The sequence below is a fragment of the Mytilus edulis genome, chromosome 10 (genome assembly GCF_963676685.1).
Source record: "Mytilus edulis chromosome 10, xbMytEdul2.2, whole genome shotgun sequence".
Lineage (NCBI taxonomy): Eukaryota > Metazoa > Mollusca > Bivalvia > Mytilida > Mytilidae > Mytilus > Mytilus edulis.
Window position 1 is genome coordinate 42,167,185 of NC_092353.1, and position 50,524 is coordinate 42,217,708.

The 50,524-nt window shown below is 31.5% G+C and overlaps 2 protein-coding genes across 5 annotated transcripts; both read right to left on the reverse strand.

Annotated features, from left to right (window-relative positions):
• Positions 1-12,769: 12,769 nt before the first annotated feature.
• On the reverse strand, positions 12,770-25,321 carry LOC139491204 (uncharacterized). Of its 3 annotated transcripts, XM_071278673.1 has the most exons (9): positions 25,238-25,321; positions 22,087-22,169; positions 20,640-20,739; positions 19,744-19,842; positions 19,309-19,374; positions 17,654-17,752; positions 15,616-15,651; positions 14,155-14,985; positions 12,770-13,568 (listed from the first exon to the last, which is right to left on the reverse strand). In XM_071278673.1, exons 3-8 carry the CDS (start codon positions 20,722-20,724, stop codon positions 14,537-14,539), a joined length of 834 nt encoding a protein of 277 aa, XP_071134774.1. In that variant the 5' UTR covers positions 20,725-20,739; positions 22,087-22,169; positions 25,238-25,321; the 3' UTR covers positions 12,770-13,568; positions 14,155-14,536. The 3 variants fall into 3 exon arrangements, with proteins under 3 accessions (XP_071134774.1, XP_071134775.1, XP_071134776.1); XM_071278674.1 differs by lacking the exons at positions 12,770-13,568; positions 19,309-19,374 and having other exon boundaries at positions 14,536-14,985; XM_071278675.1 differs by lacking the exons at positions 12,770-13,568; positions 17,654-17,752; positions 19,309-19,374 and having other exon boundaries at positions 14,536-14,985.
• A 4,127-nt stretch (positions 25,322-29,448) lies between these two features.
• LOC139491206 (centrosomal protein of 128 kDa-like) lies at positions 29,449-41,637 on the reverse strand. 2 transcript variants are annotated; one of them, XM_071278677.1, is made up of 8 exons: positions 41,536-41,637; positions 37,978-38,160; positions 35,808-36,214; positions 34,274-34,352; positions 33,318-33,386; positions 32,089-32,121; positions 31,250-31,282; positions 29,449-29,978 (listed from the first exon to the last, which is right to left on the reverse strand). In XM_071278677.1, the coding sequence occupies exons 2-8, from the start codon at positions 38,060-38,062 to the stop codon at positions 29,527-29,529; spliced, it is 1,158 nt and encodes a 385-aa protein (XP_071134778.1). In that variant the 5' UTR covers positions 38,063-38,160; positions 41,536-41,637; the 3' UTR covers positions 29,449-29,526. The 2 variants fall into 2 exon arrangements, with proteins under 2 accessions (XP_071134778.1, XP_071134777.1); XM_071278676.1 differs by lacking the exon at positions 41,536-41,637 and adding an exon at positions 41,326-41,451.
• Positions 41,638-50,524: the final 8,887 nt, after the last annotated feature.

The window sequence follows — 50,524 nt, forward strand, 5'->3', positions numbered from 1 at the left end:
TTAAATGGAGTACGTGATGAAAGAATGTAAATAAACCTCCATTCGAAGGTCAATAATAAGAGCTGATGTTTTAAAGAACAAATCAAATATATCAAAACAGTGCAAGAAAATTTTGAATTTGGAAATGCATGTGAAAATATAAAAAATAACTGTTTAGTGTCTTTAAATATCAGCTGTATTTGTACGAGGCTAAAAAAACAGGTAAATGCGAGCTTTAGCGAACTATTACTCCTGTTTCGAGCCGAGCACAAATACAGCTGATATTTAAAGACACTAAACAGTTATTGTCTTTATCCTGCAATTAATTCTGCATATTGCTTGTGCTTTGAAAGACACAAAAACTCACATTTTTTGCTTTTATTTTCGATTTAAAATCCCTTGAGGCCTGCGTAGTAATATTTACTATATAACTATATTAACATACAAAATGTAACAACTAATTTCAACAGTAAAAACAAATAAAAAAATATTGTCCAATTTGAAACAGAAGTGTACAAGTGTCTTACGCTTCAGAATTTTGAACTGAACTTGACATTGAATTTCACTTAACATGCATGCTGAAATTGACAAAATTGATTTTGTTACACATGTAAACATTCAAGTTTTGAAATCGATTATTGTCGTCGTAGAAAGGACTGATGTTCATGTTTGTCTGCTATCAGAAAATTGGTTTAATTATTATTACTCTAAAGAAATGTTTGAAAACAAACAGAACGTACAAAAGAAATCGTGAATTCGCATAAATATAAGGTCAAACAAAACTTTATTGGAATTCTGAGGTTATGCAGGTTCGTACAACACTCGTCAACATCAACACACGAACGCAGTCCGATATTGTGCGGAGCTTTAGAGCGATATCTGTACAGTATACAGATACAGCATAGCGATATATGTAGGGCTGTATCTGTATAATTAGACACCCAGTTGCAGGATAAATATAAAAAAAAAACATGCTCCACGTGCTTGATGTTCATTTTTGATCAATGGTTTGTTCTGGTAAACATCGGCAACAAACTCGAAAAGTAATTGGCTGGTGATCAACTATCATTTAAGGAAATATCACTTGTCAACAATACTTTGTTGAATCGTAATAAAGATAACACAACATGCATACTGGACCTATTTAAGTTTATATGCATGCATATATTCAATCATGTCGATTTTAAACAGGCTAAAGATACAAAAGGGACATTCAAATTCATATGTCGAAAATAAACTAACAACGCCATTACAAAAAGAAAAGGATCGGATCAACTGAAAAATACATGAAATAATAGTATGCAAAATATGACATTGAAAACTTGAGACTGAGCAACACCAACTCCACCATTGACATAACTTTTAATTACATAATATGTATGCCGTTAACATGTACAATAGTTATCAAAAGTACCAGGTTTATATTTTTATACGCCAGACGCGCGTTTCATCTACATAAGACTCATCAGTGATCAGTGATCAGATCAAAAAAGTTAAAAAGCCAAACAAATACAAAGTTGAAGAGGATTGAGGACCCAAAATTCTAAAAAGTTGTGCCAAATACGGCTAAGTTAATCTACTCCTGGGGTAAGAAAATCCAAAGTTTTGTAAACAGAAAATTTATAAAAATGACCATATAATTGATATTCATGTCAACACTGAAGTGCTGACTACTGGGCTGGTGATACCCTCGGGGACGACACGTCCACCAGCAGTGGCATCGACCCAGTGGTGTAAATAGTTATCAAAAATACCAGGATTATAATTCTATACTACAACTTTGATATTATTATTGTTATCATTATAATAATATTTTTAGATATGGCACAAGTGTTGACAGTACCAGGAGCCGTTAGACATGGACTTTCTTACTATCATTCATTAAACCGTGATTTTTAACGCATTACTGGCATATCAGCTACTAAAAAGGGGAATATTCTGTTATGTGACTATGATAATAAGAATCTAATTGTAGTTGATTCTGCTGGAAATTTGTTAGAGAAGCTTAATGTAGACAGTGAGCCATATGATTACAAGTAAAAAAATCGGATAAATTACACTCCCCAATACTAGATCTCTTTTACAAATTGATCCTGACAGAATGGTGATACTCTTAAAAGCAACATGTGACGATCTACACACTAATGTTTTGTGTGTATCAGCCATCCCAAACACAGGAGTAGATGCATTTTCAAATTATTTTGGCGTAAAAAGACGTGGTTCATTTAACGTCATCCCTTTTGTTAGTTGTTTTGACAAGAAATGTAAATATTTGTTTGCAAAACTAACTTAATAATGCATTGAATGTGATAAATTTGAGGGTGTATTTCGTGTTTATATTCATTTAACATACCGTTTTTACAGAATAATAAGTAACCCATTCTGATATTTTATTCAACAATGACATATATAGATATAAGAAAATGTATTATAAGTGCTAATGAGACATCTCTCAATGCAAGTTATAGTTTGTTAAAGTTGACCATTATAGGTCACAGTATGGCCTTCAACACTGTGCCTTGGTTCACACTGAACAGCAAGCTATAAATTAAACATAGAACTAATAGTGCAAAACCACTGTCTGCCATCTTGAATAAAATATTATTGCTTCTACCATGAGCTACGTTATCCATTTTTTCTCGAAATGTCCTAAGGCAGATTCCCAGTGCTTCTTTATATTATGCTGGAACTTCGTTCCGTTTTTGTTATCTTTGTTGTTGTCTTTCTTTCATGTTATCAATTCTTTTTGCGGGGAACTGCTCACATTGATATTACTTAGACTCGGCATGAAAACGGGACATTAAAATCAATCCAGTGTGCATATTACATTTTTATTCTGGTTCACAGTGTAATCTATATTTCCAACAGTTACAATACGAATAATAGTACTTTTCCTATATATCAATACATTAAATATTCATCGATGTAAATCGAACATAATACAAAACTCGATAATAGTATACGCGCCATAAATGACCAGTCATGTCATGTGTTATCTCCCATTAATTCGTTTACTTTTAATACTAAATCAAGTATCAAAGTCAGAATTGTGTTTCCAAACTTATCTACACGAATGAGTTAAATACCTATTTCTTAAGCTAAGAACCTTTTATTAAAATCATTTACCTTAATGTTATAACAATCTTTGCCAATTATGTAATTAATCTATATCACGGTTTTACCTGTGAATATGAATAAAATTTACTTTACTACAAAACATCTTTTAATCTTTAAACTCATTTCTTTTAAGTTTGTAAAAGAAGTATAACTTTATCTTAATTGTTCAAGTCTATTTATTTCAAAAATGCGTATAATTATGTTATGCCTTCTAAGCTGACACATTTATCAATTTTTGAGATACATTTCTGAGAAACGTTACTAATCAATGTTAAATATTCTGAAAAAGATAAATAAACTTACTTCGATATTTTTAAGAAATTGTTCAATAAACAATTCAAACTTTCTTAAATTTGTTTTATTAACGTTTATTCCTTTGTCATATTTTTTTTTATTTTTTTTTTGGAATTCATTGATAAATATTCGCTTTAGCTTCAGAATCTGAGCATTTTCCATTATTAAAAAAGGCTTAACTTGTAATTTCTTAATAAATATTGTCTTTATATATCCCGCATTTTTGCATCATTATTTAAATTCCGTTTATTTTAATGTTCTTGTTACTTAAACGCGTCCTTTAGTTTAGAACAACATTACGAGTCTCAGCAAAGTGAAGTAAATGACAATGTAATTACAAATAGCATAATAACTTATTTTTTACAATAATTGGCAACACATTTCATTGAATTTTGCTAGTATGTAAAATTAAAAGAAAATGTATCATGTTGCAGATAGCCTTTTTACAATACAGAGGATTTCAGTGCATAGAGCTTTTAGAAACGCATTTTTAAAAGACCAGGCTGCATATGAATTAAACAGCAAACGTTATGTCACGCCTAAGGCTAAGGGAGACATTAGATTTTAGTAGTTTTTGTTAGTAATTTCTTCAATAATTTCGTCCCTGTTCCTCAATTAATTTTTAAGTGATTTTTTTTTTATTTTAAGTACCGTAGCAATTCCTTGTACATGCAAGTCAAGGTGTATGCCTAGCAGTCATGATGATCTTTCCCTACATACATTTAGTTCATAAATGTAACAAAACTATTAAGATTCCTCTTTATCAAATATTTGTAGTTTTGTTTTTAAGGGTGATTTGATTGAACCATTCAAGTAAGTAGTAAATGTAAATCTTTGTTTTGTCTAGTAATATGAAGACATTTTTTTCTTGCTGTCTATCATTCTTCGTCAATTAATATTTCAAGAATATATGGATTGTAAACTTTATAAAATTGCGTGTGTTTCTTAATCTGGCGAAATATGTGCATCCAAACAACTTACATGTATTTATAAAGATATCATTTTGATCATAGTTTTTACAAGTTTGAGCTTTGTAAAAAGCTGAGGACTGTTTCGCTCTATCCCAATTTCAGGCAATGTGTGTGCATGTGGTTGTTGATTAAGTGCTAGTATTTTCAGATCTTGTTTGATATAAATTGGAGTTAATTTCGATTAAACAAGTTATAGCGCCAAAAACATATTGACCAATATAAATAAAGAAAGTGCGCGATCTAATGAACCATAAAAAAAATCCTTTGAAGTAAAATACAGTGAAACCAACATTACCCAAACCAGTAGAAAATGTCGTCTGTCAATAAGTCCGACTGTCAAATAAGTAAATAAAATGAACCAGAATAAAATTATACTAATCAATTACTAATTACAATATACGCAAACCTTAAATTCAGCAATATAATTCATATAATATACAAAATACAATATCATAAACTAAATAAAACAATATACACAATTACTGTAAAACCTTAAATCAGTTTTCAAATTGTTCGCATCAACTAATTGAATTGACTGAAGTAGACACTTACGATTACATTTCTGTAGATATCGACAATGGAATTTACCTTTTACGGCTAAAACTGTTCCACTTCTTCTATGGGGTTTTAAAAAAATATATATCCTAGAATAGAAAGTTCATATACCCTTCTATTTTTTGAAATGTCAAAATAAAGTGCTGAGCGGCATATTTTTCTAAGTTTATATGCCCCAAATATCTAAGAGTTTAAACTAACACTTAATTTTTTAACTACCTCTACCTTGACTTTAGAACTACCACTGATTTTAATATGACCATTATGCATATGTATATCTGCTGGTAACATTCCGAAGTAATGTCTCTTTGAGATAAAATAATAAAATAAAGAAATCATAAATGGGAAACAGTGTGTTAACAAAATTAAGTATCTTTGAATAGTATGTATCTCCTCAACAGAGACGTGGTTTGAAAAACAGCTGTATTTCAAAGTGCAACCTATAGTGTCCAAAAGCATTTCATTAGATGTACCAGAAGTTTGTGGCCAAAATCGGCCCTCACGGAACCTACCCCTTTAATAATCAACACAAAAAACTCATTTGAATGATAAGAACTGTTATAGTTATTTTTATCAGATCGAAAATTTTAGGGAGAAAATAATTTTTGCCTTAACCAACAAATATATTCGTACGCCAGGTTAATTCTTTGTTACACATATACAATTTCATGTGATAAAGGTTACGAGCGTGTAAAACTTAGTTCCTTGTTTCCAATTGTAAAGGATTATTAGGATTAAACGCCTTTTTAACAAAACTTCTAGATCTATAAACTGGACCAAGTCACTCACAAACATACCATAAAAGTCCTGTAATGACATAATATTCTATATCATAGCTAAAATAAAAATTATTAAAGACTTTTCTTTTCATAAAATTAACTTTCTGATTATCTTACTACCATAAGTTTGTTTTGCATAATGTATATTTATAAGATATATCTTTTAAATCTAATTTCAGTAACCTAACAGATGTCCCAAATTACCGATAAATGCCAACATTGGCGGTCGATGTGTTTCTGTACTCCACATCGATTGCCAGGTATTTGATAATCTATTTAGACGTCCTTTAAATTTATCCACAAGTCCAGACTTAATATTGTCAATTGACGCTTGTTAATTAGTGAAAATAAACATGACAGAAATTGAATAAAATAATCATAAATACCAGGACTGAAATTTTGTATTTGCACCGGCCACGCGTTTTGTCTACAATAGATCCATCAGTGACCGAAGAAAAAAAGGTTAAAAAGGCGAAATAAAGTACGAAGTTTAAGACCGTTGCGGGACCACAATTTTCTTAATTGATTGCCAAGCTAAGGTAATCCATTTCTGAGGTAGAAAAACCTTAGTATGAATGTTATTGTAAAATCAGTAATGTCACATAAAGGCTACCATCAATATTGAATTTATTCAATCGATAAGCTACTCCGATAAATACACGATGCATCACAGGTACATAAACATATCTTATTAGGTAAGTGATTTATTAATGTGATATTCTAATTGTATGTGACATATCCTTTTCAATTTTATACTGATCAATGAAGATAGTAGCATAATTACTGAAAGTGATAAAGATTTTCATTAGGCTTTGTCTGAAAAGGGATAAGTGATACCAAGTAGATAATCAATAATCACTAATTGGAGAAACAACACATCATGCTAAAAATAACCTAGAAACAATCAATCAATGTCCACAAAACACTACATAGTTAGATTTGTCAATACAAGTATTGGATATATTTAAATTGAAGGGAACAGTATGGTCGCAACAGATTGATTTGCCTGGACAATTGAGATACGAAATACTCAATTCAAGGTAAATATTAGATAAGAATATTTGAATATGTTGATATATTTGAATAAACACGATTTAATTACATTCAATGCCTATATCGATGATTGCTTAAAAGCAGGTTGAATCCACATATTTTTCTAACTAAAAGAAAATGCCTGTACCAAGTCAGGGATGTGACAGTTGTTATCCATTCGTTTGATGTGTTTGGACTATTAATTTTGAGATTTGACAAAGAACTTTCTGTTTTGGATTTTTACTTGGAGTTCAGTAATTTTGCCATTTTACTTTTTAGTACATTGTTTTCGACATGCTTTAGTTAATTAGTTGATAAAGGTACAGGGCTTATAATTTAAGTTAGACATGAAAGTGATAAGTTAGACATGAATTGATTTAATTGGACATGGCTGCATTAAGTGTTTTGATGACAATCAATGCCAAAATATAAACATTCAATAATATTGTTAAAGGAAATTTTGACAATTAATTCAGCTGGTAAGTATCTTTGTTTATAGCTAATATGTTATTACATGAAAATTTGTATCATATAGTAATAATCTGACACAGAACGATGCTTGCGTATGTAATAATTCAAAAGTTGTAATTTGTTTCTAATGTCTAAAGAAAAGCGGTTTGCTTACTGTCTGTTTTATAACATATTTCGTTATTATGTAAATTTGCCTTCAATCATTCTGACAAATAGCTACTCTTGTACACAATTTAAGATTATATCAAATTCGGTGACATAGTTTGGTTCAGGCGTGTCATGGTTTATTTCATGTTCGACATGTTTCAGTTATGTGATTCTTCTGTATATAAAGGAATAGTAACGATAAAGATAAACAGACATTATACAGTTATTTTATTTTTTTAATTCCATTTATTAGGAACACGAAAGGACATATGAACGAACATACGATGTATAATCATAGAATAAGTACATGCGGTTTGATTGCCAATGAGATAAATATCAACCCAAGAGCAAACCAACGTAGATGTTTGTAACTATATGTCGCCTTATGGGGTTCACTGATGAGCAAAATTCATGCATGTACCTCTTAGCAAATCATAGAAGGCTCCGTCAAAATTTAATGTACAAACATCTGAATGAGGAAACCAAAGTATACAATATTACAAAAACATAATCACTGTTGTCCGTGTCACGTGTTAACATTCTTTTCGTGGATGGATGAAGACTTATGGTGTCTTCTTGATGGTGTTTGTTTAGTTTTATAGTTGGGATAATAATATCCATATAACTCCCACATTTCTTTTTTTAGCTGATACGTATACGTTTTGCATTTTTATGTAGATGTCTCTAACTATTTCACATTGATGTTGCGTGCGATATCTCGAGCATAGCTCATATTAGACACACGGAGAAAAAATTTAGTGTAAAACAGAAGCAGAGCATTCTGTTATTGTAATCATTACATCAAAACCCAGATTAAAAAAGCAGTGACTATCAAAATTTCCTCACAGGAATGCAGCGATCAAACCATATTTGTTTAGTTTATTTTATATGTTGTATATGTCGACAACAAAAATACTAACATAAAAGAAAAAAACAATGGCCTTATTTTCCTTATAAGCTCCACTAGTTGTTTGATGTTTTTTTAAGATATAATTTTCATAATTTGACTTCATGTTAGCGTCTTTGTGTTTGATTTTTTTCTTACCCTTATTTAATCTGGAGTAACAATCATATAACAGAATTGCTATCAACCCTTTGATTTGTTGACGCATCAATTCCATCGAACTAGAGATAAAGGATACAACAGTTACAGTTGTCTTGACTTACATCTAGAAATTGACAATGAGGGTCGGTTGGAAATAAAACTTTACGGCAAGAGAGATTATTTCAGCTTTCCAATTGCGAACTTTTCATTTCTAAGTAGCAACATTCCAGCAGTACCTGCATACGGGGTATATATTTCCCTATTGTTCCCGTGCTTGTATTTCCTATCATGACTTTCTTGATTTAGGGTTGCTGTTCATAAGAAAGCTATCAAACCAAGAGTTCCAAATGGTGAAGTTGAAATTATTCCTTCGTACATTTTACGGACGCCATTACGAGTTGGCTGACCGTTATGGAATAACCGTTTCACAAATGATATCGGATAAGTTCCTTACGTCGTAACTATAATCCTCTTCCCTTGCATGAATGTGACCTACCGATTAAAAGTATTTACCGGATGTGTTATAACACGAGCAACACGACGGCTGCCATATTATGGAGCAGGATCTGCTTACCCTTCCGGAGCACCTGAGATCACCACTAGGTTTTGATAGGGTTCGTGTTGCTTGTTCTTTAATTTTTTATGTTGTGTTGTGTGTACTATTGTTTGTCTGTTTGCCTTTTTATTTTTAGCCATGGAGTTGTCAGTTTATTTTCGAATTATGAGTTTGTCCCTCTGGTATCTTTCGTCCCTCTTTTTGAATAAATTTGGGTTGGGGTTTTTTTCTTCAATTAGGAACAAATATAATTTATATATGTTATTAAAGTGTATTTTGTTTTTGAGACAAAGATGTTAAGGTTGACGATAACTAACTTTTAGTACTGGCACACAAATGCATACAAAAAGCACATTTTCCGTAATCATGCGATTTTTTATATTCCAAAATCGTCTGTTTAAATTGTTATTTGTAAAACCAACTACTTGTAGATATAGAATCACTGCGTAATTTCCGTTGTTTTATTTCAGAGACTAATTCATATGGACACATGGCCAACTCTTGTAGTTGTTAAACAACAAAAAAAAGAGCAATATGAAGTAAAGTACATACTTTTTAATAGCCATTGTTAGCCAAACTATGACATGATATATAATTGTCAGAGTTATAACACAATAATTTTTCCTTATATTGTAGGGATGGCACAGGTATTAACAGTACCAGGAGACGTTAGACATGGGTTTTCTTACAACTGCTCTTTCCACCATGACTTTGGCAGAATTACTGGGATAGCAGCTACAGTAAAGGGAAATATTTTGTTATTTGACTATGATCAAAAGAATCTAATTTTAGTTGATTCTCTTGGGAAATATTTAAACAAGCTTGAGGTTGACAGTGAGCCATATGATGTGGCTATTACTAATAAAAATATTGGCTACATCACCCAGCCTACCACCAGATCTGCATTACAAATTGACCCGGATAGAATGGTTGTAGCCTTGCAAGCAGCATGTAATGAGCTAAGCACTACGTACCGTGGTGTGTGCATCAGCAATTCCAAATGTGGATACATGTTTTCTGAGCTTTAACATGTTTAACAGTTATGGAAAATCGCATATGTGCACTGTTTATGCAGATGTTATGTAAGTCATCGATTAACTGATTAGAATTTTTAATCTTATTTTCTACAAATGGAAAAAAACACACAGCTTGTAAAACCAACTACTTGTAGATATAGAATCACTGCGTAATTTCCGTTGTTTTATTTCAGAGACTTATTCATATGGACACATGGCCAACTCTTGTAGTTGTTAAACAGCAGAAAAAAGAGCAATATGAAGTAAAGTACATACTTTTTAATAGCCATTGTTAGCTAACCTATGACATGATATATAATTGTCAGAGTTATAACACATAATAATTCTTTCCTTATATTGTAGGGATGGCACAGGTATTAACAGTACCAGGAGACGTTAGACATGGGTTTTCTTACAACTGCTCTTTCCACCATGACTTTGGCTGAATTACTGGGATAGCAGCTACAGTAAAGGGAAATATTTTATTATGTGACTATGATCAAAAGAATCTAATTTTAGTTGATTCTCTTGGGAAATATTTAAACAAGCTTGAGGTTGACAGTGAGCCATATGATGTGGCTATTACTAATAAAAATATTGGCTACATCACCCAGCCTACCACCAGATCTGCATTACAAATTGACCCGGATAGAATGGTTGTAGCCTTGCAAGCAGCATGTAATGAGCTAAGCACTACGTACCGTGGTGTGTGCATCAGCCATTCCAAATGTGGATACATGTTTCCTGAGCTTTAACATGTTCAACACTTATGGAAAATCGCATATATACACTGTTTATGCAGATGTTATGTAAGTCATCGATTAACTGATTAGAATTTTTAATCTTATTTTCTACAAATGGAAAAAAACACACAGTTTGCTATGTATGTTAATTTGTCATTGTGTTGGAATGCAAAAATAAATGACTGAATATTTTTTTCCCGTATATATGCTTATCGTTATGCTTTTATTCTACAGATTTATACTTTTATTTTAGATACCTTAATGACATATCCAGAGCTGCACGTCCTCCCATTGGCTCCCATGTTATAAAGTTCCTTGAAATTCATGAATTGCTGTGTTTTCCTATCAAGTCGGTCAAAACTGTATTACAATCAGCAGAAAGGAACCTTCTGGTGAAAATATTTAATACATAAACCTAGTATTGCTACCATGGATACACCAACTGACATATGTTCAGATGATTATGGGCACATCTACGTCAGCGGACAAGGATCGAACAACATACACAGACTGACGAAAGAAAGAAAGGTTATAGATATACCACTGCATTCTCAACATGGAATCACACAACCAGTCACCATATGCTTTAACCAAACCTATACTAAGTTGTATATTGTCAACGAATGGGGAAAATCAGTTTTGGACTCGACGTTATTTGACATATTTGAAGTATGTACTGTATATAAAGAAACATTAGCTGTTTAATACTATACTTTGTTATCATGATGATTTTGTACTATGTATACCATGGAACATTAAATAAAAACAGCATCGCATATGTGTACCTTCTGTATTGTTGTTTAGTCTCATTTAAACCATGAAAACAATTTCCGATTCTTATTTCATCCAATTCATTGCAATTGTAGCATCATAATTGAAATTAAGAACTCAAAAGTCTAGATTCGCCCATTATTAGGACAGGGTGATGTTTGTTGAGAACCAACATTTGTTTACCTTCACCAGAATCATAACTAAAGTTTTTGTTTTGTGTTTCAATTTATTTTTTTTAGCCAGGTTGCATACGTATATGACATATTTAAGGACTTTTGTACGACAGATAATTCCATTAGATTATTACAAGATTATAATTTAAAGGCCTTTTTCGTCTTGTTTTAACTCTTTATCTCAAAAACATTATTTTTGACAACACATGGAAGCAAATTGACGTTTATATGTACACATCAAACACTTAATAAAGGATTAACTTTATTGATTTGTATTCTCGAAAATTAGAATTAATTTAAAACATACTTTCATGAAATGATTTGATTTGATTTGAGGTGTTTTAACGCCACTTCTAAGCACCGCATTTAGGCTATTTCGTGGCGAGCATTTTTTATTGGTAGAGGAAGACGGATTGCCCGGAGAAAATACCGACTTTCGATGGGGAAACTGACAATCCTAGTTAATAAAGATTGGAATCGAGTACACCCGCACAAGTGGGATTCGAACTCACAACCTCAGTGTGACTGGCTAGTGTTTACAGTAGTAAGTACTCAGACCACCTGGTCAACGAGGTCCCTAAATGAAATGAAGATTTATGTTAACCCCATAGTACATTGTTGTACATTTGATATGAGACGTTGATAACGATCCATTTTGCTTTTCCAATGATTTATCGACGTTCATCAGCAAACCTGACATCCCCAATATATTTGAATTACTGTCGAGCACATAAGCATAACCTTCAACCTCAGTATTTATTCTCTAGTTGTTATTTTCGGTTAACTTCTTCAAACACTCGGGTCACTCTACGTTAAGCAACCAACAATCAATCAAACACTCGGGCGTCGATACTTACATATTACAAAAATAAATTTTAAAGCTTTACACCAATGTTCCAGGTGAAGGGTTCCAAAGCAGTTGTAGTTTTTCTGTTTATCAAATTCGTTTATGAATTATTCAAACTTGTAATAATTGGCTCTTTATAGATTTATATGCGGTTTTGCATAATTTTTGTGTTAAAGGACTTTTTAGAAAATTAGTAGGACACATTGAATATGCAAATTTTTCGCCATATTTAGCCGCTTTAGCTATGCATCAATACATTGAACCATACATAGTATAGAAACATGTTCCGTTTATTAACGAAATAGTAAAATGACAAAGTAGCAAAATATAAAATTATTATTTTCATTACAATGATAATATAGGACAAGAAGTCTGAATTAACTATAAAAAAGTAAATAACAACAATACTGAACTCCGAGGAATATTAAAAACGGAAAGTCCCTAATACCATTGCAAAACCAAGTGGTAAAACACATCAAATAAAACTTATAAAATGTTTTTTTTACATTTTGATAATAACAAAACTATACTACCTTTGGAATTTATGTTTCAGTTATTAGGCATAATTGGGTCAACATATTTTCCTGCTCAAGTATTGACTTGAAAAATTTCAGAAATAACTTTGTTTCCTCTTTGTCTAAAGGGATTACGTAAGTTTATCAAACTTTGACGATCTAGTTAGAAAATCAGTCACATAGTGCAAATACCTTTCTTTGATTGGTTTTAAAGTGTTCCAGTTGAACCCTAACCAATCATAGTATATGTATTTCTAATAAAAATAACACTTCATAAATTGATGGTGTCTGTTCTGACCTAACCTTGTCAGTTACTCTAAAAACTGAAATTTTCAAAACACAGGATATATAAGTACCTTAGTACAAGAAGAACTACAAGATCAATTCAGCAAAGGAAGAATATAATTTCTAAATTTATGAACTGGCAATTCAGGATAACATTGACAATTATGTAATGCATATGCATATCTCTGTACCAAAGCACCGACTTCAAAACTGATAATACTAAGATTTAGATTATAACAAAATGTTTATTGTTGTATTTTTGATATTTTTACCTATTATGACTGTATGTTTTTGTTCACACATCGTTGTCAATATAACGGAATTTGGTGCGTCTTTCATACAACTGAGAGGTTTAGCTAGCTTTAATACCAGGTTTAATTCACCATTTGCTACATTAGAAAATGCATGCATCAAGCCAGGTATATGCCAGTTGTTATCTTTTCGTTTGAGTTTTGAATTTTACCATTGATAAGGGACTTTCTGTTTTGAATTTTCCTTGGAGTTCAGAATTTTTATGATTTTACTTTTTATAATGAACACGAAAAACCTATGGGAGTTGCATGTTTTATACTAAGCATATTCTACTTTGTTAGTTTTTCATGACTTATAAACTGATTTAAATTTGTATTTTCAAAGTATGTGAAAATGTTTCTTCTATGCTATTTTATCCCTCCACATTAAAAATAGTCGTTCCATTTTGTTCTTAAAATTGGGAAAGTTTGCACTTCTTATGTCATTTGTGTAATTTACCGGCTGAATGGTGCACATATCAACTGAAAGTTCCTCGCAGTCAACACTGATAATACTAAGATTTAGATTATAACAAAATGTTTATTGTTGTATTTTTGATATTTTTACCTATTATGACTGTATGTTTTTGTTCACACATCGTTGTCAATATAACGGAATTTGGTGCGTCTTTCATACAACTGAGAGGTTTAGCTAGCTTTAATACCAGGTTTAATTCACCATTTGCTACATTAGAAAATGCATGCATCAAGCCAGGTATATGCCAGTTGTTATCTTTTCGTTTGAGTTTTGAATTTTACCATTGATAAGGGACTTTCTGTTTTGAATTTTCCTTGGAGTTCAGAATTTTTATGATTTTACTTTTTATAATGAACACGAAAAACCTATGGGAGTTGCATGTTTTATACTAAGCATATTCTACTTTGTTAGTTTTTCATGACTTATAAACTGATTTAAATTTGTATTTTCAAAGTATGTGAAAATGTTTCTTCTATGCTATTTTATCCCTCCACATTAAAAATAGTCGTTCCATTTTGTTCTTAAAATTGGGAAAGTTTGCACTTCTTATGTCATTTGTGTAATTTACCGGCTGAATGGTGCACATATCAACTGAAAGTTCCTCGCAGTCAACAATGAAGGGAATTATTCGGTCCCTCTTCTGTGGGTCCTCTAAAGATTGTATTATATTAGCCTGTTTTCCAAAGAGCATTAAACCATCCATAGACATATGTCGAGAATGATAGATAATAACAAGTCTACATTTTAAGAGGAGACCTGCTAATCCATCAAGGGTTGGTGTGCCTGGTGTAATTATATCATCCGGTAAACTAATTTTAAGGTTTGGTACATTGACTTGTTCCTGCAAAATTTCCTGGCAAAGTCTTGCAGCCATTTCATCTTCTGAAGCATGTAGGATTACTGCATCATACCACTGTCCTCCTTTAAAATACAAATAAACATAAATTTTCAATTAAACAAATGTATCTGCGTACAGGATTTGTTAAACTCAAACGTGTGATTCTACATGCATTGTCTTTACTTTGCTCTGTTGTGTTTTATGTACAATTTTTGTCTGTTGATATTTTTGTTTTAGCCATGATGTTGTCAATAGATATAAGAAGATGTGGTTTGAGTGCCAATAAGACAGTTCTCCATCAAAGTCACAATTTGTACTATAAAATATCAACTGAAATTGCTTAACACAATCAATCAGTTTCTGATATCCCTCGCGTCTCTAACAGTTTCGCCTATATATCAAGTTCACTGTACTTACTTTGATACGATTATGTTGTATTATGTATCTGTATATAGACATCATATTAAAACAAATATTTAATAAACGCAAGGAAAGCTAGTACTGACCTTTGGTATTGGTTTTTTTTAAACTACTGCTTGGTATTCAAAGTTTTAAATATCATTTTTACAAAATATATTGTTATATGGATAATTATTGTATTTATTTTTTTAAATCTCATTTCACAAAAATAAATTATCTCGGCGGAATGACGTGTTAACAATAATGGTCAAGGAAAGAGAACTTTAATAACATTAATCACTTTTTGTACATACCAACATGATCCCGGTCTTCTTCCAAATCATTACCGTCTGAAAACAGGGCGAACATCTTTTAAACTAGAATGTTTTATTTAGTGCTTAGTTTGCTTACATGTGTAATAAGATCTAAATAACAAACAGTATACTACTTACATTGGGTTGTCACCATTGTACAAAAGCTTTCCATCCGTATGGTATTATAAGATCAAATCATAATAAGTGTGATTGTTGCAAAAATCGAAACATCTAAATTTTAATTCAAAAAGCAACAGCTTTTAAAAGCATATTCCTACATTTGACTATAAAACTATTGAAATGTTTAAGATGATATCTTTTCAATTTATTTTGTATCAATAATAACGAAATTTTACGTTGTTGCTTGCAATGTTTACTTGATTTCTTTTTTTTTGTTTTTTTTTTCATTCAGCAAAAGCGTATCTGTGGGTTATTCCAGAAAGATGTTAAATTGTCCTCAAAGGGCTCTATCTTTAGAATAAATGTTGGTAATGAAGTCATTTTCACAGCACTAACTTTCCTGTGAACATGGTGCACGCATCACTTTATTAAGGGTACTCGTATAAATTTGCAAAAAACTGTATTCGGTAGTCTAGGCTACGCAATTAATTTCTCATTTCAATTGTTTCATCCTCAACCACAAATGTGCTCAATTCCATTTAAGACGGAAACGTCTAACAATTAATTCAATTGTTAAAATTATAAAGACTTCGGTAATTTAGCATAACTTTATAATGCTAGTATCCGATACATCTTCATAGTTATGTCAAAAACAGCCCATATTCATGTAAGAGAAATCTTCTAATTAATATCCAAAAGTTTAACAATTTGGTAAAAAAGCTATACTTTGGGGACTAAAGGGGATTTTACTGGGCCCACTCCTTTGTCATTTCGGGATTTGTTGTAGATGATTATGTGTTAGGGCTTTGCTCATTGTTAAAGACCGAACAGTGACCTACTGTTGTTAAGTAATGTCACATTTTAAAATTGTCACCGTATCACGTCTTAACATTTTATCCATATATGTATTGATGTAAAAAATATTCATTGTATTTATTAACTTTATGTAGAACATTTTTATGTCTCAACCAAAGCCAGAAATGTAGATATTATATAAAATGAGGTATAAGGCATACACGAGCAATCAGAAATTTATAACAGGACAGATTTGTTTGGAAAATTAAACAAGTTAATGATATTAAAATTCACTATTTGCTATTCCTGATTTTAAGAGAAGTCGTTCGAAAAGAAAGATTAAGAGGGTTTGCAATTCGTCCAAAGTCATTATAGGAACAGAGTGCACCACCTTATCTCGTGCAATACAATATTTATCCTCTCTCGACAGTTGCATTTTGCATATTAACAACGTTCGGCGAGCCTGACGTTTTTAAACTTTGAAAAACTAACAGTCTCGAGTGGATAAATAACGTATCACAATCTATGCAGTTACATTTAAATAATGCCTTGTACACATTAAATTATCCTTGTGTTTTACACGTAGAAAAATTGCAGAATATGAGTTCGTAATAACGACGTTTTAATTTACTTTATTCGTTTAAATGTTACACAATCCTTTACTTGTACACTAACAAGAGTTAGGAGGTGGAACCTTTATTTCTGTATTATCTTCCTTTTTTTGTATGATTCTTTCTTTATCTATAAAAATAATGCTTATTCTTTTAAATTCTCATGAAAACTGTTTTACCATTAGATTATTTTTTTATAACATTATGTCCTCTTTCTGAACATGGTGCCTTTCTGTGTTTAAATTGTTTTATTGTCTAATTCTTTAGTTTTTCATAGCTATTTTATTCCTTTCCAACCCATTATTCTATGTTCTATTCTTTTTTCTCACTTTTCATTTATTTCTCACTTTTTTATATATTATTCCAAATTCTGTAAACCCCGTGATATCGTTTTTTATTTTACGGGGATATATTTTCCGGACGTGATATTGTTTTACTTTTCACTCATATTTCTACATATATCTTTTAACTGTGGTCAAAATGTCGTATAAATAAAACGAATTGCAACTTACTCAAACGTATGTATTCTTCTGAATTCCGGGGTATGAGTTGAGCACTGGTACGACTAGGTGAGCCTGGAGGTGACAATGAAGCAGGGGTCGTTGTCAAGTCTAAATAATATATGTTTTACTTGATAAAATACTATACATACTACAGTACAATAACTTACATGGACATGTATGACGTAAAACGCATGTCATGGTAGTCTTCAAATTGAATTAAATTTTCTTAACTATAGACAAAAAATTACAAAAATGCGATCAACAGTATTAATGAGTCAAAACAGGGTTGGATAGATTTTCTGTATTGATCTTTTAATGTTTAACACGACTCCCGACACTACTGTGCAGTATCGTGGCTGCCACCTTTTTATTGGTAGATAAAGCAGGATTGCCCAGAGAGAACAACAGTGACTGATCTTTGGTAGGAAACCTCACAAGGATTTAAAAGTTATAGATATACCACTGTATTGTCAGCATGGAATCAACAAACCAGTCGCTATGGGCTTTAACAAAAATTATAACAAATTGTATTTTGTTAATGAATTGGGAAAATCAGTTTTGGTCTTTAATGTTTATTGATTATTGAACATTGTAGAATACAAATGCTAATCTTCAAATCAAAATGTATCATAAGATGATGATTTTATGTCTACAACTGCACACAGCTTTAGTTTTATTCTTCACTTATTAGTCAATGCACATATATGATATATGAATGGAGGACCTTTTGGAAAATTAGTAGGACACATCGAATATCCCAACTGTTTGCCGTATTTAACCATTTGGGCTTTTGAGTAAAGCCCACATGGCAAACAAAACTGATCCGTTTATTACGAAATAGTAAAATGACAAATTAGCACAATATAAAATTATCACATTCATTACAATTATGTTTTAGGACAAGCAGTATGATTTAACTATGACATAAAACTTATGATCTTGTTAACAAACTGTTCGACCTTTCAAATTCATGTTTCACTGATGAGGCATAATTGGGTTTACATATTTTCCAGCTAAAATATTGAACTTAAAATTGCAAAAATAACTGTACTTTCTCTTTATCTTAATGAATTACTTAAGGTTATAATACTTTGTCGATCAAATAAAAGAATAAGTTACATACTACAAACGCCTTTGTGCAGTAGGGTTTTATTTGTATCATGTTAACCCAAACAATACGTTGCCGATCTAATAAGATAATCAGTCACATATTACAATCGCCTTACTTCGATTGGCTTGATTTGTTCAGTGTTGACCCAAACAAACCATATGTATTCCTGATAGAATAAAACTTTATAAATTGAGTGGGTCCCAAACACTTTCATAGCCTGACATTTTAAATTACTCTCAAAACTGATAGTTTCAAAGCAGGGGATATTTAAGTACTTTAGAACATGAAAGAACTATAATATCAATTCATCAAGAATTAAATTTATGAATTTATGAACTTACAATAAAAGATAACATGGACAAATATGTAATACATATAAATATCTCTGAACCGAAAATTTCGCTAAAATAGGGTATCGAAAATACAGGCGAGAAGATAAATCTGGCGCCTAAATGTAAATTAGTTCTTTTCATTGTTCGCAGAAATGTCATGTGACCTTATCTTTTTATCATTATCGTTTAAATGTTACACAATCCTTTACATGTACACTTACAAGAGTCTGGAGGCGGAACCTTCATTTCGGTATCCTCTTCCTTTGTTTGTATGATTCTTTCTTTATCTATAAAAATAATGCTTACTCTTAAATTCTCATGAAAACTTTTTACCACTAGATTCATTTGTTATTACATGATTTCTTCTTTCTGAACATGGTGCCTTTCTGTGATTAGTATTTTATTGTCTAATTCTTTAGTTTTTTATACCTCATTTATGCCTTTGCAACCACTTTTCCCTATTCTTTTTTTTTTCTCATTTTTTTTCAATCTTTTTTTATCCTTTATTCCAAATTCTGTAAACCACGGGATATCGTATTTTTATTGTACGGGGATATATTTTCCGGACGTGATATTTTTATTTCTTTTCACTCATACTTCTAAATATATATAACTGTGGTCAAAATGCCGAATAAATAAAACGAATTGTAACTAACCCAAACGTGCGTCTTCTTCTGAATTCTCGGGTATGAGTTGAGCTCTGGTACGATTAGGTGAGTCTGATTGTGAGAATGAAGCAGGGGTAGTTGTCAAGCCTAAATAAAATATGTTTTACTTGAAAAAGCTATACATACTAAAATACAATAAGTTTCATGTACATGTATGACGTATAAACGCATGTCATGGAAGTCTTTAAATTGAATTAAATTTTACGTTTCTATATATTTTAAAAAATTTACAAGAATGCGGATGTTCATGTGTTTAAATCAACAGTATTAAGAGGTCAAACTGGATTGGATTGATTTATGTATTGATTTGTTAAAGTTTAACACGACTTTCGACACTATTGTGCAGTATCGTGCCTGTCACCTTTTTATTGGTAGATAAATTATGATTGCTCAAAGAGACCAACAGTTACTGATCTTTGGTAGGAAACCTGACAAGCCTAGTCCTTAATTTAAGATAGGAGTCGAGCGCACCTGATATGTATGTGCGGGATTCGAACACAAATTTACTTTGTTGACAGGCTAGTGATACGGCAGATTGTTACTTGGACAACTTCTAAACCGAGTCCACTAAACAAGGAAGAAAGTATAAAACATTTTACTATTCCAATCAATCAATAACATTAACGGTACCAATGTGTCTACAACAGATATGTTCTTCGACAATATCTTTTCAGTGATGCTAAAAGTTGAAATATTTAAAGAGCTTTAATAAAAAAAAATGTAGCCAAATGCAAAATGAATATGTCAGTGTTGTTTAGATGTGCGAAAGAGTCCTGATCTGCCTCCCCCTTTTTTACTCTTACTCACCCTAATAAAAAAACAAAGAAATATATCAAAGGCGTTTCTTATATATGTAGAACTTATAATTACATATAAAAAAATACCTGTTTGTCGTTTAATCCAGTAATACCCAAACATCCAACAAACTGCAGCTGTTCCGAAAACAAGGCATACATCTTTTCCACTCATTGTTAAGCCTGTAGTCTGTCCAAATAAAAATGTTATGTTAAAACAAATAAAACAGTCTTTTAAAAAGATAAGCAGATGTTTTATTGTTGCAAATGCATGAGACAAAACCAATAAAAAAAACCAACAGACAAAGATGTGAACATCTATAAGACCATACTGTATAGATCTGTATAGTAAGGTATAAGGACCCGTAATATAAAATTAAAACATAAGCAGCATATTCATGCATGAGTAATACAACAAACAAACAAAACGAAAAATTTACAGGAACCGACTGCAAATATATGTGTTTGGTATTGGTCATGCATATATAAAGAAAATAGCGGGGTTGAAAAAACCAGTAAGAATATTTGACATAATTGCCAATAAAACAACTATCTTTAAAGTTAAATTAACGTAGTTGTAGGTAATCAAATGTTATTGAACTTTCTTCTACGATACGAAATTAATTGCGGATCCAATACTTTTTGTGAGGAGGAAGAGAGCGCTAACTGACATAAGGGGGAAGCAATCCAGTGATTCTCTATATAATCAACCAATTTTTTTTTTCCTAAAAGGGGGACCGGGCCCCAACTCGAGGGCCCCAAGGGCCCCCTCCCCTGAATCCGCCTATGGAAAAAAAGCATACTGCATATAGTCGTTGGTTTTACAGCATAACAAATAGAACGAACTGTACAAATAATTTGTAAATAAACTCAATAAAACGATGTGAAGCACAAACATCAAATAACATGACAACAACAGGCCTAAAGCACTGATGTCAGAGTTCTCACAGTCACTGAAAGCTAGTTCAAAACCAATTATAGTACTGTCTATCCGATAGTTTCTGTACATTTTGCACGTAAAATGTTTTAAACTATTAAATGACATATATAACTTTGTTTAAAGTGCAATCAAATTAACAGATTCCTTTTTTTTTAAGATTTTTAATTGAATGGAATAAAACTTGAGTCGATTTTAAAAATATATCATATCGAAAAGTATCTATATTTAAATCTCTTAAAATAACTTGACCTTTAACGTTTTATTAATAACTTTATTAAAAGTCCAATATTTATTTTCAAAATGAAACAATTATATCATATTTCTGTCTTCATCAGCTTATTTGACATTAAATATGAACATAAAGAATTTAAAAGACACTGTTTATTTTTTAAGAAATATTTAAACATGTTAAAGTTTAATACAACTGTACGAACTCAAAAGTAACCGACATCATATTTTAAAAGCATGTAAAAAAGCACTAAATACATGATTGTTCTGTTCCATATCTAAAGTGTAAATAGAATCCATAATTTTAACACAATAGAAACAAATTATAAATAAATGTAAACATACATAACAAAGTCTAATTACACATACCTCTGTTATTACAGTCTCAATAATGTTCTACTGTTCAAACTGTTTCCATTGAATTACGTCAGAGATTTAGTCATAAGATATATCTAATAACCACAAAGTAATACTATACAATTATTATATATAATACATTTTATAAGCATATGATTTTTTTCAACACGACATTGTCGAATAAAGGGATTTTTTTATACACTGATCTACATCACAGAAACCTGGAGACAAAAGAGTTGAAAAAGAAATAATTTCTATTTTTTATTTCTTCTTTTTATGGGTATTGGGTTTAAGATTAGTCACCAAGTAATCTTTATTAGTCTTAATTTAGATGTTTTGTAAAGGAGGTGCGAAAGATACATGAAGACATTCAACCTATTAACATGATAACGTCCAAAAAACTACGCCAAAGCCAAATACGAAGGACATCAAAGATACTCACAAACAAAAACAGAACAACTCAACCAACATGACCAAGGGTGCTTCAAATATCGCTTAGTAAGATTTCTTACTCTCAGTCCAAACTTTATTGACCTTGATGTTTTATGAATTTATTGGTTACTGAACGGATAAGCTAGTGTGGTCATACAACTGAACACGTATATAGTCAGTCATGTCTTTCATATTTATACTCTCGCTTTAAAATTTGTTTTCAGGGTTAATATAAGTCAGCTATACCGTGTGATACGTTTTCAGATTAATCACTCAACAACTTCCGGTTTACTGAACAGTCTTGTATCTTTTACACATGATAGCCAAGTTGACAATTGTCGTCACATTTTTTTCACAGAATTTACAATTCAAGGATTTGTAAAATTTTGTGACAGTGTTAATATAAGTCATCTATACCGTGTGTTGCGTTAACAGATTCATCACTGAACAACTTCCTATTACCAAAATATTTTGGCGCGGTGTCTCGTCCTGAATATGCATGAACATTTACCACTGGACGTTAAGCAACCAACAATCAATCAATCAATCATAAGTGAGCAGTAGCACGCAGTTTCATTTATTTTTTCTTCGATTTTAGCGTTCTTGATTCCAAAAAAAAAGTGTATAGAAACGAATTAAAGAGTGTTTCATATTTTATCTTGGAGAAAATACCACTGTTTTGTAAATGTTAGTATCCAGTATATCGCGAGCCAAGTATTTTAAGTGCTTCGGAACTTACATGATTTATAACATAGATTTTTTAAATAAAAATCCTATTCAGTAAAAAATCTCCCATTGACTTTGATGGTAATCTATGTATGGAATTAAATTTATACCTGATTTACCTTTTGAAATTGGAAACTTTCATATAACATTCAAGAAAGCACAAATGTAGCCCTATTGTTTGCACTATAAATAAAAACATAGGGTCATGCGGCATTTTCGGGCATTCACATGGCCTTGTTTACCGACAATGTAGATGTCCACTGAATTCCTATACTGACCCCATTACTTTTCAACCCTGTAGTAAACAAATTAAGTACATTCAGCATTTATTTTTTCAACTCTAGTTTTGATTCATCTGCCAAAAATTATTTATTACAAACAGTATCTACCAATCAGAAGAGCATATGACTTTAGTGTTATACAGAACGCTCTCCCCTAAATGGGCGGTACCTGATGACGTATATTTATTTACTGAATTTACCCCTATAAGAAATACAATTAGACACTCAAAACCGATTTCTTCACACGAAGCTGACCTTAATTTGTTTCGTCCCCGGCTGGTCACACGATTTATCAAGGATCTATGCATGATCCCTGTCTTTGTATTTCAGTGTTCCTAATGAAGATGTTTATTATTTCTTTTCATATGATGTACCAAATTTATTCTAATATCAAACTTGTTGACTGTTTTGATATTAAGATTAATGGTCTGAATGGTGGAATACAAAAACAAATCACTGCTATGTATGCGACAGTAGAAAAAAAAATACACCAAGGCAATGATGATATCAAAAGAATATTACAGTTGTTGTCCATTCGCTTGATGTGTTTTATCATCTGATTTTGCCATTTGATTAGGGACTTTCCGTTTTGAATTTTTCTTGGATTTTACTTTTATAGTTATAGGTTTGGTCAGTGATATTTCTAAAATATGTTTCAAACGCTTCACAACGTGTTCTCCTCTCACGAGTACCGTGATACGATACTTTTAAACTCTTTTTCTTTAAACCAACTGTTCGTTTGTTTTATATTTACATTTCAAATCCGAAAACAATCAGTAAACATTGCTAAAAGCAGTTCTTAATTTCGACAATTGCTCTGTAGACAAAAAAGTGAACACAAACCAGCATCAATAGCATCCGTTTTTACATATATCATGCATATGGGTTATTTGCTGTGACCGTCTTATTAGAGTACCCAAACAAAAGCATGTTAAAACGAAAACTATATGCATATGGTCTTTAAACATATGTCCTTAAAAATTATTTAGAGTATCAACACTCATGCCAGTAGAAAGTTATTCATGCATTTTGCAGAAGATAACGCTAATCGCACGATTGAAACTACATGTACTAGCAGTGTCAGTTCTTGTTACCTGCATGTTTCAAGCTACTAATAGACCACTTTCACAATTACAAAACCAATCACTTTCCTTATGGCAGAAATACTGATAATCAATTATAAAATATTTATTTGCAAAATTATTTTATCATGTCAGCATTATATATATTTTTAATGACATATATAACTTTGTTTAAAGTGCAATCATAACAGATTCCTTTTTTTAAGATTTTTAATTGGATGGAATAAAAACTGAGTCGATTTTAAAAATAAATCTTATCGAAAAGTATCTATATTTAAATCTTTTAAAATAACTTGACCTTTAACTTTTTATTAATAACTTTATTAAAAGTCCAATATTTATTTTCAAAACGAAACAATTATATCATATTTCTGTCTTCATCAGCTTATTTGACATTAAATATGAACATAAACATGATAAAGAATTCAAAAGACACTGTTTATTTTGTAAGAAATATTTAAAGTTACAACTGTACGAACTCAAAAGTAACCGACATCATATTTTAAAAGCATGTAAAAAAGCACTAAACACATGATTGTTCTGTTCCATATCAAAAGTGTAAATAGAATCCATCATTTTAACACAATAGAATCAAATAATAAATAAATGTAAACATACATAACAAAGTCTAATTACACATACCTCTGTTATTACAGTCTCAATAATGTTCTACTGTTCAAACTGTTGAATTGAATTAGGTCAGACATTTAGTCATAAGATATATCTATTAACCACAAAGTAATACTAAACAATTATTATATATAATACATTTTATAAGCATATGATTTTTTTCCACACGACATTGTCGAATAAAGGGATTTTTTTATACACTGATCTACATCACAGAAACCTGGAGACAAAAGAGTTGAAAAAGAAATAATTTCTATTTTTTATTTCTTCTTTTTATGGGTAAAGGGTTTTAGATTAGTCACCAAGTAATCTTTATTAGTCTTAATTTAGATGTTTTGTAAAGGAGGTGCGAACGATACATAAAGACATTCAACTTATTAACATGATAAAGTCCAAAAAACTACGCCAAAGCCAAATACGAAGGACATCAAAGATACTCACAAACAAAAACAGAACAACACAACCAAGGGTGCTTCAAATATCGCACGATTTCTTACTTTTCAGCCCAAACAGCCCAAACTTTATTGAATTTGATATTCTATGTATAACCAATACATTGGTTATTGAACGGATTAGTTATTGTGGTCATACAACTCAACAAGTATATAGACAGCAATGTCTTTCCTATATATACTCCCGCTTTAAAATTTGATTTCAGGGTTTATATGAGGCAGCTATACCGTGGGATGCGTTTTCAGATTAATCACTCAACAACTTCCTGTTTACCGAACACTTATATCATTTGACACCTGATAGACAAGTTGACAATTGTCGTCACATTTTTTTCTCAGGATTTACAATGCAAGGATTTCTGAAATTTGTTATGGTGTTAATATAAATAAAGGCGACAGTAGTATACCGTTGTTCAAAACTCATAAATCCATGGACAAAAAACAAAATCGGGGTAACAAACTAAAACCGAGGGAAACGCATTAAATATAAGAGGAGAACAACGACATAACACCGAAACGTAACACACAGAGAAACGGACCAAGCATCAGACAAAACACCACGAGAATAACAAATATAACATGAAAACCACATGAATTTGGGATAGACAAGTACCGTGCCACGTCTTATCTCAATTTCTCAAAAAAAAAAGAGAAAACACAAACGACTCAACGTTAAAATGCAACACACACAGAAACGAACAATAATATAACAATGGCCATCTTCCTGACTTGGTACAGGACACTTTTAAAGGGGAATAAAAGTGGTGGGTTGAACCTGGTTTTGTGGCATGCCAAACCTCGCACTTTAATGGCAAAGTTAAATATAACATTGAAATGACAACATAATATTACAGGACTACAATACAAATTAATAGAACATATTAGACAAAGAAAAACATGATTAATAGATAACAAAAGCATCAGGTTTAAAATTCAATACGCCAAAAACGCGCCTTGTCCACACAAGACTTACAAGTGACGCCCAGATATAAAAGATCGAAAGTGAAAAAAGTACAAAGTTGTACAACACTGAAGATCAAAAGTTGAAAAGGTTTCGCCAAATACGGCATTGTTTTTATGCCCGGGATAAGAACATCCTTATTATATAGAACAGTTCATGCTATTGCAAACAGTAAATTTTAACAAATGAATATGAAAGAGATATACATAATGAAACTGAAGTATTAACTAATTACAGAAAACTAAACCCGAATACATAATGCTATTAAAGTTTAACACAGAATAGACACACCCGAATCAGTCCAGGCGTCAACGTAATTAAAAAAATGTGACGTCACATACGATGGCGAAAAGGCACAAACGTTATGCCACATTTTAAGTCATCTATAAGTCATCTATACCGTGTGATGCGTTTTCAGATTCATCACTGAACAACTACCAAAATATTTGGGCGCGTTGTCATTAGTGAGCTGTAGCTCGCAGTTTTATTTTTTTTTTCTTCGATTTTATCGTTCTTGATTCCAAAAAGAGGGTATAGAAACGAATGTTTCATATTTTATCTTTGAGAATACCAGTTTAGTATTATCGCGAGCCAAGCAGTTAGTGCTTCGGAAATGACATGATTTATAACATAGATTTTCTAAATAAAAATCCTTTAAGAAATACAATTAGACACTCAAATTCCGATTCCCTCACACAAAGCTGACCTTTATTAGTTTCGTCCCCTTCTTGTCACACGATTTATCAAGGATCTATACATGATCCCTGGCTTTGTATTTCAGTGTTCCTGATGAAGATGGGTTTTTTTTTGTTTCTTTTCTTATGATGTACCAAAATTAATCTAATATCGAACTTATTTATTGTTTTGATATTAAGATTAATGGTCTATATGGTGGAATACAAAAACAAATCACTGTTATATATGTGACGGTAGTAAAATAACAATACCAAGGCAATGATAATATTAAGGAATATGACAGTTGTTGTCAATTTGTTTGATGTGTTTTATCATTTGATTTAGACATTTTATTGGGGCCTATCCGTTTTGAATTTTCCTCGGATTTCAGTATTTTTGTGATTTTACTTTTGATGATTATAGTTTTTTTCATTGATATTTTCTAAAATAGTTTCAAACGCTCCCCTAACGTGTTCTACTCTCATGAGTACCGCGATACGATATTTTCAAACTCTTTTATTTTGAAACGAACCGTTCGTTTGTTTTATATTTCCATTTCAAATCGCGACGAAATTCAGTAAACATTGCTAAAAGCAGTTCTTAATTTCGACAATTGTTTTGTAGACAAAAACGTGTACACAAACAATCATCAATAGCATATTTGTTTACATATATCATGCATATGGGTTATTTGCTGTGACCGTCTTATTAAAGTACCTAAACAAAAGCATGTTAAAACGAAAACTATATATAGAAAGCATGCATATATATATATATGGTCTTTAATAATATGTCCTTAAAATTAGTTAGAGTATCAACACACATGCCGGTAGAAGGTTATTCAGGTATTTAATCCCGCTGCAAATGTTTGCACCTGTCCTAAGTCAGGAATCTGATGTACAGTAGTTGTAATTTATACGTGTTTCTCGTTTGTCGTTTTTTCATTTTATATAGATTAGACCGTTTGTTTTCCCGTTTGAATGGTTTTACACTAGTAATTTTGGGGCCCTTTATAGCTTGTTGTTCGGTGTGAGCCAAGGCTCCGTGTTGAAGGCCGTACATTGACCTATAATGGTTTACTTTTTTTATATTGTTATTTGGATGGAGAGTTGTCTCATTTGCACTCACACCACATCTTCCTATATCTATTTTGAAAAAAAAGTAACACTAATCGCACTTTTGAAACTACATGTACTAGCGGTGAGAGTTCTTGTTTCCTGCATGTTTGAAGCTTCTGATAGACCACTTTCACAATTACAAAACCAATCACTTCCCTAATGGCAGAAGTGCTGATAATCAATTATAAGATACTTATTTGCCGAATTATTTTGTCATTTCAGCATTATATATTTAATCGAATGCTCAACATGGGAAGGAAGCAACGTTGCCAATAGACGCACGAATGATGTTCACTAAAACTAAAGTTTTGGACTAAAAGGCAACGAACTAAAAAATTGTCTATTTTATCCACCGTTTTTATTTTAGCGATTTGATACAACCTATCAATCTGAGATCAATTTATGTAGATCTATATTAGCAACTACACAATGAACATGGCAATGTACGTACAACAACCTTACCGCATAGCAAGCTATAAGAAGTCCTGACTTGATAAAAATGAAATACAAACGAAAACAAACAAGGACTGATTAAGCATGTTAATGTAGAGAAGAATAAACGAAAAAAAAATATGATATACAGCAACAAAAGACAACAACGCAGTTACAGGCTCCTGTTTAATTACATACACATACCGGGTTCATATATGTGTACTTGCGCACCCATTCCTGTGACATTAGGTGTAACAGCACAATATAAGAAGAAGAAAAAAATATGAAATCGCTTGAAAAGAGATAGACACACCATGCCGACAGAAAATATTACAAAAAACTTATTAAAACACTTCTAACAAGAAAGACGTACTGATATAAAATTACTCTCAGTTAATTGAAGTAATTTCAAAGCCAATTACTAACACAAAAATAAGGCTGGAAAAAAATGTTGCTGAAATTTGGTAAGTTGAATCTTACATGCCTTTTTTACATATTTTTGCGGGTGTTATTTCTCCTATCATGTTGATGCTTCTGTTGTATTTCCAATTATCTAATAGAAATAAGAACAAAGTGTATAATACATTGTTTTTTCATTTGTTTCATGTATTGCTTTATTCATACAATTTATACAGTCATATTCCTACATATACATTTTAGAACTCAAGGCAATGTTTTTCTCCAAGAATTCACTAGTTTTTCTAACTTCCGTTTGAAAATTGGAAACTGACGATCAGTTGTGTCTTTAACAAATTTTAAAGGTATAATAGGAGATAAGTCGACTGAAATTTTTTCTTCATTCACTTGTAATGGGATTATTCTGTTTGCTTTCTGAGAATCTTCCAGCGACTGAATGACATTTATATGTTTTCCATAACCTGCAACAGTATCCGAATCGAGGCTTTTAGTTACATAGATGAAAACTAATCTACATGAGTCTAAGACAGAACTTAGCCCAGATAGGAGTTGACTTCCAGGTGCCAACAAATCTTCCGGAAGTGCAACTTGTAGATTGGATATATCTTGGAAATTGTTCATTAAGAATGTTTTACACTCATTGGCTTCATTCTGGTCTTTTTTTCCATGTAATATTAGAATATCATGGCGAAAGATATCTGCAACGATAAAATAAAATTGTTCTATAGATTTTAAGTACGACAGATCTTCAAGAAATTCAGTTGACTTCTTAATAAAAGCAATAGTAGTATACCGCTGCCAGTGTTCAATACCGGTCATCAGATCCAAAGCATCTCTGTTTTCAAATTAAGTCTTTAGCACACTTGCTTGCTCCATAGCTTTAAGATAAATTAAGAAATAATTCCTTCATGTCATGCTCTATGCTCGTTTTAACATGGGTAAGCATTATACTTGTCGATATTTTACACTGAGCGTTAGCGAGGTGTGAAATGTAGTCAAATATAATGTCAGCCTTAGTATGTCGATTCTAATAAAGGACAAATACAGTATTTGTATTGGTCGAAGCGTACGAAAATGCCGTAAAAATGTTTGGCTGTTCCCGTTTCCTCCCCAAGGAGTCAGTACATTACACTTTATATTTGATATGTTTAAAAACTACGAGCAGGGTAAATATATGTTGTTTTATAAAAATATATAATAAAAGTTTATGCTAGCTGCTTAAATATATATATTATAAAGGATAACGATGGAAATAACGTTAATATAAACAGTAAGTTCGTGCGCATGTGTCAAACATATTTTGTGCTCATTAAAACACGGCTTTGTTTACAAAGCGTAATAAGGACGTCATATTGGAACATAAAATAATAAATATAAAACAATATAATTATAATTGTATATATCTCCTTTATTTTCTGTCTTGTGGGAATGTGTAACAAACTATATATTTACAAAAATAAGCTGTATTATGATTGTCAATGAGATATTTATTCCTCAAATAATAAATAGATATTTATAGGTCTGAAACATCAGCAAATCCCATAACGTACAATAATCAGTCAAATGCTCCTGGGTACATTGTAGGAATTGTTCAACAATTCAAATAAGTAAAAAATCAAATTACCGTTCTGAAGTGTAGTATACTTACATTGTAGTTTAACAAAAAGCTGCTAGTAATTCAAAACACAATGCAAACTAATTAGTATACCAACCTATTACTGACTACAATATAAATCAGTTCACTCCGAACGAATTTAGTGTACGTAGGTCAAAGGTATACTACGACCTTGTGTACTGAAAAATATAAAACTACCAAGCAAGAAAATTCCAGACTAAATAATTAACCAGTTATCTTTTCAAATTGTTTGTTCATTAAAATCCTAATTGAAACTACGGACATGGGGGCAAAGGGGGGGGGCGAATTTTTACATTATCAATGTAGTATATATAATGTAAGTTATTTTCATACCTATTGATCTGTCTTCCTTCACGTCATGGTAACCTGTAAAATAGATAACAAAACGTATATTGAATATTATATGCTCAAATGATATAAGGCAAGTATGCGATCTATTGTTTTAGGCAATACTCAAAAGAACAATAACATAAGATACAGATTTCTGTCTCGGTCTGGCATGACAATACATGCATGATAGAAGAAATTTCAGCTCTTTTTTCCGATAACGTTCGACTGTTTGTACATGCTTTGATATGAACTATTCAAAATACTATTATCATTTTTATTACAAATAAAACATGATTTATTGATATGGCACAACAGAAGTATTATAGGTTAAATTGTACCAAAAAATCATTACGTCGTAAGAGTTGACAAAAAACATTCTAGTAATCGCGGTATAAGGAAGATCATCAGCTGAATTGGCGTAAAACATAAAGCACACATTAAACAGTTTACAGAATGAATTTACATTAAGTCATTTTAAATATTTTCCGCCCAATTCCATTAGAAAATGGAGACAGAAGATACAAAAGGAATGTTAAACTAATATGCTACAGACAAACTGATATCGATAAGGGGGGAGGGAATTAAATGACGAGAGTCTTCAAAAACAGAATACATAAAAAAGTAAAATGCATGTTCGTTGGTTGATTTGTACAACACCGATTTTATTTGATTCGGTGAGGACCATTCGTTTTCATTAACCGTTGAATGTTCCTGACTATCTATTATCATTTTCATTATGATTATTATTATAATCAAGAATGTATCGCTTCAAATAAAAAAAAATAGAAATGTCCTTGAAATTACATTACGAAAGTCGAAAATTCAATGTGACCCATTTATACCTATAGGTCTGTCTTCTTCTAGATCATGTTGACCTGTAAAACAGAAAAACAATAAGTGTTACGTGTTCTAATGATTTAAAATAGTGTGGTAGTCAGTATTCCAAACTTAAGTTCCAAATAAGGTACTATATTTGTCAGTCGGTTTTACACTAGTCATTTTTTGAGCTATTTGGTGTGATCCAAGGCTCCGTGTTGAAGACCGTACTTTTTCCTATAATGGTTTACTTTTACAATTTGAATGCTGAATGGAGATGTATCTTATTGACACCCATTCTACATCTTCTTGTATCTATTTGCAAAATACGTAATAAATGCAAATTCGATACAATTTAACTGAATATGCAGTCTATATACACTTTATAAAAAAGAAGATGTGGTATGATTGCCAATGAGACAACTATCCACAAAAGACCAAAATGACACAGACATTAACAACTATAGATCACCGTACGGCCTTCAACAATGAGCAAAGCCTATACCGCATAGTCAGCTATAAAATTCCCCGATAAGACAATGTAAAACAATTCAAACGAGAAAACTAACGGCCTTATTTATGTAAAAACAATTAACAAAAAACAAATATGTAACACATAAACAAACGACAACCACAACCACTGAATTACAGACTTTGTAGAAATTCCACATGAAATACGAATTGAAATCACTCTTCCTACGGATATAAGGTATATATGTAGATCAAAAATCGGAAAAGATATCTATAGGAAGATATACTTAGATCTACTGCTCTGAGCTTAAGGTGCGTTCGATTCCATATATAATAATCCTACTGTATCTTAAGAAGAACGTTGTGAACAATATTTTATTTTTACAGAAAGAAATATTTGTATTGTAATCGATATTTGAATATATGTCTGTACATATTATGTATATTAGTAAATTACCACATATATTATGCTTCGTCATACATTAGTACTCACCACATGTACTTTATCCTTTTATAATCCATAGTATTACAGAATAATTTCACGTTTTGTTCAATCACATCACTTATTTCCAATTCAAATAATAACTATCATTTTTCTCAAACAAATATGAAGTTCAAATCAACACTTGTTAGTCAGTGACCGGATATACGATAGTGATTATGTATTATACAGTGATTAAAACAAAGTTTCACATTATAATATATTAAAAACTTATTTAATGAAAATTATGAAAAATTATCAACAATAAAACAAAGAAATAGAAACAGTTGAACTTGTACATACTCGATATACTAGATTGGGTACTGGTTCGATAGTTGTCTCGTGGACCTTTTGATATCGATTCTTCTAATACTGTAAATAAATAAAATAGGATTTCATTTTCAAATTCTATTAATGTACACACTTTGTTTCTCTGTTGTTCATCGAAGAGTGTATATGCTTAAATATCAAATTTCTTCCCCTAAACGCTACTATATATGGCAGAAACAATCTGGAATATTGTAATTTTTCAAAAGAAATATAACAATTTTTGTTCCATACGGCATTAAGGGTTTCAAAAAATATCAAGAAACAGGTAGTATAGTATTGTTTATAACACGGTTTCAAAAGGAACTTCAGTTAGAGAATCAAATATGTACTGCACGGACTAATTATAACCCGTTGTAAATCAAATATGAATTCAAACCCCCCTAAATTTTGTCTGTAAGAATTATACCTCATATAATGTAAACAAGGCCCTTATAATTCCTTTTCTTAAAGATTGTGTTCTCCTTTTTTAAATTTTCAATATTTGTGTTCAACAATATAAAGATATATGATGAGAAATGCTTTTTTCACCACCCTAATTCCGACAGTGCTCGAGTAAGATAACGAATCAAATTTTCATCGGTCAGCGCCTACCGACGACATCTTAATTTAAGCGGCTTATGAACATGAACCACCCTGTACAATATGCTTCAATTACCCAAGTTTGTTCTGGGCAATGTTGATACATATGTAGAGACGGTAAAACAAATGCAATGTATCACAACAGTGATGAACTAATGATTGAAGGTGTATGTCTGAAATATATATCTGCATTGAAAGCAAATGTTACAGAGGACTGTACTTAACATACTACATCACTTATTTCTATACATTTATACATTGATGCAATTCATTTTTACTGTAGGCCTGTCAATCTAATAGTTTGTAGGCGTTTAAAATATGTGTTATCACGCTTGGAAGTATATATATACCTTCAACTGGAATTTCTTCATGAGTACTTGATTCTATCTTTTTGCTTATCTGTGTAATTTCTTCTGTAAGTCTGTTTATCTAAAACAAATGAAACAATCAGAAAAATTAAATTCGGAATTATTCTGTTTAATTTTCAGATAAATTCAAAACATCACATATAAATGTAAAAGGTCCGTAGGGCTTTTCTGGATTTATCTCCATTTGGAACTCTCACAGCCGAATATTTGAAATCCAAGGATATGTTTAACTGAAACAGTTGTAAGGCTTTAAAAAAAGTTACCTTAAATAATAGTCAAGGATAATTTTGTCTGAGAGAGTTGAAACCTTAGTTTCAAAAACGTTTATTCAAAAGTTAAACTTATATTAAAAAAAAGAGGTTTTCTTTTTGTCAATGTCTAGTTAATTATTAACAAAGTTTAATTTTCAAAGTGCTTCAATCTTTGATTATTTTTTACTACATTTAAATTAAACTCGTGTGTAGACACGGAGAGTATATGGTCTGATATGTATTTTGTAGAAACATGTCTATTGTTTGAGACTGTATCTTCCATTTAGATATATTTTTTTGTTTGTTGTTTTGTTTAGGTTTTTTGTTTGTTTGTTTGTTTGATTTTTTTTATAGATTGTCGGCACTCTTTAATCCTATCGACTTCATTATTATAACTACATCCATTCATATTTCATGTAGAGACCATTGTATACACGTACGACATGTGGTTTTTTGCTTCGTCAGATATATGTTCTATGTTATAGAAACAGTCGAGTCAAACATCATGTGACATTTAAACGTCGTTTTTCAGGAAATTGATTTCTTCCCTTGTCCATGGAAATTGCAAGACCATGTGTGCATCCATACAACTATTGAAGTTACAATGATATCAAAGATAGCACAAATAAGTAAAACCATTGAGCAAAGGAAATTTTACACACAAAAAAAATAATTTTTTGTCCAATATCTTATTTCAAAATTGAAGTTTGATATTACTCACTAGTGAACAATGTTTGATCTGAACAGCTCTCTTAGGACTTAACCAAAAATTACTTAGTAATTCTAAGTCTCTTTAAATTTTCAGTCTTATATACTGTGACATATAGTGTTTATTTTCTGTGTCATTTAGTCTCTTGTTTAGAGTTGTCTCATTGGAAATCATACCACATCTTCTTTGTATAGGTAAATTGTTGTTCAGACTTTCTTAGATGATTTCAATATCAAAATGTCAGTTTAAGACTAAAATTGGTTTACTTGTGGTAAATATAGGTCCTTTAAATTAAGGAAATATCTTACTAATCCAAAGTTCTGATTCCTTGCCCTACTTTGAGTATATTTTTTTTTTTTTTTATTTCTGGTTTTTCAGCTCCTTGCATTTTGTGTACTGTCAAAAGGTGCATCTGGTGCAATAACATTGGTATCGTTAATGTTTTCAATTGAAACCTAGTTTAAGGATAAAGTGCGACATTATGTATTGAACACTATAACTGGGGAGAAACATTTAAAAAACAAAAGTTATCAGTTCTTTAAACTATGTGCCATACCTTCAATGATATCGTATAAACTTCGTCTTTCATTTGTTCTAAACTGTCGCATTTCCCTTTAAGTAACTCCAGCTGGGTTTCAAAACGTTTAAGACTGGTGTTACATTGGAGGTTCAATTTTCTTGATCTGTCAACTATATTTGCTTCTTCTTTCTTCAAGGAAGCCTGGATTTCTTCGAATTTTCTTTCTAATGCTTTTTTATCATCTGTCTCTGCTTTACCTAGTTCATTTTGATATGTTTGTACTACTTTTAATTTATCTTGTAACTCTTTTGTAACAGTATTCTCGTATTTAATATGCTCTTCTAGTTTATCCTCTATAATGCTAGTTTGTTTTGCTTCTTGATATTGTTTTTCTTCCAACTGTTTTAAATTAGCCTGCAATGCTTGTAATTGTGTCAAGTTGGCTATAATATCAAACAAGAACAATTGGAAAATAAAAGAAATAATTCATTAGTACGCTATTGGTTAAACTTTAAGTTTTAACATTTCAAAATTTAAAAAATGGTTACAACAACCAATTTAGCATTGTCACTTGGTAATTATGGACAAACCAAGTCAGAATGAAACAAACCAAAGATGTTTCACTTCTTTCAAGGGTGACTCTCCTCAAAAAGATAATCATAGCTTAAAGAAAGTAATTTTACAAATATATGTTATGTTAATATTATCTGAATTGTAGTTCTTTTTGTTTGAAAAGTGTTTTTATATCAAATAATTTGAAAGTTATTTTATAATGTATGGGAGTACCCATTATGGCCTCGTCATAATACTCTTGTATGTCTTTGTTTTTTTATAGAAATTAAGATAATAACACAATGTTGACTGCTGTGCCCTTATTTTTGACATTTTTTTGTTTTGTTTTCTACATAGGAAATGGCAAAATTTGATTTTGACATTTGATTGAAGACTTTCCATTTTGAATTTTCCTTGGAGTTCAGTATCTTTTTTTAATTTAATTTTGGCTATAAAGGGCACTATTTAGATTTACTAATTCCTTAAAAACAAATTTCTTCCATTTATCTAATATAAATTAACAGCTCCGCTGACAACTTTTAAATTTTACGATTCAAGATTCTGACCAAACCCTTTTTTTCTGTTCTGTTAATCATAACACCAACCAATGAGTTTTCAGCTTCTAAATTTGGGAAGTTATTTACTACTAAGACAATCCCAAAAGATACTGGAAGTCTTTATAACAGGGAAAAGTAAGGAGCGTTGTAAGATCATTGTAAGTAAAATGTGGACACATGATCTCTATTTCAATCAGATGAGTCGTTTCAATCAGATGACTGATATGGCGCGTAATTAAGCAATCAAACGTCACTATATGGCCTTCAACGATGAGCTTAACCTATTGCATACAATTAGCTTTAACTAAAAGTCCCAGATTTTACAAGATTTCTTTCACACTGCTTACATTCAGTGTAGCATATGTTATTCTCGTGTTCATTTCTTACAAAATATTCCGAATTGTATCCCAAACTATGAATGTGTAGCGTTTAGTACCCTTTTATATAGAGAAAAATGAATTGTGGAATTTTTTCTTTTAGACGGGGTTTCGACTTTTTCATGTGATATTGTGGTGTAAAGGCTATATATCGAAGGTGTATATAGAAAATCCAGAGAACAACCAAGATTTAAAATACTCCAGGAGTTCTTTTGAGTTCTAAATAATCCAAATATGTTTTATTCCACTTCGCGACTAATCGTTTTCACAGTATTTCTATTATTCCTTTCACTGCAGACAAACTGTCGGGTAAATCTAATGAACAATTCACTAGCAGAACATGCTGAGGATTTGGTTGTTTGCCGTACGTTGTTTCTTCTGTTTTTGTTAAGTTTATGTATTTAATACAAACATGGTAACTCCTCGTATTTGTTGCTCAATGATATATCCAATAAGGTTTGCCACCATCCCAATCTTCTCAAGTTACCTTGGCTTTCATAAACGATAATGTATTTCAAAATATCTGATAAGATATCGATAGTTATGGGATATAAAATAAGTAAGATATTAATGAAGTTTGCATACCCAAATAAGTATAATTGGCTGAATGCTTATCTCACGCTAGATTGAGACAAATGCAGTAACGTATACTTACGGTATTAATGCAATGGCTTTAATGATTTGTTTATTCCCTTGAACAAAAAGTTCTCGTATCCTTACCCGTCCGTACTCTGAACATTTTATATGAAATTCCACATCCAAGCAAAACGCCGCCTAACAGGCAAACAGAATCCCTTATACTCATGGTTAAGCAATGTTGCAAAAACTAAAAGTTTTCTTAATAACAGCCACCATTCATCTCAAATCCTTCATTTCACATCTTCATTTTCTAACACTTTATTTCTAGAAAAAAAACCATGTTATGCATAAAATTAAGATATTGATTTGAATGATGTCAACACTAAAAGTGTTTCTGGCTCTTTTTTTTTTTTTTGGTCTTTTAATTTGCGATATAATTTCATTATGAATATTTTTTTAATTTAAAAACGTATCGAATATAGAGCGGTGAATAGAATTATTACCTTTGGATAACTCTTGGCATTGACATAGCAATGATATTTATTCATCTGATGTAGACAACTGACATCAAGTTTTATCAAAAGTCATGATCCTGTTTATTTATATATAATAGCTATATGTAGGAATAGTATAAACGTTTAAATAAGTGGGAACTTTACTACAGACATTCATCAGCAGTCTTCCAGTTGATTTATACTTTGCCTCTCTCTCTTATACTAGACTGGCAATACTATTTATATAGTATTCGTCTAAACAAATAGCTCATCAATGTTAATTCAGTTTAGCAAATTGTACCCTCCCCCTCCCGCGGATTTTAAACACTACTCGCACTATGTCTAGTGTCCTAAACCCGTCTAAATAATGCACGTGGCATTATTACCATCTAGTGCTGGTCATGAGATAGTTATCAAAGGTACCAGGATTATAATTTAGTACGCCAGACGTGCGTTTCGTCTACATAAGACTCATCAGTGACGCTCATGTCAAAATATTTATAAAGCCAAACAAGTACGAAGTTGAAGAGTATTGAGGATCCAAAATTCCAAAAAGTAGTGCCAAATACGGCTAAGGTAATCTATTCCTGGGATAAGAACATCCTTAGTTTTTCGAAAAATTCAAAGTTTTGTAAACAGGAAATTTATAGAAATGACCACATAATTGATATTCATGTCAACACCGAAGTGCTTACTCCTTGGATGGAGATACCCTTGGGGACGCAACGTCCACCAGCAGTGGCATCGACCCAGTGGTGAAGATAGTTATCAAAGGTACCAGGATAATATTTTAGTACGCCAGACGCGCGTTTCGTCTACATAAGACTCATCAGTGACACCTCATGTCAAAATATTTATAAAGCCAAACAAGTACGAAGTTGACGAGCATTGAAGATCCAAAATTCCAAAAAGTTTTGTCAAATACGGTTAAGGTTATCTATGCCTGGGATTAGAAAATCCTTACTTTTTTTAAAAATTCAAAGTTTTGTAAACAGGAAATTTATAAAAATGACCACATAATTGATTTTCATGTCAACACCGAAGTGCTGAGCTAAGGAATATTTCAAAAACAACTGAAATTCAAAAATTCTCGCATTTTAGTTTGTATTTTTCTAACAAATTTAACTCTGATTCCGCACGTGCTTTTCATGACAACTTCAAAACAATGCATCTGAAAACAAACGATTGTATAATCGTTTATCGAACGCACATTTTGAGTAGTCTAACAAAAAGCTGATTCTAGACTAAATAACTAATCATAGATGCCAGGAATGATATGCTGTACGCCAAACGCGCGTATCGTTTTCAAAAGATTCATCTGTAACGTTAAGATAACAAAATAATAAAAAGGTCACATAAAGTTCGAAACATTGAAAACCAAAAAATTCCGTAAAGTTTTGGTTGTCAGATAATACTATTCCTTGGGTAGAACATTCTAAGTATTTTGAATATTCTAATGTTGTAATTAGTTTATTTATAACTGTGACCATATCAGTGATAATTTATGATAATACAAATTTTGTAATTCATAAGTTACAAAGAACTGACTAAATGAAATTGAGAATGGAAATGAGGAATGAGTCAAAGAGACAACAACCCGACCATAGAACAGACAACAGCAGAAGGTCACCAACAGGTCTTCAATGCAGCGAGAAATTCCCGCACCCGGAGGCGTCCTTCAGCTGGCCCCTAAACAAATATATATACTAGTTCAGTGATAATGAGCGCCATACTAAACTCTAAATTGTACACAAGAAACTAAAATTAAAAATAATACAAGACTAACAAAGGCTAGAGGCTCCTAACTGGGGACATATTTTTAGATCTAATGTACTATTTAAGTGACAAAAATAAAGTTTTTGAACGTTTTGTCAATAACAAAAATGAAAACTCAATGCAGCCTTTATTATTATGAGGCTGACTTCATATAGGAACTTCTTAGGAAGAGAGATAAGAAGTTGGCAATATCCTTTAACTTTACTTTCCGCTATATACATGATATAGATTATGTTTAAAACGGATGGAAAATGATCAATTTACAAATAAATACCTCAAGTGATACAAACAAGGACTTATATTACATAGAACAAAACGTTAAATTGTTTTCCAGTCATACTTGAACAAGCTTTTTAAATGAAGAAAGGGGATAAACTGTATCGACTATTCTATTTTTAAACACCAGTACTACTTTGTTTTTCATCGGTAAACATACAGGATTGTGGTCTTCCTCAAAATTAAATTTGGCCGTTATCTACATCTTTTCGTACTTTCCCAAGTTATGTCTATGTCTATATAAGATGACACATAGATATCATATATGGGAACCAGTACCTAAACAAAACAATATATCTGTTAATATCATACATTTTGTATATCACCCCAAAAGAAGAATGGTTCATGAAATAGCTGTATTTACAAAGTACATCCTATAAAGAATACCATACAGTCTTCGACAATAGACTGGTGACTATACATTATGGAAATGTCTACCTATTTACAATTGTCGACTTGAGCTCTTGGAATTGACGTCTCATGTCGATATAAAGGATATGATATTGAAATTGAAAAAGTCGTATAATGTGTACAACACAGTATATAATTCATTGCGTATTCCGAGAAAAGCAATCATGTTATTCTTATCAGACGGGATCATGGAGTCTAAATACCTCCAAAATATGTACTGAGCTCTAATTGTCAGTTTATAATACTTTACATAAAACTGTTTCTGATAATTGGGTCTGACTTTTTTCTAGTACACCATTCTATAAAAATAACCACATACCATGTATTAAAGATACTCATTAGTGGTATAATTGTGTAACAGTGCCGTAAGTCTTCTGTTACATTAAAGAAGTATCGACTTGGTGATTTAACTTGTAACAACGCCATTTTATGAACATTTGACCTACATTCACTGGGAATTAAAATGCATGCCATCTTATTTTTTGTTTAAAGGTACACACTTTCTAAATATGATCGTTCTATAATTACTTACCTTTTATTAGTTTAAATCCAAATCTAAAATATATACATGTATAATCCAGCCGACGGGTCCCTGAAAATCCTTTGGCCACTACACGTTGTACAGTGTTTCACATTATTTTTTGTGTTCTCATTCTATTTATAAATACGTGTATCTGACTGGCATATCTATGTTTTTCTACTTCAGACAGAATTCATGTTTTAAAGAATATACTTAACTTACCATGCTTACTGTAAACGTATTTAATCAAAACTAGATACATTTACATTCTTTAACGTGTCACTATCAATGAAATAAGATCACAAATCATATATTGGCCTTAAATTGTAAAATTAGAACAGGGATATACCAACATCAAAAATAGATTTAAAGTACAGGATATATTGATATATTTACATTTATCAATGTTTTCTAAATACCGATTTTGTATGCATTGTTACAGTACATAAATCCATTTCATAAATAATTTACTTATTACATCTATAGTACTTTGTCTAATACGCTGTAATTTTTGTAGTCCTATTAGTGAAAAGGTAACGGGACTGTAGTTATGACATAAGGAACATATCCGATATCATCTGTAAAACGGATATTCCATATGAGGTCTCTCCATATAGGTCAACCAACTCGTGATGGCGTCCGTAAAATTTACGAAGGTGATGACAACTTTACAATCTGGAACTCTTGGTTTAATAGCTTCCTTGTGAGCAGCAAACATCTATCAAGGTATTCGAGATAGGAAATGCAAGTCCGGGGAAATGGTTTCAAATGGGATATATATACTCCATATACAGGCGCTGCTGGAATGTTGCCCAACAGAATTGGAAAGTTTACAATTGGGAATTTGAAATAATCTTTATTATCGTAAAATTTTGTTTTCAACCGACCCTCATTGTCAATTGCTAGATGCAGCCAAGATATGAGGCAGACTTAAATGCATCCTTTATTTCTAGTTCGATAGAATAGATGCGTTCAACATAATTACAAAATTTGGAATTATTTAGTGTAAAACATCCTCCATGTAGTGGAAAGTAAAACTAAAGGATATTGCTAACTTCTTTCCTTTCTTCCTAAGGATTTCCTGTAAAAATTCACCCAGATAAGAATATAGGAGCAAGTCGGAAAGAGAGGCACAATTGGTTCCAGTGGGAATGCCGATAGTTTGTTGAATAACACGTCCTTCAAACGTTACAAAAAATGTTCACAGTTACTATATAACGTTTCTGCTTCAAGTTTTGGAAGCTAAAACATTCTTTATGTAAATATGAACCAATAAAATAATAAAATAATAAGAAAGATATATGCATCCAAACGTTATCCTTTGAATTGTGGAGTTCCGTGTAAGACGATCAAAATTGTCACACAACAGCGATCAAAAATGTCAAATAAACATCGGAAAATCAATATTCGCTGACTGAATTTTTACATGTACCTTTTCTGATATATAATCTTACCTGTCTGAAAGTTTCAAACCCATTGTTCCAGTAGAAATTCAAATACATTCATTTTCTCAATATAGGATATTTTTATTGACTGTACAATCGCTTGCAAGTTTACTGTACAATCACTCGGAGCCTTCATGTACAATCACTTGGAGCTTCCCTGTAGAATTGCATGGCAAAATTTATTAAATACACTGCATATGCATTGCATTGGTTGTTCCTTGTCTGTCCTATTATATTCGTCTATGGTATTTGAAATGAAAATAAGCACAAAACCAGTCATTGTGACAATTAAGATTCTATCAAGGAACCTTTTTAAGGTGACAACATATCAGAGATAAAAACAAAATGTGTACAATAGATACAAAAAAGAAGATGTGGTATGATTGCCAAAGAGACAGCTCTCCACAAGAGACCAAAATGACACAGAAATTACCAATTATAGATCACCGTATGGCCATCAATAATGAGCAAAGCCAATACCGCATAGTCAGCTATAAACGGCCCCGAAATAACAATGTAAAACGAGAAAACTAACGGCTTATTTGTGTACAAAAAATGAACGAAAAACAAATATGTAACACATGAACAAACAACCACTGAATTAGTATACAAGACAAAAAGAAAAGGACTACAAAATATGTTAGGAATCTAATATAAAATAAAAATGAAAATAATCCTCGAACAAAATAAACATTTATATATACCGAAAAGGTGACTAGATGCTCTGGAAGGGTAATTAGCATATCTAAAATTTTACTTAATATATTATTTACCAGCAATTTAAAAAAAATAATAAATACATATTTGAACAATCTTTTAACTCGAGTCGACCCGAATCGGACGAATTGACGTAGGCCAAGTACTCGGGTAAAGGGCAATAATTTTCTCCTTGATAGAGACTCTCTATAAATACAATGTATAATATAACAGTGATCGCCTTGGTGAAGAAACTTGAAATTGATAGCTAATAGCAAATATACTTTATTTATAGTATACGTATGTTCATAGTATACAGAAACGCGAAAATAATGGAATTTAACAGAAAACAAAAAATAATGGACTTTAGAAAAAAAAGTAGAGGGCTTAATAAAATTGTCCTGTCTCCAAGAATTGTGATACCTTTTCCGAAACTCTTCAGACATAACATCTTTTACAAAAATTCTCCCTACAACAGTTAACATACTTTCAACCAAGCTCTGAATGCCCGCAATTTCGCGGGTGTGTTCTAGTTAGTATAATGGTTTTATGGTCCGGCCATGCGTGTATGGTCAGACCATATGCGTACACCCATATGGTCATGGCCATACCCGTATGGTCCAAATACTTATATGGTCCTGAATATATATACATATATTTATGTATAGGAAGATGTGGTATGAGTGCCGATGAGACAGCTCTCCATCCAAATAACAATTTATAAAAGTAAACCATTATAGGTCAAGGTACGGCCTTCAACACAGAGCCTTGACTCACACCGAATAACAAGCTATAAAGGGCCCCAACATTACAAGTGTAAAACCATTCCAACGGGAAAAACCAACGGTATAATCTATATAAAAAACGAGAAACGAGAAACATGTATAAACTACATAAACAAACGACAACTACTGTACATCAGATTCCTGACTTAGGACAGGTGCAAACATTTGCAGCGGGATTAAACGTTTTAATGGTACCAAACCCTCTCCATTTTACTGAGACAATAGTATAACATCACAACATAGAATAACACACGATAAAATATCAATTGGAGGGCTTAACACAATAACAAATTTTAACATACTATGAACGAATAAATTTGAGATGCGATACCTGAATGCAAATACACGGGTGTCATTCGGTTTATCGAGAGAAATGATCGTGAAAGAATATCTAACGGCGGTCAAGTATTGAGAGACGATCGTGAAAGTTCTGGTAACGGATCGTGAAAGACATTTAATGTACATTCTAGTTCAGAATCTTTGAAAAAATCGCTTAATTATCAAAACGCGGAAAAAATCCGAACAAAAAAATATGTCTGTCAAAATGGTTTAACTTCCTCAACATAACTGTGAAAGAAGATAAAGAAAATATGAAGTACTTTTTGAAAAAACACAAAAGGCGCAATGCGTGTCTATGAAATTAATTACAAATAACACGCTTTTAGTACCTATAATGGTCATATTTCAGAATATTATGATATATTTGAAATTTGTTCTTTGGTGTATCTGATAGTACAGTAAAATTAAAGTATGTTCTTCCCTTAAAAGCGTTAATTGGTTTATGAAAACCTTGAATTTGTTGAATTTCCATCAAACTTGATCGTGAAAGATCAGGCAACGTATTATTTTGATGGTGAAAGAAAATGCGTGACCAGACTTAATACTAGTAATCAGAAATTAGTATTTCTTTAACCATTTGATAAACCTGCAACTGGTTGAAGCCTGTAACTATTTTGATAAGGATGAACATTAAAGCTATTATTTTTTTTCTATTCAACACTTTACCTCGAAAGTTAAAAATAATCAACAACTCAAAACGTGTCTAAATAAGTGTGAAAGATTCAGCTCTGTACTTTCAACAGTACTTTCTTAAGTTCTTTATATACAACGCAGATGTGGATTGCTTTAAGTATATACTACAGACTGTAGAATACCAGATCGCAAATGCTGGAATGTCTGCTTTACTTTTATAGTATATTTGTTTAACGTCTATAATATCAAGGGTTTTACTTAAAGTGTCAAATGCGCTTAAGATTGTCATTGGTTCATAAAAAGAGGTCAAGGTCACATGAACCATGCCATACAGATCTCTACAAATATCCTGTACACCAAATAAATGTGTTTCGATCCTTACAGTGCCTTAGAAACTGACAAATGTAAAAGTTATGCTTGGCCAATTAATTCGGAACATAAGGTCAAAAGTATATGAACCCTGACCGACAGCCAGACATAGACATCTTACTATCATTCAATATATCAAATACAATTGACATCACCATTGTCATATATGAAACATGCAGATAGACAAGTATACCATACACGAAATACCTTGGCGCTATAGCATTCAGGTATATATCCAAAAGGACAAAACAACATAAAACAAACATTGCCGAATGATGCATGATAATGAGTTCGATGTTAGTTGAAACCTTGCAGAAGTCGAAAATGTACACCTTACAATCATAACAACAACACTGGATTGTTTTTTCGGCGTTTTGTCATCCATTGTCTTTTATTATTGCCGTACTGTTATTTCTTTTCATTTTCTGAAAATATTAATACTTTGAAATGCTTAAACCTATTGAGGATGTTGACCTATCTAGCTTTTCTCAATACCAATAACAAATATTAATTATCATATAATTGAAGAATAATTTGAACGTCTTCGTAGCATCAGATCTTTCACGATCCTTTTCACGATCTTCAAAAATGCGGTACGTCATCTTTCACGATCAGAAAAATCAATTTTGTGTAAATAGTTCTTTATTTACCAAGTTTCAGATTATATTTATACAAAATAACTATGAGAACCATTTGATTAATTCAAATAGAATGCCCTTACTCGGATAAAAGTAGTTTATCTAGTCGAATTTGTGAAAAAATCGTGTTTGTTTACATTTTTTATGTCATTGAAATGTCGAGAAGCAATCTGCCTTTTGTTGTTTTGTAAAAACTATGTACTTTTGAAATTGGATATTCTCACATACTGATCATAATGTTAAACCATTTTGACAGACAGTTTTATTTTGTCGTAAATTTGTCTGTGTAATTAATTAAATTAGAATATTTACTGATCTTTTATATGTCCTCTCGATTAAATGTCTTTCACGATCCGTTACCAGAACTTTCACGATCGTCTCTCAATACTTGACCGCCGTTAGATATTCTTTCACGATCATTTCTCTCGATAAACCGAATGACACCCGTGAAATACATAGTTAATAAAGTTATAAGGGATAAATATTTAAGGTCAAAAGTAAATAAACAAGTTTAAACAAAGCTGTGGTAAGATATCACTGTGAAATATTTAACAATTCATACAAAAACCTCACTTTTGAAAAAAAACGGTTTTCAAATTCTACACAGGTAAATAAAAATATTTGTGTCGTTAAGAATACTAAATCTTCCTATTAGGAATACCAAGAAAGTTCTGTAATATAAATAAACATAATCTAACATGTGGTACAAATGGGGTTGAATGCCAACAATAAAGCTATACAATAAGAGCTAGATAAAATTTCCTGTACAGATTTAAGGTGAAATGGATCCGAATAATTTTGTTGTTCATGATAGTACGAAGTGAACATTAGTAGATATTCCAAATAACATACTTACAAAGTAAGTGAAAATTAGTAGATATTCCAAATGATAAAAACTGTTATATAAACAAGATCCATATTAATAAAAAAAAAATAACGAAAAAGCATTACAAATATTCAAATTAACAAGAAAGAACGATTTGAGAGTACTCGCAGTTACTGACCGCTAGCTCAAAGCCAAAACAAATAATAATAAATAAAAAAATCAGGCATCAGAAGCTAAAATCAACTAAAACACATCCGAGGGATTTAGTATTTTAACGTCATAAACAGTCAGAGAAGACATGACTTGTGCAATGCCAAAAATAAATGTATTGATATGTAGTAGGATAGCGAGGAGCGAAGTCTAAACAGAAAACAACGTTCAAACCCCATGATTGCGTTGGATAAAAAAACACATTTTTATACGTGTGCATGTTAAACAACTTTTATGATAGAGGGGTCTAAATACAGCACAGACAAGATCACCAGATGTAACAAAATTGATCTTTATATGAATGTAATACAAAACAGACGGCAATAAACTTGTGGGAAAGATGGTATACTACAAACATGCGGTGCAAAAATGTGTACACCTTATCCAGATTTCGACAATTAATGTTTCTTCGATGTTAGGGATCGAAACGGTATTTGGAAGGTTATATAATTTACTTCTATTTAGGAAAGACTCTTGAATTTTATAGAGTCGAAATAGGATGAACGGATCATATAAACCCGAGAAAAATTAAAATACAAGCCCAATCGAAAAAAATATAAACAAGTCTAGATTGAAAACAAGGTTCAAACTTATGATTTCGTTGGATAAAAACCGCATTTTTTATATGTGTTCATGTAAAACAAATTTCATAGTAGAGGGGTCTTAATACAACACAAACAACATTTTCCAAAAGACCAAAAAAGTGAAAAATATAAAAATGAAGATGTGGTATGAGACAACTCTCCACAAGAGACCAAATGATACAGAAATTAACAAAAAATCGTATGGCCTTCAACAATAAGTAAAGCCCTTACCGCATTGTCAGCTATAAAAGGCACCGAAATGACAATGTAAAACAATTCAAACGAGAAAACTAACGGCCTAATTTATGTACAAAAAATGAACGAAAAAAAAGTATGTAACACATAAACAAACGATAACCACTAAATTGCAGGCTCCTGGCTTGAGGCAGGCACATACATACAAATAAATTGATCACAAGATGTAACAAATGGATTTTTATATTAATTTAATACCAAACAGAAAACTATAAACTTGCGGGAAAGATGGAATACCTGAAAATGAGAAACACAAATTTGTACAGCATATCCGGATTTCGACAATTAATGTCTAATAAGTGATGTTAGGGGTCAAAACGGTATTTGGCCGGAAGGCCATATAATTTAAAGTCGAAATAGGTAGAACGGATCATATAAAACCGAAGGAAAATATGAACAAGTCTAAATTGAAAACAACGTTCAAACCTATGATTGGGTTGGATAAAAACCACAATTTGTGTACGTGTCCATGTATTACAAATTTTGTGGTAGAGGGATCTATATATACAATTGTAGAGATAAGGGGGTACGGATTTATGGTTGCCATTGTTCATATGTTTATTCATTCTACATACATGTATGTGTTCGCACTTTTTTAAATGTTAATGTACATTTTCTTTATATATGTGTTGATATATGAATACATATTATACGCCGGTTCAGTAAGTCTGTACTGCTAAATGCATTCATTTGGTTTATTGTTATAATTGAAGTTCAGTTAAGACATTGCTATATGATGTTGATCTTATAATAGATATGGCAACGTATGTGCTATGAGAAACCAATAAATCATTTGATAAATAAAATGAAATAATTAAGGAGTGCATAAAATATTTGTTTTAGAATAATGTGGAAGTTTCAATGAAATCAAGTCACTTTTAATGAGGAATTGCGGGTACAATGTTCAGGTGATGGAAAAGCGAAGATAACGGATCAGAAAACGATCACTGTATCCTTTCTTTTTTTTTTTGTCGCTCAGTCGTAGTAATAAGATAAAAACGAGACTTAAATCACTTTTTTGTCGCTTAAGGTGGTATGGGTGTCTTCCTCCATCTTGGATTGTTAAAAAACAGAGAATCAAAGGTCCAGATTTTCCATCAAGTTAGCAAAATTTGATGCAGGAATGCAGATGTTTAATGTACATTTTCATTTAAAAGTACCAATTTATAAGAATATAACTTCTAAATATTGATATTTTTGCAAATGTTAATTATTTTTGGTTGTTTTTTTTTGTTGTTTTTTTTAAATTGCCATTTTAAGGGGAGGTAACTCTAAAACAGTGCATTTTCTGAAGGATTCTGTATGGAATTTTCCTATTTTGTATTTTAGCCGGAAAAAACGTACGGTGACTGTATCTTTTCTTTTGATATTCTCAAAGCAGTGTCTGAAAGCTATCCTTTCCTGAAGTATTTAACAATTCTATCATTTTGTTTAGTTTCTAATCACAAAATGGTGTTTTTTCCTGTATAATCCATACAAAATGTGTCATTTTGTCCCGTCCTGTAGCTTGAGAAAATGCGCGGTGACCTATCATTTTTATTATATTTTTCAACATGTATCAATAGATACAACGTTTTGGCAAAGTATGAACAAATTCTATCATTTTTATTTTAGACTCCCATACCACCTTAAAGCATTTGAATTGGGATAAAAACGATAACTTTAATTAATTTTTATTAGTTAGTTTTAGTATTGCCTAGTATTTTCTGTCGATGAATCCTCCCATTGGAGAAACATTTGTTACACATCTTGTAATGCAAAAATTAAAATTCTCGACGTTTTTTGTTTGTTCTGGAACCATTGAGGATCATTGAGGTTTTGAGGTCCTGAAAACCAAGTGAAAAGGCCATTTAAATATAGATTTTTAATAACATATGATTTTTGAATCGACCAAATTCAAATGTTCTTAAAAAAATCACCGTATGCCAGCCGTATGCCCTTAATTAATCTGTAGACCGTTCTTCATTTGTCAATATTCAATTATGACGTCAAATTTTCTGGCTTCCCTCTGAATTTTCAATTGTGACGTCAGGAAAAGGCAACCTTGCTTTATGACGTTATAAAGAAAGAACACACCTTTGTAGATAGTTGAAAAGAAGGAATACGTTTGTCTGCATATCGTGTAAAATCTTTAAAGAAACAGATCCTACAACCTAAAGGAGCACTTGGGTTAAGCATGTTCTATACGATATGTCTCCACTGTCGATATTAAAACTTTGAATACGTGAAGCGCTTGGCTAGTATTCTTGTGTTCTTAATTTCAAAATTTCAAAATTTAACTGTCTCGAGGGGAGAAATATCATATATTTTAAAAGTAAACATTACATGCAGTCGCTTACAAAACAAAATATATATAGTCAACGGATGAAAATCACCAAAAATATAGTTTTATAGTGCCACATATAAATGTGTCTGTTCAGAAGCTTACTCA

What these genes read in the sequence shown, in the direction of transcription:
- LOC139491204 (XM_071278673.1), bottom strand. Translation starts at nt 20,724, where the DNA reads ATGAGTGGAAAAGATGTATGCCTTGTTTTCGGAACAGCTGCAGTTTGT. An exon ending in CTGGATTAAACGACAAACAG is followed by an intron (nt 19,843 to 20,639) that starts GTATTTTTTTAT and finishes TATTTTATTTAG; the next exon opens with GCTTGACAACTACCCCTGCT. An exon ending in AGAAGAAGACGCACGTTTGG is followed by an intron (nt 19,375 to 19,743) that starts GTTAGTTACAAT and finishes TTATTTTTATAG; the next exon opens with ATAAAGAAAGAATCATACAA.
- LOC139491206 (XM_071278677.1), bottom strand. Translation starts at nt 38,062, where the DNA reads ATGAGTATAAGGGATTCTGTTTGCCTGTTAGGCGGCGTTTTGCTTGGA. An exon ending in TACCCAATCTAGTATATCGA is followed by an intron (nt 32,122 to 33,317) that starts GTATGTACAAGT and finishes TCTGTTTTACAG; the next exon opens with GTCAACATGATCTAGAAGAA. An exon ending in AGAAGAAGACAGACCTATAG is followed by an intron (nt 31,283 to 32,088) that starts GTATAAATGGGT and finishes TCTATTTTACAG; the next exon opens with GTTACCATGACGTGAAGGAA.